Here is a 72,089-nt window from a genome sequence, read left to right on the forward strand (position 1 = left end):
CTTGACTTCAGATGGTCTTGAATCTCTGTAACACTGTAACTCTAACACTGCACTGTGGGAACTCATCCATTTAATTTACTAAACATTAAAGTTTAAATCTGCAAAACAAATAAGAAATTTTACTGTCTTGTTACCATTGGTGAGACCTCATCACCCTGTGTACTTTAGCAGGTTTGAAAATCTCATCCTCCTTCATCCTTACGGAGATTCTGAGGACAGGGCAAAAGAAAAAGAGAAAAAGATGCAGGACCAGAATTTCAGTAGGCAGAAATCTCTGTTTCTTAACTGAAGTCAATGGAACCACATTGAGATATTACCCCAGTTAAGCTTTTGTCCGTAATGGCTGCAGAGACCTCAAGAGCAATAAATGGCCTAATTGAATGCCATAACTTACAGCCACTGTAAAGAATCTTGGTGTCAGAAACCACAGAGAACAAAAAAGTTTATTATATTAACAGGTCTAACTTTCTGCAGCGGTGTGTCCCCTCAAGTTTTCTACTGCTCTGCGCTGTTGTGGTCTCACCTTGAATGCTGTGTGGAATTTTGGGCTCCTCAAGGTAAGAAAGATATTAACCTCTTAGAGAGTGTCCAAAGGAGGGCAACCAAGATGGTGAGGGGTCTTCAGGGTAAGTGAAGGGTCCTGAGGGGAAGCCATATGAGGAGCAGCTGAGGTCCCTTGGTCTGTTCAGCCTGGAGAAGAGGAGGCTGAGGGGTGACCTCACTGCAGTCATCAATTTCCTCATGAGTGGGAGAGGAGGGGCAGACACTGATCTCTGCTCTGTGGTGACCAGTGACAGGACCTGAAGGAATGGCCTGAACTTGTGTCCAGGAAGGTTTAGATTAGGTATTAGGAAAAGGTTCTTCCTCCAGAGAGTGATTGGACACTGGAACAGGCTCCTCAGGGAAGTGGTCACAGCACAGCCTGACAGAGATCAATAAGTGTTTGGACAATACACTCAGGCACATGGTGTGATTCTTGAAGATGGTGCTGTGCAGGGCAAGGAGCTGAACCTGGTGATCCTTGTGGGTCTCTTCCAACCCAGCACATTCTGTGATTCTGTGTGATTATTTAAACACATTGATCAGGTGGCTAGGATAAACAGGAAAACATAAAATCAAATACAGCATATTAAAAATAAGTAAAAATAACGAGGCCCACAGATACACAGTCTGCAAAGACATTGGGATCTAGCAGAGGGGGAATAGTAGGAGATATCACCTTTGATTTTAAAAGCTTGGAACTCTGTTTATTTGAGGGCAAGAATGACATAATTGTCTAGCTATGTCAGCTAGAAAGGTTTAATATGAGGAGAGATCATTATGGAAAAATGATGGAGTCAGCCACCTAGTCCATATCAGCTAGAAAGACACAGTTGTCAGCTTTTCTTCAGTTATACCAGGAGCTAAGCACACACAGGAAGGAGACAAGTTCGATCTCCCATGCTCATGCAGCTCAGAAGTAGGTTGACTGGTAGGGCTCACGGTCAGCCAGCCAGCTGACAATCCTAAAAGCAAATGCTCCATGAAGCAAGGAGATGAAGGTTGTAGCTTAGGTCAACCCTTAGCTCGTGTTTCTCCAGGCACAGCATGAATATTAAGTTCTGCTTCTACAAGCAGACAGTGGCTGAGATGAAGAATTAATTGCCTTGGGAAGAACCTGGACACGTGTTCAACTTTTTTCAGAGGTTTCTGCTTCCTTTTGGGAGTTTTACAGTAGAGCAGATACTTTCTAAATGAAGAGACTGAATTTTCATGAATTCTCATGTCAGACGACAGTCTAGGGTGGCCTGAAGCATTCACGCAGCAGGACATGATAGCCTGCCCCTGCAGGTTTCTTCCTAGCCTCCAACCACTGACCATTAACAATGGTGACTGCTGGGGCTTCTCAGCACCACCACCTTACCATGCCCTTTTCCCCTTCATTGGCTGCACCTTCTCTCCCTGGTAACTGTCTTGGCTTTGCTTTAAGTCTTGTTTGCCAGGACCCAAGGAGGGCTTAGCTCCCCATAGTGAAGGAAGATAGGTTTAATCAGTACAGGTGGCCATGGGCTGCTTAATAGATTACATGAAAAACTGAAAAAAAAAGGCAGTATGTGAGCATGAAAGTGCTTGAAAGTGAAGATTTACCATGTTGAAGCCTTGAGCCAGACAGTTAACTCGCAGTGTCTTTGTAAGAAGGCTGCCTGCTCCTTTTTGCCCTTCGTCCCCTGAGTAATTAAAAATCCACTGGTAACTGCTGTGACGGTAGCTGATATGTCAGCATTGTTAGTTCTTATTACAGGGTATTTGCTGGGCTGCCAAGCCAAATGAGCACTGCTCCACCAAAGTCATTCAAATGTCTCCAAATTACAACAGCTGAGAATCATTTTTACTAGTTGCAATAAATAACATTCCTGACAACCTGGCTTGGATCCAAAGTGCACTGCAAAATTTTATGCAAGTTGTTGGAATGAAATTATTCTGGAGGCTCCAGGCACTCCTCTGGGACACAAAAATTAATGACCAGCACTTAAGTTTATCAGAATTTAAAAGAAAAATGTCCTCCAGCAGCCTCCAGTAGTGCCTCTTTGTTTTATTAATCTTTGGAGATTGATGCAGATTTCAGCTAGGAAGACAAAATTTAGATGAGAAAAAATATAACCAGAGTCTTGCCAGAAAATTACCATCAGCTTTCAGTGCAAGGGCAAGAGGATAATGAAAAATGTATATTTATATATATAATTCTATATATAATGCTAATGTACACATCTATCTATCTATCTACAGATAAAGCTATTATGTATAATGTATTTTATGCATATTTGCAATGTATCTTTCCATTGCAAATATGTAAAGTGAATGTTCAAAACAAGTTCAAGGCAGCTCTTTTTGAAGCACATGTGGTGAGAATGGGAAATCTGTAAGGTAGGAGAATTCCTTAGGGCTGTTGACTTCAGAAGTCTGAAAATTTGCGTATTACTACATAGCAGAGAAATGGCTCTCATAGTAGCTGTAACACAGTGGTAGGAGAGAGGAAAATGGGGGGAACTTATCTCTCCTTTGGATGTCTTACAGTCAAACTGCCTCTGATGCATAACGATAGGTAGATAACTGAGATTATTATTAATGAAATCCAGCACTCTTGAATACCAAGTGCTGAGATAAGTTGCTAAGAGATGCCATGAAGATTTCAAGGAAGTTGCGGTGCTCCTGTGGAGTATCAAATGTTGTTCTTTTGCTACCCTTGCAAGAACGTTCTTGCTCCCCTTGCAATCAGGTAAGCCCTTTCCTTCAGAAGGAAAAGGATGACTGGGAAAATGAGGATATTGCATAGTAAGAAGGAGGAAGAGTAGGCATGGTATCTCTTCTGTTCACTTTCTCACTGGTTAGAGCACTGTCTTCCTATATCACTCACAATTTAAACCTACTGCATGAAGGTAGGCAGAGAGAAGATGCTAAGTCATGATGTAAGTAATCTGAGGAATAGCTGAAGGAGCTGTGGTTGTTTAGCCTGAAGAAAAGGGAGACTTATCGTTCTCTACAGCTACCTGAAAAGAGGCTGTAGCCATGTAGGTAGGGGTCAGTCTCTTCTCCCAGCAATGGGACAAGAGGAAATGGCCTCAAGCTACACCAGGAGAGGTGCAGGTTGGATGTCAGAAGCATCACTGAATTTCTTCACTGAAAGGGTTGCTAAGCGTTTGAATTTGCTGCCCAGCAAAGTAGAGAAATCACCATCCGTGGAAGTGTTCAAGAAACAGCTGGATGTGCCCCTTAGAACTAGAGTTTAGTTGACATCATGCTGTTCAGTCAAAGGTTGGACTCGATCAGGGTGGTCCTTTCCAGCCTTCATGATCCTGTGTTATGAAAATACACCCCTTGCACATTCAGGTATCCCAGGCAAACAGAGAACTTGACCACAGCTCCTTGTGTGATGTGCTATTAACTAAGGAGTACCTTTTTTGGTATAGGTTTGAACACACCCAGAGTCAAGAATCACAGAATTACAGAATTAACTAGGTTGGAAAAGACCTTTGAGATCATCAAGTCCAACCTATGACCTGACACCTCCTCATCAACTAAACCATGGCACTGAATGGTTTACGTCCAGTCTTTCCTTAAACACCTGTGGGGGTGGTGGCTTCACCACCTCCCTGGGCAGATGATTCCAGTGGCCAATCACTCCTTCAGTGAATAATCTTTCCCTAATGTCTAACCTTATCTTACCTTGGTGCAGCTTAAGACTGTCCTCTTGTTCTGTCAGTTGTTGCGGGGCTGGCTACAACCTCCTTTCAGGCAGTTCTAGAGAATGGTAAGGTCTTCCCTGAGCCTCCTTTTTTCCAGGCTAAACTACCCCAGCTCTTTCAGCCATTCCTCACAGGTCCTGTGTCCCAGACCATTCAACAGCCTTGTTGCTCTCCTCTAGACATGTTCAAGCATCTCAACATTCTCCCTAAATTAAGTGGCCTGGAACTGGACACAGCACTCAAAGTGAGGCCTCACCAATGCTGACTACAGGGGAAGAATCATTGCCCTGGTCCTGCTGGCCACAGTAATGCTGTTATAGGCCAGGATGTCATTGGCCTTCTTGGACACCAGGGCACACTGCTGGCTCATTTTCACTTGGCTGCCAGCCAGCACCCCCAGCTCCCTTTCTGCCTGGGCACTGTCCAACCACACTGTCCCCAGCCTGTAACGCTGCAGGGGGTTGTTGTGACCCAAGGGCAGGACTTGGCACTTGGACTTCTTAAACTTCATATTGTTAGACTCAGCCCATCTATCCAGACTGTCCAGGTCGCTCTGCAGAGCCCTCGGAAGAACAGCTGCAAGATGTTGGATATGCCCTGGGACACATAGACATGTGTGAGTGTACTCTTTCAAGGCCACAGGTTGCAAGGACCAACTCAGAAATCACATTCAAGATTTCAGTTGCTACTGTCCTGTGGTAGGTTCAATTCCTGCTTTACTAAAAGCTAGGAGGTAGGAAATGAGAGGGTTGGTATACCTCCATGTTCAGTTTATCATAGTGACCCTTAGTATTCAGGCACATTTCTGGGGTGGTCTTAGGTAGGGCGGCAGGCCTGCGTAGCAGATTGGCATGCTAACCTGTCATAGACATAGGGCTAGTGTGAGTGGTAGGAAGTTTTCTCATAATAAGTGTATTAGTTGGTCATATCGGAATCGTGGGTAGAAGGCACGGATCCATAGGAATCCTGCTGATAGAAGTAGAACTTTTGTAGCTAATACTACAGGAAACAGCTCTTGAGGGGGGATAAGGAAGCTTGGGTTGAAGAATAGGATGGCAGTCAGTGTATTTATTAGTATGATGTTGGCGTATTCGGCTACGAAGAAAAGGGCGAAAGGTCCTGCTGCGTACTTTATGTTAAATCTGGAAGCTAGTTCCGATTCTCCTTCTGTTAGGTCGAAGGGGCACAATTAGTCTCAGCGAGTGTGGATACGTATCATATTATAGTGAGAGGTCAGCAGGAGAAGATGAGGTAGAGGGGTTCTTGGGTGAGAACGAGAGTACTTAGAGTATAGTTTCCACATGTTGCAAGGACCAACTCAGAAATCACATTCAAGATTTCAGTTGCTACTGTCCTGTGGTCTTGACTAGCTGTTGCCAGGATCTGGAGAAGTCATGGAGGTGTGTTGCTGAAAATACACCCCAAAGATTCAGACTTAGCACCATCAGGTTGACTTTTCAACAAAGGTAGCTGTGTGAGCATGTGTTAGTAGGATAAGCTTGGTAAGAGCTAGATTTTGAAAGTATGCTTTTGCTTTCCATGAGACCTTAAATCTGCTCTTGGGAAAGTCATCACTGTTTGGGAAGAAGTTTATCTGCAGTAGCAAAAGACTGGAATAAAGTCAAACTGGAGAAACTAGGCTTAATACAACTTGAATCTCAATGAACTTGTTGCTGTAGAGCACTGGGCTTGTACACTCTGTCAGAGGTGTAATTCCTCATTTGGGATTGTTATTCTTTGCAGATACACATCTAAAACAATTATTGTTCTTGGGCTGATTGCCTTGCTTGTAAACCTGGCAGAAATTCACTTCAGCTCAAATTTCTGATCTGCCAGTTCAAGAGAAGGGGACCTTTGCACTCTGCTATTTATTGCCTCCTGCTCCTCAGACATTCTCAGTGCTGGAAATGGTAACATCTTTTATGGTAGAAGGAAAACCATATGTAATTGCATGAGAACACCAAATTGTAAGAAGGAAAGCAAACAACAGCCGAGATCCTGGAGAAGCAGCAGTGGCAAGGAAGGAGTGGGGAAGTGGTCTTGAAAATACAGGTAAGACTGGCAGGACAACTACATGTGATAGATAATGCAATAATGAATGACTATCTTCTCCCAGCATGTTGCCCCTGATGTTACCAGCTCACTTCACACCATGAAGTGTCACATGCAGGCAGAGGTAAATTTTCCAAAGATTTAAGCAGGTTGCAGCTGGCTTGAGTCAGGATATTTCACCTCTTTCAAGGGTGTCTAGATATTCAGGTTGCCTGTTCTCAAGTGCCCAAGAGCAGCCCCCAGTTTTAATCCTTCATACTCCTTAAATTCCTGAATGTTTGTCAGGCTGATTCATACACGGACTCCTGGTGCTATCCTCTATTGATTTCCATCCATCCAATTCTGTTGCACCTTCCACCTTGCAATGAATCCACAAGCCAGACACAGTTGCTGTGTTCATGCTGATCATATTCAAAAGACATGTAAGGCCAAGCTGATGAAGAACAGTAATTGTGCATAGCTGCAAAAATGAGGGGAGGGGACATGCCTACAGAACAGCCTGAAGTGGGAACTGGTTGTGCAAAACTCTATCTTGTCTGGGCAGAAAGTGCATTGTACAGTCAGGATGTTGTTACCATTGCTGTATACTCATTAGAATATGTTTTCCTTTAATTAAGCAAACCTTGAAATTGCCATGCAAGCAAAACAGTGTCATCAGTTAATGCAAGACCTTGCCTTCTTTAGATCTGTGCTTACCAATACCCTGCTGGTCTGGTTAGTCTCTGTGACAGCTAGCAGGAAAATTACCTTTTTCTGCTTCCATGGAGGACACTGTAACATATTCCACCAGCCATTGTTCTTTTGCACACATCTATGACAACCCTCCCCCTATTTCCTTTCTGGAAAGAAGAAAGAGTATTACTATTCTCTGCCTTTCATCTTAGGACAAAGAAACAGCAGACATTTTGCTGGATGACTTTTAAATGCAGAATTGCTGGGTAATTAATGAGAATTTTATAACAAACTCTTAACAGTATTCCTATGCTGCCTTTTATCTTCTAGTTTTCCTTTAGCTACTGCAAAGCTGCCAAACTTCCACAAGGTGCTGGAGGAAAAACAGTCCTGGGAACAGATAGAAAAGGAGTAATCTTAACTGCTGATTCCTTGTACAGCTCAGCTGTTCTGTGTAGCTTGTGTGCTTTGTGTGTTTCCACATTTGTGGAACTGCTGTTTGCAGTGGGGTGGTGGTGGGTTGATCGTGGCTGGATGTCAAGTACCCACCAAAGCTATTCTGTCAGAAGCTCTATCCCCCTCCTCAGCTGGATAGGGGAGAGAAAATATAATGGAAAGCTCAGGGGTCAAGATAAGGACGGGGAGAGATCATTCATCAATTACTGTCATAGGCAGAACAGATATAGAGAAATTAGGTTAATTTACTACCAATCATATCAGGGTAGGGTAATGAGAAATAAAACCAAATCTTAGAACTCCTTCCCCCTACCCCTCCCTTTTTCCCAGGCTCAGCTTTACTCACAAATTCTCTACATCCTCCACACCTCCCCAGTGGTGGAGGGGGACAGGGAATGGTGTCTGTGATCAGTTCATCACATGTTGTTTCTGCTGCACCTTCCTTCTCAGGGGAAGAACTCCTCACTCTGCCTGCACCCAGCATGGAGTGTCTCCCATGGGAGACAGTCTTCTTCAATGTAGGCCCTTACCTCAGGCTGCAGTTCTTCATGAATTACTCCAGCATTGGTTGCCCATGGGGTTGCAAATCCTGCCAGCAAATGTGGGCCTTCTTGAGGGGTCACAGCTTCCTTCTCCATCTGCTCCAGTGGGGGGTTCTCCACTGGAGTGCAGGTGATCTCTGCTCCACTGCGGACCCCTCGTGCTGCCTCACCACGGTCTTTACTGTGCGCTGCAGAGCAACATCTGCTCTGGTGCCTGGAACAGTTTCTGCCCCTTCCTCTTCACTGGCCTTGATGTCTTCAGGGCTGTTTCTCTCACATACTCTCATTCCCTCCGTCTGCAATTGCTGTTGCCCAGTTGTTACACTCCCCCACATTCCTTCTTAGATGCATTATCCCTGAGGCTCTGCCACTGTTGCTGATGGGCCTTGGCCAGTTGTGGCTCCATCCTAGAGCCAGCTGGCACTGGCTCTGTCAAGCACAGAGGAAGCATTTAGCATCTTCTCACAGAAGTAGCTCCTCCACTAGCAAAACCTTGCCATGCAAACCCAATACCATGATACAGCTTTATGAGGTGAGTGTATGCATTTATGGGCACCAAAAAAGTTGCAAAGGAAAAATATAGCACAGCTGTAACACTTCTCTATCTGGAGTCCATGCTTCCTAGGCATTTTGTGGGGCTGAAACGTACCTTGCAAAACATGTAGCTTCTCTTGAGCATTCCTGAGAGAGACTTTTATAATATCTCACAGCAGTGGCAGGGAAAACTTTATTTTCCTTTTGTGATGCTATATATCTCATTTTCATTCTTTCACAACTACTACTGAGTCTTGGGCTCCCAGCTACTCTGTTTTATGGCCTGGTCTCATAGAGGTTCCCTAAATCAAAATTCTGCTTCTGTGACCTGCCATATGTGGAGAGTGGTAAAATCAGCCATGCAACTGGTTTGTTGGTAAAATAAGCCATGCAACTATAGCAAACAAGGACGCATGGAGAGGCCAACAAGACCCTTCCTGTGCCAAGCACCCAATGAGCTGTTCCACAGTGCGAAAGATTTGCCTGAGCAAAAAGGATGTGCTCATGACTCAAGCTGATGTATCCAGGGCAAAAATAACCCTGTTGGGTTTTTTCTGTATAGTCCTATGTAAGCTCAGAGGAGTTTAATGTCTATACAAATAAAAAGGACTACTGACTCCATCCCCAAATGCACCGTGGAACTAGACACAGTACTGGGAGGAAGGTCGGACCAGTACATAGCAAGGGCAGGAGCCAAAGATCTAAGGTTAAATCCTTACGACCTTTGCAAATCAAGCAGACTTTGTTCTTGTTGGGGCATCACAGAGAACTTTTCAGCACAGGACACTGAAGAAAAATCATCCAAATTTAACAAAAGGTGTGCATTTCCACTGCTGTAATTGAACTGCTGGGAGCACAGTGTGGATATTCTCTTTCAGAGCTGAAACGGTCACAATTCTGTTGAGTTTAATCGACTTAGGACAAGAATTGAGTTAAATGAATTAATGCCCAATTAAACTAAACCGAGGTCATAGGGCTTTAGAGGAATTTAACAAATCCTTTTTCAAAGTTATTTTGAATTAATTTCCTTAAATGTTCCCGTGCCGACAAAGAACAAATGTTTGTCTGCAAAGGGACATTAATTTGGTTAATGTTATGGGATTAACATAAAGAAAAAGAGCGATTTGTGATTCAGTCCCTGTGCATGAGCCATTCTCATGCTGGCCTAAGTATACTAATTTAATCTAATCTGCTCTGGAGCAACTGCTGTTGTAGAGTGGACCATCAGGGGTAGCTGTTCCAGAAGAATCCTGGTATAGGAAAATGCTGAGTGCTGCAGAAAAATCCATTCCAAACTGCCAGTCCAAATTTAATTCCTTAATGTGTTGAATGGCAGTCTTTGTTACCTCTGCAATTCAATAGCTCAGAAAACTGATATCTCCTTCTTCTGGACACACCATTACCTAGTTTCTCTCTCTTTTTTTTTTTCTTTTCTATTAAAGTGCTAGACTTGAAACAGATAATAAAAAAAAAGCAAAGGCAGTGATTTAAATTCCAAAGTAGTATTAGGAATGTATTGCAGGCTACGATATATGTAATTGAAAATCTATAAATACATCAGACTGGCTAAATGAAAGACAGGTTTACTTCTATTACTGGTAATCTTTGGAGTGGTCTTGCTCTCTCTTCACTCCCACACCCTCATCCCTTGTGAGAGAAAATTGCACTTCTTTTTAATGAAATTACAGCAAAGACCACCACATATGTAATTTTAGCAAAACTAATTCTTTAAATTAATTCCAGAGTAATAAACTAAACAAACCAAATGAAAAATTGCACATCCAGATATGAACACGAAGGTGAAGAGAGGGAGACAGGCACATTCTGGTTGCTTAAGAGCAGAGAGATATTTTCAGAGCAATTTCTTCAGAAAATGAACGTTATGCAGTAACAATGCATGTGTGTCCCAGCAGTTCTAACAAGTTGTGAGTATGTTGGGAAGTTACAACCTAGTTTGAAGAGGAGAGATCTCAGTGATAATGACATTACCCAGTCCTAGGAGAGAGGTAGGGAAGTCTTGACTCACTCTCCTGCTGAGGAGAGAGCTTGTGTGAAGTGTAACTGAACCCACACAGGAGACACACTGGATATGTGCTTTGCTCTTTCCATTGCTTGAGGAATGTCTTGGTTTTCCAGAAGCAGACTACCAGATGTTCACAGATGTGTCCAGATTGTGAAAGAACATGGAAGAATTGAGGGTTTCTAGTCAGCCTCCACTTCTCCACCTGGAAGGACATCAGCTCTTTTCCTCAGCTCATTCCACTTCTTCCACCCTGGCAAAAGAGTTGGCCAAGAACAGGGAACCAATGCACTTACCACCTACAGAAATTTGCATTCTACTGTTGCCAGGGGATAAAATTATTCTTTGCCCTCAGAACTTCAAAAGGCTGTGCTGTGGTAGCAACAAATTGGGGTGGTACAGCGGGGTGAGAGCTCTGTGCAGTGTGTTGAGGGGAAGGGATGATGTTGCAGAGCCACTAGGGATGTGGAAAACACATCAAAATTTAGCAACTGATGTCCCATCCCGTGGCAAGGAGGTCTGCAGCTCACCCACCACCAGCTAGGTCACTCACTTGGCTGCTGACAGCCTGTCCCTCCAGCCTGTCTTGTTTGCTCAGGGTGAGCTGCTGAGCACACTGCTCTGCAAGCTCTGTACAAAGCACCACTTGCCTCCAGAAACTGAAGGGTATGAGCAACATTGATTTGCATAAAGTGGTGTTTCATTCTGGAGCTTTTCTGCCCCTTTTTGGCTTTTATGTAGCTGATGAATTATTTAGTAAATAATTGGCTTTCTTAAGAAAACTGCTTTGACTGCATGTGTCCACTAAGATGCTCTGGTGACATTCAAGAACAAAAGCAATTTAGAGAGGGAGAAATACCAGAATAGGCTCTTAGTAAGTCTAGAAATATTCACAGTGCAGACCTTGCATTGAGATCAGAACATTGCACAATGAATAAATTGTGGCTAACATTTGATCAGTGACTCATTTTCCAACTATTTGGAGAGGAAGTATTGATCCCAGTGTGCTGGAAAAACCCAAACACTTTGCTAGAAAATGCCTATTTTAATGTAGCTTTTTGGAGGGTGGGATCGGGGAGAAAATAAAGAAAACAGATTTGGTATCTTTTTATTACGGCTGCTGATGTATTTTTGACATTCATTCTGGACTGTCATCCCAAATTTGCAAATATATTCCTCTTATTCTCTCATTAATTTTTTTTTTGGTTGACAGTGGCATTATTGTTTGATATTTACTTGTATGTAAATAGATGTGGAGCAGATGACTGAGACTGCCCTTGAAATTAAGTATTATTTATGTACACAAGAGTAATAACAGGCTATGACCAGGGACATTATAAAAAATATCTTATTTTAAATTAGATATTACACTATTGAAATTAAAAGACAATTTTGGACCCTGTTGATGCCCTTATTTAGGCTGCCCTCAGCCAGCTGGTTGATGATCTGGATGCACTGCAAGGCTGATAAACCGATCATAGGATTGATATTGTGAGTGATAAACCATGTTTCTACTAATGGGTTAGGTCAGGTCCTGGCTGCCACTGCCTCGAGAGTCAAGTCAATCAAGTCTCTGAGGGAGATTGGGATGCAGCAATCCCTACTTTAAATATTTTGGGAGACTTATTTTTTCTCCTCTGACCATCCTGTTACTAGTGTTGTGGAAGGGAAATCTGTTCTCCTCACCATGTGCATGACAAGGGTACTCTGATGAGATTCCCTCATTTTCCCCCTCTCTTTTGAAAGCTGGAGTAGGAGAAGGAATTTGGGCTGGATGTCGCTGGCAAGGACAGATATCCAGGTACACACAGTGTGATCCTTGGAGAAAGGTCTGGCTGATTAGGTAGTTAGTCTCCACTGGCATATAGTTCTGGTCTGTGGGTTTTTTCCACAGCCCAATCTCTCATCTTCACTTTCAGTGGAAAGTTCCTGTGTTCTGTGTCAGGGTGAGTGAAGTGTCCCAGCAACTCTTTCTATATTGTCTGTGACAGATGTATCCTTTTTTGTTCATGCCACAGAGAGGGCCATTGAAGAGATAGCCCTTCACACCTGGCTTCATGATGCTATCCTGCTGAATTTCTGTGTTTATGGCCGAAATCTTGAAGCCAGGAAGATAATCAGAAAACCTTGCTAGGTTTGGGGGGAAAAGTAACAGTGAAGATTAATAATATGTATTCAAAGTTAATCCAGTGCCCATGGAGGTTAAGTATAAGACAAATGAGATGCTTTTTCTTCCTTCAGACACAAACCTTTGTGTACCATAGGAAATCCATGCTGCTCCTTGGCTTTGGCAGGACTGCTGTCTGTCGTATGCCACCTGTTAGCTCCCTTGAGGGGAGCAGCACTAGCATGGAGCTTTACAGGATAGATATTCAGCATGCACCGCCCAGAATGCCATCACCCCTCTCTTATCCAAATACTGTTGCAAAAAGCTCTGTTTTATGCAGCTCTGAGAGCTGAAACAGTGTGTTGATTTCACTGTTTCACAGCTGAATGTTAGAAGTCACCAGGTGAATCAGTCAAAACAGGCCCAAAAACAGCAAGGGCTGTTCTGGGGTATATATGGCACTGCACTAGTGACAGGTGTTTTTTCTGCCCAACAATTTTTTTTCTACTTGCCATTTTTGTACTTGCAATTAATTTAAAACACCCTCTCAGCTGGCACATCCCTTTCATCACTTGGCAAGGAAGGGAAATCTTGGCATTTTCAAAGGAGTGCTGAGGGATGTGAATAGGTTGGAATTACAGAACTGTGCTGTCTGCCAAAGAGCAGTACAACTCTCGTTGTTTAATCGTCCAACAAATACTGTGTGTTTTATTGGAGAAATTAATATAAGAAATTAAATGCCTCTCTCCTTAAAAAAAAAAAAAGGACAAAGAAGAATATTTAATTTAAAAAGTGAGGCTTCAGTGCCCACATCTAACCCAGAAATACCTTTGAGGAGCGTAAAACACAGGCTGAGATCAAAGGCCTGTGATGAGGCAGCATTTTGCTCCTGTTCAGCGTATTAGCTTTCATTTCCTTCAGTATCCATTGTAGCACGTCAGGCTGCCAAGGCCAGGCTGAGAACTGCCAAGCTCACCAGTCTCAGCAGTGCCCAGCAGTCAGACAGCTCCCCACACACAGACAACTTTTCCCTGCTGCAGTGAATGACTGCACTTTGCCCTCCAAATATAGATGGGTGGCTTGTGGCTGTAGAATAAGAATAGAGCAGTAAGGTGATGGGGAGGTTTGAGTGCTTGGTGACACCTCTTCTTGGGGGGCTAGCCAAACTGTACTCACCTTACCTCAAACTGCCTACTTTATACCTTCTCTTTTAGTATAGTACTTCATCTGGACTCTTTTGTTCTTGATCAGTTTCTACTCCAAAATTGAGGTGAAGTAAGCCAGGAACTAATGGCCCCCTGTAGTTGTCACTGCATGCACAGGGGTCACTGGGACACCATAGCAACTAGGGATGTTGGAGTAATAACTCAGAATATGAGACAGTCTCTTCTCTTCTGAGTAATAACTCAGGATATGAGCCTTCTTCTTTCTCCCCTCTCCCAATGTGAGCGGAGAAGAAGTGGGATAACAGCCAGTTTGTCAACTATTTTGCCAGCTGCAGGGAGCTTTCTGTAGACTGAGCTGCACCAAGGCAAGGGCAGAGCACAAAGATGCCTCAGTGAGCAGGAGGCAGGGGTTGCGTGGGTGCAGGATCCCAAGTTCCCATCTCCAGAATGTGTAGGAAGACATGCATGGATATCTTGCCGTGTAGGGAGGTCTGGCTCTTTGCCTAGCAATCATCTCTTCTTTCAGGGAGATGGTCACACACCAGAGCAGAAATGCTGAAGTTTGAACTCTTAGAGCCCCATGGAAAGGAAGTGCTTGTGCATGTGGGCACTGAATTTTCACAGCTGACATCATTAGTATAAAGACTATGTCTGACAGTGCACTAGCCAGTCTTTTTCCAGTGGAACAAAGGCTGGCATTTTAATGCACAGCCGTTTTTCTCTGGCTTGTCTTCACTGTTTATCAGACTGGGAACCAGTATGCAGCAAGTTTAGTGTGTTGCTGGGACATTAAAAAAAAATATATATATATTAAAATCTTCATGTGTCTGAAGGTGAGAAGCAGAGAGAGATCAAGGAACTAATCTAAAGAAAGTGCATCAGAAAACACTCAGCACAAGAACAAGCTAAAACGATGACCTGGCCAAAGGAACTCTCTCTCTAGTTTTTAACTGAAGAAGAAACCATTCACTTGGCCAGGACTCCACTGAAATAATTTAATGGAAAACACATTCTCTCCCTGCTCTTGCACACTGTATTAATATTTTTTTCTCTCTCCTTTTATTATAACTCAGTCAAAGATTGTGATGTTCAGAAAAATATATTCCATGCTAACTGACCAGTCTTCAGAAACCTATCTGAATCAGGTACTCCTCTGGCAAAACTGTGGTCCACACACTGCCTTTCACCCAAGAAGACAGAACTATGTTTTGCCTCCCATTAAATTTTGTAAAATCTGACTTGACTTTGCTAGGTTGACATTCCAGCTGGAGAAGGACAGAGCAACCTTTCTGATCCAAAGGACAGATAAACATAAGAAGTTTAATGTGAAGTAGTGTGTGATTTGATGTAGGGTGTGACATTCTCTTGGGAGTAAATGTGCCTTGATTTTCTCCACACTTTGCCACTCACCTCCTGTATGATGTCAGGAAACCATTTTGCCTCTATATGCTTTTTTTTTTTGTCATCAAATCACTTCATTTGTCTCTCTAGAAAAGGTTCAGATCTGTTTTCAGGGTGTGTGCCACACTGGGACCCCAATTCCATCAGGGATCTCATAGAATTGCAGCAGTGCACTGCATAGACAGGTGCTGCAGGAAGAACGTCACCGAGGCATGGAGCTCTCTCTCTCCAAAATAACAACCAAAATATAAGTTAAGCAGTCTGACTGCTGTCTCCAAATGGCCTGTGCATCTGAGGAAGGAAAGTCAGAAAGAGAGGCACCTCCAACACGATTTACTCATCTTAGTCAGCTTTCTTTTGGGTGAATTGCAGGCTGGAGGTGTCCTACCAGGTAGACAGGCATCAGATGTCTTGGCTGGATTAGACACAAGGCTACAGATGTTTCAAGTGAAACACAGGGACTCCAGCCCCACAAAACAAGCTGGTTCTGGGGTCAGAGAAGGAGAGGGAACAAGTAGACATGGTGATGATACTGACAAAATGCACCTCTAACTAGGAAAAAACCATTAATTCAGTAATGAAATTCTTGTTCTCAGTATTGTGTTGTTTTCTGCTGCTGGTACATATTTATGGTGGAACAGAACTTTCTCCTTGCTGTTAATGAAATATAAGTAAACTCTTAAACCCTTTCAAAGTCTCAGCCCTGCCTGACTGAGGAAACAAAGAGCAGTAGAGTGGTCACTTCTGTGTCTGGACTGCTTTCCTGGGAAACCTAATACGATAAATTAATAAAAGATTAATTGCTACCTGCAGAGTACTAAAACATATTGATGAAACTGTTGGTGAGAAAAATCTAGAGTGAGCACAGAGTACAACGTTTTATAATTTTATACTATTCTGTTCTGGCCTTCTTTTTCACTTTCAGTTTAAGAAGAAGAAATTTTAGACATGTGAAAGAATCAAGAGAATCCTGCACCAGTTCACCTATCCATAACACAGGATTTGCCTACACAAGTTTATCACAATGAAAAAACTTTGTGGTAAAATCTTCATATACCTGTATCACTGGAAACAACCCATGAGATAAGTGGTTTCACTGTGAGTTAGTGCTTGCACATGTGATTTATTAGTGGTATCCTCCTTTGTCTCCCACATTGCTCCTGTGTATTGGGCATTGCAGAGGAAACACATTGGATGAAGTTTACTCCTGAAATTTCATTTAGGTTCCACCGTGGCTGTGTTGTGTTTGCCAGGTCTCATCCTGATTTGCAACTGCAAGTGTTTTAAAAGCAATTGCCAATTACACCTGAACTTTCTACATTTTCTGTTTAATCTGACTGCCGAGAGCACTGAGTGACAGCTTGAAAATGTCACATCCTATTCCACTGAGGGAGCACCATGAAGCAAGTTGTTCTGCCAGTCTAGGTGATTGGTGATTTGATAAACTTTGGTACAGAAATTATTTGACAGCATTCCAAAGAGATGTTTCTGAGAAACTTTCCTTGTTTCACACAATCAGAAACAGTATCTTTTTTTTTTTTGAGACTGCTAACACAGTGCTGTTCAGTAAGCACATAGCTATCAAAAGATTGTGAAATCTCCCTCTGAATCTGGCTCATACAAGATGTAAATGATGGTGGAAAAGCCCAAATATGGAGAGTACCCAGAAAAGAGGTGCAGCTGGTGCATTACTGTCCCAGCCCTTGCTCTGAGTAATAGCAGTACAGAGAATCATTCTGAGATCTGTTCAGAAAGCATAACGAGGATCAGGGCTGTTGAAAGCATCTGCCTTGTGTGTGTTTCATATCCTCAATGCCATCTGGTCAGCCTCTGGTGTCCTCCCCAGAGTGTGTCTCAGAGCTAGAAACATGTATGAAAATCCTGCTAGCACAGATGATGAAATTTCTGACATTTCCTTGTCTTGCCATCCATCAGAGTATGTATTCTTTCTCCTCAGGGAATGATGTCCAACATTGCGTCAGTGTTTCTGTGCTCCATCCTCCTTTGGAATGCTCCTGCATGGTTCTCAGTCTTGGTTGAGGTTCTCAGGCTCCACAGAGGGACCCAGCTGTGGGCTAGTGTGGGCATAGCTCTATGAGAAGCAGATGAACGCAGACTGGAAGAAAACTTTCCCAAGCAGCAACCAAGTACAGGCACACCAAGCTAACAGGTTATTAACCTTGTATCAGCAAAAGAATCAAGTGTCTTGATTCACCTAGACATGTCTGTGGCTCAGTTCTGTGCCACAAGGCAACAGAAGCATAGGCACATACCTGCCTGGTATTTTCCTCTCTGTATTAGGCATATCACAAAGCAAATACATAAAAAATCACTTTGCTCCATATAGGAAAAATACCACTCTGAATTACCAACTATCCTATTTTGTTGGTTTAAATTCAGATTTTCTGCAGCTTTTCTTCCCACCCCCCCGCCAATGCTGCTGTTCTTTTTTTTCCTCTTTTAACTGCTTCTGTATTGTCCACACAATAACACTAGGAAAAAACTGTTTTCCATCCTATGAGATGCAGGGCCTTGGCTTTAAAAACCCATAGTTCAGATCAGAAAGAGCCTCCTAAAATTCTAGCTAAATCACTTGGGCCTGCTAAGCTAATCTGTTGAATGAGGAATAATCACAAGCTCATGTCCAAGTAGTTTGCTTCGCCTAGCCTTATGAAATATATTAATTGTCTTGAAGAAGATAAAATCCTCTGGCTAAATCCTAGATTATATGTGGCCTTAGCCTTATGTTGCTCACAAAGGGCTTGGTCCCAGCTGGTAGACATAGATAGAACAATAATAGTATCCAGCTTTATGGTAGCTGGGCAGTATACGCGTCCCCTTTTTTCTGGATGTACTGCCAGTCAGAAGGCCTGATCCACAGATTAAGTGCAACTATACTGAACAGAAAAAACTACTATACTGGAAGACAGAGCTAATAAGACCTAAACATTTGTTAAGGAAAGGTTTGCACCATGTTCAAAAAAGTATCCTCCTATGCCACAGGCATGACATTTTGGCCACTTTTCTGCATGCAGAGTCCTACCCTAACCGGCAACTGGTCCAAAGCAAGGCTAGGGATAATTGGGGTGTTAAATTCTTACAGGATCAGAATCTATAAATTCCGCTTGAAATAAAAGAAAAGACATTTAAAACAGTGGAGAGTTGTGATAACTACATCCAAGAATATTTCTAATCTCTAATCTCTGGTCGTCACTTTCATGTTGCTGGTTTTTGTGACTGTGCATAAGGAACTTGTGCAAGTCCTCCTGCCAGTAGTGCAGAGGTGTCCAAAACACTGGTCCCATCAGTGAAAGACTTGATCCCAATACAAAATCATGCTCTAATAACACTATTTTAAATAAAAGAAGAAATATGTAACTGGTAGAAAATCCAATAATATATTGTTTGTGAACCCCTAGAATGTTCTGTCTCCTTACAGCACATCTCTAATCTTACTACTTTTCACAATTTTTTCACTCCTCTCTGCCTGCTGGAGATTAGCATGTGTTAACTTAATCCTGCTGAAAATCTGAATTTTGGCTTAGAAGACTGCTGATTACGAGACAGACAAAATATCTTTTCCCATCTTTTTTGAAACTACAGACTTCTGATTTGAAGTATGATCACTGCATACCCAAAAGCAGGAATAGTGCTAAGAAAAACCTGGAGATTGAGTATGTCCCAGTTCCTGTCTTTCACAGGTGAAGAGACTTCTCTCTCCTGACTTTATGCCTTGGATCCTATTGCAGAGGGAAAACAAAAAAAAGCTGCTGTCTCCTCTGGTCTATTTTTGATAGGTAATTTTTTTTTTCTCTCAGGGGCTGAAGAATTGAAGAAGGGAGGGGACTTTTGACTGACATAAATGCTGGCTGCAGGGAGGGAAGAACCTCACTGGGAGACAGGAAGAAAGGTTTATATCACCTCCCAAAATAATAAAATACTTGGTTAACTAGAAAGGGAGTGGCCTGGACCTGGTATTCTTGCATGTGCTTGAGCAGTGGGAAAACCAGCTACTGAGATGGCAGCAGTGCATCTGAACTGTCTATGTGTTGGTGCTTATTTCCTTGTCTGCTTTGTATTTGTCCAGCCTAGACAGGTCCTTAATTACTTTATTAGTTTGTCACTTCATGTGTGAGTCAGAGACATTCAAGATTTGGTGGTTTGCACCCAGCAAGTTCTAGCAAAGAAGTTTCTGGTTATTACATGGCAGGTCCAGTCCTGCAACACAGTCCCGTCAATGCAGTGTCAACAGGAGATTTCCTATCTAACTCCACTGGGATTTATGGATCTGTCTATGCACTGGAAGGGCAATATGGCTTGAAAAGAATATATACCCATGTATGAACCTATCACATATACATGCAGGATGAGCACAGTCACAGACAAACTCCAGGCAGATCACTCTAAGGAAGGAGTTCTGCACACTGATCTTCTTTCCCACCCCTCCCCATCACTTCCAGTTTACTAAAACTACTGGGAAATTCTCTCTCTGGCACATATGATAATCTCCAGCTTTTAGCAATAGCTATGCTCAGTAATAACCAACAGGAATGGTGGAGAATGACAAAGGGCAATACAAAGAGGAAATGAAAGATCAGCTCCTCGCCTGGTTTCTTTTATAGCTAAATGTTGCCTCTGTAAAGACCTCAGGCATTTTGAAGCTCTATTTACCTCGTTAGAAGAGATAATCATACAGGGACCAAATCTGTGTTCCTTCTTTCTCACTCATTTTCCCCAAGCAAGTCCAGTCCTTAACTATGTCCCAAAATAAGATGCAAGATAATGGAATTTGTTAATGTCAGAGAATGGTATCCCAGACTACGTAAGCGAATGTGCAGCAGACATTCCAAGGGGTAGAAATACCAATCCACTATCGATGAGTTTTGAAAACCTGGCAGTAGAAACTATGATCTCAGTACATAAAGCACAGCTTTGGTGGTGCAAATCACACTGTGAAAAAAAGCAAAGTTTTTGCCTGAAAGATGATGTGAAGCACCACACAAGAGAGGTTGCCTAGCCCTGGCACTGCACAGTACATTTTCTGGAGGTAGAGAGGACAATCTGGCCATCATCATGTTCACCTGTTCACCTTTTGTGCAGGAGGATCTTGCCATTAGGACAGTGTAACATGTTTTTAAAAGGGTTATTTTTATCTGATTTTTTACAGGTGAAGAAAAAGAGACAAAGTGAACCAAGATACCTGAGGCCAGTGAGCAGTTTAGTAACCACATCTGAATCAGACATTGGGCTGTCTAGTGGGTCAGCATCAAGTTAATCAGGTATTCATAAAGCTGTGTTATTTACTAATATAAATGTGTCCACACTAGAGGGTGCTGCTCTGCTTTTCTAAAGTAATTTCCTGTCTTTCTTTTATTTAAGCCCATGCTGAAGTCAAGTAAATCTTCTTTTTGCTTGACAGTAAAGATCTAAAGAACAGGAATTATTCTTGTGTAACTCAATGTAGGCATGCAGTTCTGCTTTGGAGAATTAAGTTCCCAAGGAGGAAAAGAAACTCCTTTTTAGATCAATGAATTTGCAAAGGCATTTTCCCAGGAAATACTGTACAGATACATAACTATGCATATAAATAATCTCCTTTATTCATAAAAACAATTTAAAAAAAAGAAAACAGAATAAGACAGAATTTTAACAGATATAGTGGAACAGAACTTGGGTTCTTAAAAACGCTTTCAATCAAAATGTTGACAGTCAAATTTTTGTAGTAGAATATGTAGATATAATACTCTGTTTTATGAAAATCAGTTTTACCAGTAATTGTGTGACTTTAAATATCTTTTAAAGGTACACATACAGATTAAAAAAATCCAACCCAAACAGTAATTCTCTAGCAAAATTAAGAAAATTAACTTTAATTAAATTAACAAAAAACCTCTCAATCTGAAAATTATGTAGGATGAATTTATGCAGCTCAGAGACTGTGAATACAGACGAGGCATGACATCAGGATCAACATTTCTAATCAATTAAGGGAGTGGCTGAGACTTTGCTCCTTTTAGAAGGGAATAGATTCAGAGAAATGTTGTTGAGGTAAATGGTGGCATGAATAAGATTTTAGCATCAGTATCATCCTACCAAAGTTGTGTCCTTAGCAAGGAGAATGCATACACATGCATGCACAGATATGCATGTGTGCACATATAGAGAATGCAGACATCAGCATGTCTCAGCTACATTCTTTGGAACAATTTTCTTTGGCCTGAAAGTGGGAAATAAATTTTGCTGCTGGGAACATAAGAGCCCAGAATAGCTATTATGGAAGGAGTTAAAGGTTAGTTTTCTCAATGGGCAACTCAACAGACTCTAAATCAAACACCAGTGAGAGAAGCTGTACCATGTGGAATTGAAATGGACATAAATTATTCTGCTTTTTTTCTTCATTTTTTTCTGTACTACAGTTACCTTATGCTGGCTTTAACCAAATTAGTGCCTCACTCATACTTTTAGATATCATACTTGTGAGAATTAATACACTATCTGCATACACACCTGAGAAAGGCATGATTTTGATCTGCTATCATCAAACCATGGCTTCCTCCTGATCTTAGCCATAAGGTGCACAGGCATGCTCTCTGCAAATTTATATTCAGGATTACAATTTGCATAGCATCCTTCATGAAGTTTGTGGGAATGCTGGATTACTCCACTGACAAATTTATGACATGAAGAGGAAGGTTGTCAATAATTCAATTAAGCTGCTACTAATAATTTTTCAATATATTTATATATTTTCAATATATTTCAATGAAAATGTATATTCAATATTTTTTCAATATATTCCAGCAGCCACTGTTGTAAGTCCTTTTAAAATGACTGCATAGCAGTGGAACTTGTTACATCTGAACCTGAAAAGGCAATATGGTTGGGAAATTATGGTATGCAGTGATTAATGCTGAAAAAAAAAATCTCCTAGCTTCTATCAGAGAGGTAGCTGCTGGAATTGAAGGGAAGAGGCTTCCAAATTAAAAAGCACTCTCCACAGCATCTAGCCAATGCTGCACTTGAGTGCACATATTGCAACTTTCCACTGTGTTGAATTATCACCTGTCTTCAACTTCAAACTCACATGACACCTTTGGTTTTCTTATTCCCTGACTTTGTGAGGAGTCTCACTCTCCTTGACACGTATGCTCTATGGCACACTTTACTACAGCAAAAGCTCTGCCCTCACATTTCTGCCGCTTCTGGTGCTTTACAGCTGCTATAGAAACAATTGTTTACATGTTTGGATTAAAACTGTGAGCAAACTTACTGAAATCAGAGGTTACAGTTTTATCAGAAACCCTAGTAAGCTCTCCTGAAATTCAGAACAGGCTTTTTTGACAGGGAGATAATTCCAAGTGAATGAATTAGGTGTCACCTGGTTTTGTCCTTCAGCTTCCCCTTGTGTGGCTCTATGCAGCTCCTCAATGGACCAGGCCCTACCTTGCTAAATTCCCCCCTCAGCAGCAGACGCTTCAGAAAACACATTCTGAATGTTTTCTCCACTGGCACTCTGCACACGCCGTGGCTCAGAGCGCAGGGCTGATAGAAGGACCCAGAGTGCAGAACTGAGTTGCTCAGCCTGGGGAAGGTGGGAAGGATGCTCTCCCTGTCAGGAGGAGCTGCACAAGGCAGATCACAGCAACCTGTTTTTGGCCCCGCTACTGGAGACAGACCGTGTGAGGTCAGGGCTCTGAGCTGCACCTTCCATTTCAGCATTGCACACTGGAGATACTTCATCATATGGAAACAAATGGAAAAGAAACAGGAGGAAAAGGAGTTCAGATAAAGCCAGACAGGGGCAAAACATGGTGTATCCTTCCTTTCCAGTGGCATAAAATGCATTGGAGTCTCATTTTCGTAGTGCCCTCTGCACCTTCCTCTCCAGCACATGGTATGTAGATTTCACAGATGTCAGATGATATTGCAGAGCCATTGTTTGAAATCCAGGTGCACAAACTGTAAGTTATTATTTGCATTCAGTGGATTACTATAGACCAAAGCAGATAATATTGCATTTGCTGATAGCAGAGCGGCTCTGCACGTCATGGGAGCTTGACCTTGTGAGAGATGAGATGCCCAGGTTGTGGAAGAATTGCTCCATGCCAGGAGAGTGAGAGGGACAATGCTTTTGTTGCTGTTTTCCTCACCACTGGTAGTAGCACAGTGAAGCCTGATGGCTAGGCTAGCCTGAGATCCAGCCTACAAGCAATGCAATCAACGGGTCTCTGTCACTTGAAGCAGGGAGAAGGTGTCTGTGTTTCTACTCTCCTGAGGTGTGGTCCAGAAATAAGAGCCACAGTTTTGGCAGCTTTCAATAAGAGTATAAACCCTTATTGGAAAAGTGTCTTTGGACATGGGAAGGCCAGGCAGAGCAGGCAAAGCCTCAAGAAAACACTTCTGCTCTTTCACTCTGAAGAACCTTTTATCATTAAACTGGCTGCAATTACTTTGAAGGTCTTTGGTAATTTTTGTCTACAGATCAGTAGGAAATTCACCCTGAAGTTGAAAAAATGTTAATGTTCCTCTGTGGCTCTTTACTCATCAGCTTTTCATGCCACTCTGATCTTTCTCTATGTTGTTCTGTCAGAAATAGACGACTTTTTCTCTTTTTTGTCTCTAACTTCAGAGAATTTTTTTATCTGGTTCTCAGGTAATCCCACACTTAACCTCCCTGTGAGATGTGCTCTTCCTGTATTTCTTACCATATCATTTGTAGGGAGAGAAGAATGAACATCTGAGCTAGAAGAAAAGAGCCCAGTCACATCTTTTACCACAGAGGAAAAATGGGATCACTGGTGATCCAAGAGGAGCATGATGTAGGGAGAGATGTCATTTGTGATTTCTTGGGCTCACTTTCAAGCCAGATCTCCTAAACTTGTATATTTAAACATGCATAAAATGCACACTTCTTCTCCCACGCTGTTTGATTTATGATTCAGTGTGGTGCCTCTCTTCTCCAAGGCTTGTCTGAAAAGCCAAACCATCCAACAGAGCAGCTAGCTGGTGACCCTAGACCTTTAACCCAATCACCACCAATGTCTGCTGATTCTTATATTTCAAATCCTGATGGATCACATGGGTGGGCTTGTTTTATTTGCATGTGGCACTATTTGTATCTTCTTGTGTTAAAAACCTAGGAAATTGCATATATATTTTTATATATGTATATATATATATATAAAAATATAAATATATATATATATTGCACCACATGTTGCTAAGAGAACATAAGAGGTAAAAGCTGAGTACTTGGGAGTTAGGTAATGCCAAAAACACTTGAACTCCCTCGTGTGCGCACATTATGAAACAGTCTCTACTTACAGGATCACATTACTCCTGTTTCCACAGGTCAGAGAATACTAGGTGCTGCAAGCTGGAGGAAAGCCTTGACTCTATGTCTCTCCTGCTCCTGTGACAGAAATAAGGGGGTAAAATGCAAAACAGAAAACTATGAAGAATAGGGTAGTTTGGCAACCGGTGTAAGCAAGAAAATCATCTGGTTGAGATGTAACACCTTCAAGGTGTATGGCAATATTTAGCCCAAACATCCTGATAAAAGATTTCATCGGCATTCATACTATTCTCATGTGATCTGGTCTGTCCTGGGGACTTTATGCTGAAAATTGTAGTTGTGACCAGCAGTAAGATTCACCAGCATGGAAAAAATAAAACAGAAGGGAAAGAATCATAGAGACAAAATATGTTTTTCTTTCTGCTGCACATTGGTGTTCCAGAGGTGTGGGGAAGGGAAGGGATTTCATAAGACTAAATTGCAGTTATGTGGCAGGTCAGCAGTTCTACTAGGTTTGTCCTTAACATTGGTGTGGAGTATCGAACTCCATTCATTCAGGCACTTTGCAACTTTTTTATTGTTTATTTTTATTGTTTATTTTTATTGTTTATTCCAGGGAGCACAGTAAACCTACTCTCCCTGGGCATGTCTAGTGGTCTGCTGCATGATAACCCTTTTTCTCTGTAGTAAAGAAAAAAATTATTGAGAGAAAGGAATTTAAAAATGGAGGAAATTGAAGGGGGAAAAAAAGAGTGTAAACACAACCTGAAAGTATATTCACCTTGCCAAAACTTCATTCATAACAGTATGAACATGTTTATTGATGTTGAATTAACTTCAAACAAACACTCAGGGCTGCGGAAAAATAGGTGTCAACTAGAAAAATGGCATAATAACAGAATAGATGAAAATGTCCTCAAGGTCAGTTTTAGGACATCTGTTGTTCATAACATGTGTCTATATATAAATATAAAATTACTTGGATGAGGGTGTTGAAAACCTAAGCGATATCCAGCTCTAGTTTCCGTTCGCTCACTCTGGAATAATTCCACAGACCTTAGTGGAGAAGATCCAGATTTACCATAGTTAAAAGATGGAGAGCACAGTCTGACTCTGAGAGCTCAGAGTTTGCAGATGATGCAGAGGATGAACAAATAGAAAGGAAGAGAGTAACCAAATTCCAAGGGATTTGGATTATATTGAGAATTGGAGCCGGCAGATGGGAAATGCGGTTCATTGTCAAAATGATAAAATAATGAGGCCGAGTTCAAGGAGACAATCTAGGGAATAACTGCTACATTCAGCAAACATTATAACTAGAAAAGAGAATAAGGCAAAATAACTCAGCCTGTTACTCAGAATCCCTCAGCTTGTTACATAGCTACAGTAAACAGAAAGGCCTGTGAGGTATGTGCTTCAGTGCTGTAGTAAAGATTATTAAAGAAGATGCATAGTAGTCACAGTATCTATGGCACTGCCTAAGAAATTGCCTCTGCTCCTCATTATCACTGTACAGAAGAGCTACCCTACCATTTTCCTTCCTTTCCTGAGAAGGTCTAGCACTGCTCTGGGCAGTGTAAGTTAGGAGAAAAGACATCCTGGTGTGGTTTTGTCTCTGTCCTTCTTCCAGTATAACTGTGCGATCCCAGATAGCAGATGGAGGTGGAGAACACCTCAATGATACACAAGCATTACACACCCTCACAAGAGAGACTTTAAACCATGAGTTCCCCCAGAGAAAAATATTTAAGGCTAGTAGGTACGCCAGCATTTCAGGAAATTCCTCTCATTTGTTTAGGACATGTATGTTGGTCCAGGTTTGCAATAATCAGAGTGAACAGAAAAGGTTCTAGAGCAGACATCCTTTCTCAATCTCCACATATACCATTTGTGCCAGCACCATTCTGAGTCCCAGACTGAGAAGGACCAAGAGAAATCTTGTCCGAAAACCTGTGAATGTCAAGGAGAGTGTACTCCTCTGATAGTCAAGAAGGATGTGCTGGTAACAGCTGATTCAGAGCAGGCAGAGGTACTATTGAGTTTTTTCCTGAGTCTTCAATGGAAGACAGGTTTTCCACTTTCTTTCAAGACCCCCACTCTGTAGGTAGGTGTGAGGGAGTGAAGTCCATTTCACTGTAAGGAAATTGCAGGTGTGGGATCACTTGATGAAGCTAAATAGCTGCCCATCTATGTGACCTGATGAGATAAATCAGAGGGTTCTGGGGGATCCAGTTCACATTGTTGCCAAGCCACTCTCCATCATATTTGAAAACTCATGGCAGTCAAGTAGAAATCCCTGAGGACTGGAAAATGGTAATCGTTGCTCCCAGTTTTAAAAAGGGGGGGAAAGGAAGGAAAAGGAAAAAGGGGAACTACAGATTGGCAAGTCTCATCTCTGTGCCTGGGAAGATCGTGGAGTGGACCCTCCTAGAAACTATACTATGGCACCTTAAGGGATGATGGGGTGATTCAAGGCAACCAGCACAGCTTTACTAAGGGTAAAGTGTGTCTGATCAATCTTGTGACCTCTGGAGTGATGACGATGGTCAACAGGGAAAGACTGAAAAACTTCATCTACTTAGACTTCTGTAAGATTTTTGATATGGTCCCACATCACATCCTGATATCCAAACACGAGAGAGATGGATTTAATAGATGGACTATTCAGTGGATAGGGAACTGGCAGGATGGATGCCACCAGAGGGTTGTGCTCTGTGTCCAGGTGGGAGCTGGTGACAAGCGATGTCTGTCAGGACTCTCTGCTGGTACCGCTGCTCCTCAGTGTCCTCATCAATGGCACAGACAGTGGGATTGATGCATCCCCAGCAGGTTTGGAGATGACACAAACCTGAGCAGTGCAGCTGACACAACACAAGGATGGGATGCCATCCAGAGGGACCTGGATAAACTTGAGAATTGGGCCTATGAATGTCATAAAATTCAACAAGTCCAAGTGCCAGGTGCTACACCTGGATCAGCAATCCCAGATAGGAGTGAAAACTGGGAGAAGTAATTGAGAATGACCCTGCTGAGAAGTGCCTGGGGGCTTTTGTGGATGAAAGGTTGGACATGAGCCATGCATAGAAAGCCAGCTGTATCCTCACTTCAGCAATAGAAAAGTGGCCAGCAGGTACAGGGATGTGATTTTCTGCCTCTACTTTGCCTTTGTGAGACCCTATCTGGAGTGCTCTGTCCAGGTCTGGGATCCTTCACACAGGAAAGATATGGACCTGTTGGAGCGAGTCCAGAGGAGGCCACAAAGATGACTGAAGAGGTGGAGTACCACTCTTATGGAGACAGGCTGAGAGAGCTGGGATAGTTTAACCTGGAGCAGGCTCCAAGGAGACCTCATTGCAGCCTTCCAGAACCTTGAGGGGACTTATAGAAATGAGGAATGTAGAGACAGGACAAGGGGCAATGGTTTTTAACTGAAAAAGAATAGTTTAGATTAGATGTTAGGAAGAAATTATTTACTCAGAGGGTGCTCAGGCACTGGATCAGGTTTTCCGTAGTGGTTGTGGATGCTCCATCCCTGGAAATATTCAAGACTAGGTTGGACTGGGGCCCTGAGAAACTGGGTCTAGTAGAAGGTGTCCCTGCCCATGACAAGGGGTTGGAGCTATAGGATCTTTAAGTACTTCACAATCCTTGCATGATTCTATGCATCTATTATGAGGAGGAATATTTTTGAGGATTCAAGTTAATTACAACAGGCATATATTGCACTGTCCCTCTTCATAGAACATACCCTCACATTAATTAACTTACTTGACAGGTTCCTATAAAATTTGCAGATGAAAGTAGTATATTAATTGATGACTAGTTTTTTCTTCCACAAGGGAGTGACAGGACATTATTTCCTATACTATAAATTTATGGTCTCAGTTCAACAGTTTGCCTTTCTTAATTTAATAATTCTGTCCTTTAATACTTACTAGTCCTGCCAGAATCACTCTGGAGCCAAAAAGCTGATGTGTTGAACACCTTTTGTTACAATACTATTGATTTTTATTAAATGAGCAAGAGACTGAGGCTAAAGGTTTGATTTAATTTTCTGCTTCATTTTTTTCCAAAATCAACCTTCCTGATAAAACAGTTTTTGGATATTTTAGTGGACTCAAGTTTTCTAATTTGACTGTGATTTTTTTCTGTCTCCTTTGATGTTTCCTCTGTGAGGGCAATTCGGGGTTATACAGGACACCACTGGTTGTATCTTTTCCAGCATTTTCCTAGCCAGTAATTGCTTTATTCTCACTTTGGCAAGCAGGTGAGCAGGTCTGAACACTGCTCTACCTGCACAACCCTCTGGCACAGAGGGGCTTTAATGCCAACAAAAAGAGTAGGTGGGGAAAATGCATGAGATAGCAGTGAACACAGCACACTTGCTGGTGTGTGTCAGCCACATGTCTAAGCCCTTGCATTTTATATAGAGGTGTCTCTGCTGTCACGTCACAGACACACTCCTCCTTCTCTGGCAAAAAAATAGTTCCTGTCAACCCTTCACAAAAAAATCACAGGGGGACATCCAACATTCAGAAACTGAAAAAGGATCTGCAAGTTACTCTTGAAGAACTAACCCCCTCTCCCACCCCCCCAGTAAAACTAGTTTTTAATGTTAAAAAAGAAGCAGAACTATTGGAGAGGACCAAAGATGTTCTGTGAAGTAATTGAAGGATGTCCCTTTTGCAGGTACTTCTGTGTGAAAATGTCTTGATCCTATGTGGTGATCCAGTCTAAAAACCAAACAGGAGAATTTCTATCAGAAATGTCCATAACCAAGCAGTCCAGGAGTCAGCATTTCATAGATTTAAAAGTCAGTAGGGACCATTATCTCATTTAGGATGACATCCGGTAAAGCAGACAGGCTGAAGGGCTTCATCCAATTACCTCTGCATCAGCCTATAGCTTTTATATGCCTGTGGCACATTTCAATCTGAAGAAATGGTTTTCCCTGGTCAGCCAGCTTCACCACTGAAAGCATGTGGTTGCCTAGCCATTTGTATGCAAATCTGCTGGAAATGCAGCAGTTTGCAGCAGGTCACATCACCTCTGAGATTGCAGCACAATTTGCAATTCACACAACGCTGAGGTCTGCAGTACAGTGCGTGCTGAAAGAGCAGGGAATGGTGACAAGAGGGAGGTGACTGTGTTTTTCATGGCGACACTGGGATGAGGCTCAGTTGGACACATAGTTGTATCTCTTGGAGGAAAGCAACATCTGAATAAGGACTTATAAGTGGTAGTTTGGTCTTTATATTGGTATTTTCAGATTTTTGACAGCCTTGTTTCTTTCTCTGTGTCAGACAAAAAATGCCTATGAGACAGCAAACAGATTTCTAAACAAAGGATACACTCGTTTTTCAATTATTTCTTCTATCTAACAATTTTCTTCCAATATTTTCACATTTAAGGAAATGTATGGTTGTGTTTTCTGATTTAAACAGCTGATGGTGATCTCAAACTCAACTAAGAAACAGACATGTTTTAAAAGTCTTTTGAAAAAAAGATGGTTAGAATTCGTAGTGTTTTTGTCCTTTTTCTGTTTTCAATGTAGTTAAGAATAAAATTTTATTTCACATGAAAACTAATGATAAATTGTTAATCTTGCTTAATTCTTTCTAAACAAAATGATGTATTTCTTGTATATATTTGTTTAGAAAAAGACAAATGACTAGAACAGTTTAAGTATACTTCCATTTATGTAAAAAAATCTGTTTCGTTTATTTTGAAATACAAGTTCTCTACCAAAAGGTTGTGATTTCTCAGGTAATGTTAACAGTAAAAATAAGCCAAGCAATTTGCAGAAAAGTCCTGTCTGGGCTGCAGAAATAGAACTGAGTGTCACAGAGGCATTCACACCCAGTGCTAGAACAACTGTGACTGGTCCAGGGATCACTGGAGGAAGAATCATTCCAAGTCCATACACAGATTGCAGGTTTGAGTGCATGTCTCCATCCCTACAAACTCCCTGTGATGTATCTGAACATAGCTACTCATCCCTGGCAAGACCTGCTTAAGCCTTACCTAGCCCTCAACATACAGCTCTGCTGCCAGGGACTCTTTGGCACAGTCTGGCTGGAGTTTTCTAAAGTGTTCTATGGCTAAGATATCACTGGCTGCTGCATTCTAGTCCTTCTCAGGAAACGTGCCAGACTCTGTACTAGCTCCAGTGGAAGGATTTGGAAAAAAGTACAGAAAAAGAGGTGAAATGGATGAGTATACAGCAGAGATTTTCAAGGAAGTCTGTCTCCCAAGGACAAATTCAGGATGTTTCAGTGGACTTGACCAGGAGTGGAGAAATTAGTGTGAAGGAAAGGGGTGCCAAACATCATTAAATGCTTGGAGACACAGCTCTTTCCAAGCTGGAAATCCCAACCCCAGCTCTGCCCCATGCACCCAAGGAGAAACAGTCCTGAGACAGCAGTCTCAGCATTCAGCAGGGCCGTGCCTTCTGAAGGGCCATAAGGATGTAATGAAAACCTTGCAAGTGCCATTCCATGAGCAACAAAAAGGGCTTCTGCTTGCTTAAACCTCTGCAATGCCCAACAATCATGGCTTGGTACCTTTGTCCAGCAACAAGTGCTGGAGCAGCCCTTTTTCAAGGCATTCATGTTTTCCCTCAATCATTCTCCAGAGCCTGGAGCTCTTCTGTGGTTTCATGCTTGTGTGAGCAGTGGGTTGGATGAGAACACTCCATTCACGCCTGCTAGACTTCAGCACTATGTACAGCTCCCTCTGTCATTCAACACATACATCCTCTCTGCACTTTCCTCTTGGAAAGCAAATCTGGTCTCGTTAAGCTCTGCTGTCCCAAGGCAGCCTCATTGTTTACATCAGAGCAGCAAATCTACCAAGGAGGCCAATTAATTGAGATGCGTCTGTGGCCAGTTTGAAGCACTGAGCTAAATTCTTAATAAAGAATAATAGGGGATGGTGCTGGCCACAGATTATTTGGTTTCCAGGAAACAGCCTGCAACTGGGAAACCAATATGTTCAGTGCTGGGTGCCAAATTGCCAGCACAATCCTCCTGTTTCGTCCTGCAGGCAGCTAGCAATCGGCCTCTGGTGAGCTCAGCCGGCCTGAAAAGCAATGGGAGGAGCTGCTGTGAGCTCCCCTACCTTGTCACATTTCCAGTAATATGTCAGAGCAGCTGACCCCTGGATGACTCAGCCACATCTCATAAGGGAAATGCCTGGCAAGAAGATCATGCTGGAGGAAAGGTTTTAACAGCTGGGAGAAGAAGCCCTGTCATTGTGGCAGAAGAGGAAAGTAAGACAGTGTGAAAACAGGACAACTTACTTGGACACCAGGATATAAAGGTCAGGAGAAAATTGATGTCCCTATTGATGGTGGACTGAAATTTTTGTAGGTCAAAGCCATCACAAGAGCCAGAGGGATCAAGCTCTGGATATGCTACTCTATAAATGTGAAGTGTTGTGTACTTACAAAAATGTTTGCTTGCAAAGATTTCAGACTAGGATTTCAGAAATCACTGGCCAGGCATACCAGGAAGATCCATCTGCTATGTTGCTGCTTCAGGGGCTGAAAGAAGACATCAAGTGACTTGTCTGATGAGAAAGTGTGTGTGCTGCTTTGGCATCCAGAGCAGCAATAAGGGGGATGAAACATGCTAGGGACTCCAATCCCTTAATGTCTTTTCCTGGGTGGGGCACATGCCCTGTCAAAGATGAAAAGGCAGCACTGGGAGAAGAAATACAGCTGGTAGTAACTGGGCCATGGACCACTCTCTGTAGCTATGGAGCCCATGTTCCCATGGCTTCATGTCCCACAGCTGAGCACCACTCATTGGACACAATATCCCCAACACTTCACTGTTACACAGATATCCTCTATCATCAGCTGACGCTGTGGCCTTTTGTTTTCTTGGTTATTTAGCTTGCAAAACCACCCTGAGACCTAAGCAGAGACCAGAACAATGGTAATCCCACTTGTGAACAGTGGGACACACTCAGTGAACACATGAGCTTTTCATGACATGTGTGCATCTGTTTCCAAATATTTCAGTCCTCTGGGCCATCTCTGGTGCCCTTAGGACACATCTTGAATTACTGAAGTTCTCACACAGCAAATAAAGATCCTAGCCAAAGGTCCAGACACTCCAAGGAAGAAACCAAAAAAAAGTACCAAACTCCTTAAAAGGGTAAGTATCATGTCAGTGTCAGTAGTAGTATTTTCTAAAAATAAGTCATGGTGGTTTCAACATCTGTGAATATATATTGTTTTTATATATAAGCTCTCTTATAAGCTCTCTTAAACTCCTGAGGTGGGAGAAAATTCTCCTGTCCTGAAATGTTGCTCACTTAACTAGGCTTACTGTAGCAGGATTCTACAAAAGTAACAAGCATTAAAAAAACTCTCTCTGAATGTTTGGATTTCACTGGCCCTGAAAATGCCTTATTTAGCAGCAGTCTATATTCTGCTCTAGGATCTGTTTGGAGATAGTTGGAGTATTTTAAATGTCTCTGAGTAAAAAACCAAGAGCCCTTAACCATGGTGCAGATGTGCTCCATTCCAAGGTCTTCAAACCTCCCACATGGCACAAGACCTGTCAATTTCTCAGACCAGTGCCATTATTTGGTAGCCATCAGACAGTTCATACCAGACTTTTTTGGGTGATTGGAACTCAGACCACAGAAAAAATATTAGGAATACAGAAAAGAAAAAAACAATTTTCTTAATACTGGCCATTTCCACCTTCAGGAATTAATGCTGAAGAGTTCCAAAAGACTTACATCTGTGTTTAAGTTTTTAATCAGAAGTAATTGCACTGCTATTAATGGGATTGTGGACAGGATTCTGCTTACAAATGCACACATAACTTTGAAGGAACGGTATCATTAACTCTATAATCACCAGAGGTACAATACACACATGTGTATTTCTGCATTTGTCTTTCTTATCCCAGATAGACAAACCTAAGTGTCAGTGTTTGTTCAGATGATGAAATCTTGTATTCCTCTGTGCAGAAGTTCAGACACTATAAAAGACTGTCTTTAACCCCTTGATCTTCTCTAGGATTTCCCCTGTGACTCACTCCATGCTTCTGAAAACTTTATAGTTTAATTCCAAATGTATTTCTGTCACACTTCTGGGATTAAACATTTCTGTTTACCTTTCCCTTCAGTCATGAATTATAGAGAAGGTGGCCCATAAAGGCTGTTTATGTCTTCTCAGTGTTTGAAGGCTTTAATTTCTGTTTGAAATTGCTATTTTCTTTCACAGTTGAAAGAGAAAAATCATTGTAGCTTTGCAATCATTTAAGCCTCCAATGTCACATCAGAAGGATACACCGCTCAGTACAAGAAGTAGTAAATTCATACACAACAGCTTCACATTACCCAAAGGTTTGTCTATGTGTCTCATGTTCATTGTTTTTTTGGTAATCATGGCCTGGATTGGAATGGACCTGAAATATCATCTAGTGCCAACACCCCTGCCATAGACAGGGACACCTTTCATTAGGCCAGGCTGCTCAAAACTTTATCAGCTGACCTGGAACACTGCTGGGTGGGGTGGGGGCGTGGGCATCCCCAACCTTTCTGGGTAACCTGGTCCAGTGTCTCCCCATCTTCACGGAGAAGAATTTCTTCCTAACATCTAGCCTAAATTTCCCCCCCTTCAGTTTGCACCCATTACTCCTTGTCCTATCACTACAATTTCTGACAAAGTATCCTTCTCTGACATCCTTGTAGGACCCTTCAGATACTCAGAGGTGGCTATGAGGTCTCCATTCAGCCTTCTCTTTCCCAGGATGAGCAGACCCAGCTTCCTCAGTCTGTCTTGACAGGGGAGGTGCTCCAGCCCTCTTATCAGTGTGTCACTGGCAGAGGTGTTCAGCAGTATTGGCCCCAGTACTGACCCCAGAGGGACACCACTGGTCATTGGTCTCCAGGTGGACAATGAGCTGTTAACAACAACCCTGTGTGTGTGGCCATACAGGCAGTTTTTCTTTATCCATGGAGTGGTCCCCATTGTACCCAGGCCTCTGTAGACCTTCTTAATGTTTCCCAGACTGCTCTTCAATATATATTTCACCAGCAACCACAAGGCACACTAATAGTGGATAATAATCGGTGGGTTTAACTACACTTGAGACTGTCTCAGTACATCACTGATCTGGGCTCCCAGAGGGCAACACATCTCCCTTGAAAGCAGGTCAGGTGTAATACCAAAGATTAGTTATATTTCCTTGTATTTCTTCTCAACAACAGATTGGGTAACAGAAAGCTGCATTTATACTGCAGTGCTTCCTAATGCTCTGACTTTGCAGAGCAGAATTACCTGCATTATCACACTAATGTAATATAATGGAGGGGCATTAGAAATGCTCCAGAGATTCAAACTGATAGTCAGTCTAGTCCAGGGACTGCCTAGAGCAGTGGCTGGCAACCAAATGTTTTGGAGTAAGCAATAAAACATGTATAATGTTCCTTTTGTTGCAAGACTCTTAAGCACAAGGGAACTCCTGTCCCAAGCCCTGCTGCAGATCAGTATATTCCCCGAACAACAAGGCTAAGTACCTCACAGAAATGTTATCCTAAGCAGTGTAATTACAAATGCAGATTGTACCCATTTAAGGCATCTAATCCCTTTTTGGAAGTCTTACTGACAAATCTGCTTCTCTGCATGGCAGCACAAAGTTAATTAGTCTCCGTTCAAGAGGAATTCCCCATCAGCCTATGGTTGTCTGCTTTTTGACTCCTCCACCTTCCCTCTTCTCTCAGAGTGCACAGGTAAATACCCATGGGTGCACAGCTTGCTTTTTCCCTTGCAGGATGAGTCTCAAGGATTTCATCCTGGCGATGCACACTCAGCACACATTCCCTGTGGGACTTGCATCCTGGCACCCTCTGCAGCATGTCATCCAGCGTCTTCAATGTTCCTTTCAATATTTTCAGCAGAAAAGTGGCTGTTCAGGAGTTTCACACCTTCCCTTCCTCTCAGGCCATACCCATTTTCCTGAGACTCTTTCCCTGAATTCCCCCCGGGAAAAGCAGATTGGAAGACATTTGGAAGAGATCCTTAGCAGGACTTGAGAAGACACATGTCTGAAGGAGATGCTTCTTGCTGGGAGGAAGGGAGGTCACCCAGGTGGGCAGGTGGGGAGCATGGCTGAACTGGGCTGCTGCTGTGGGAAGGGAGGATAACAGTATTTGAAGAGCAGGTTGCTCAGCATCTGGAGCTTTTTTAAGACAGGTAGCTTGAAGGCATAACTTGTCCTTTTGATAAGCCTTGCTTTTATCAGTTCTCCACAAAGCTGTCCCCCACACACCCCCTTTTACAACTAATTTTTAAAGTGTAATAAAAATAATGTTATCAAAACACAATATCTCAGCAAAGACTCCATTATTGCCATTTTGCATATCATAATGCCATTCCAGTGTACCAAATTCGTCATACCAAAAGCTCCAGCTTGGCAGAAACAAAATACTTCAATAATTTTAATAAAAAACTGGCGTTTTCCTGAGGAATGTTTCAATCTAATCAAAAGAGCATTTTCTGGAGAGACAGGTGTCCAATCAGAACATTTCAACCAGCTCTGATAAGATACTTAGCAAGCAGTTTGCAATACACCCTAGAGACTTAGACACTCAAGGCTCAATGCAAGTTCGAGAAGTTTCTTGCTCCAAAACCACTTGGTATCGATTCGTGTTGACACACTTCTTCCACTTAACACCAAAATACTACAACAGATAAACAAAAAGTAATCAAGAAATAGAGGGAAAGAGTCTGAAATATCGTCAGGGATCAGAGCTTCTCCACCCAAAGCAGAGCTGGCTGCTGTAACGTATTTGGCCACATGCCTGCAAGAGTATGAAGGAAGAAAATAGCACTCAGGAGAGAGCAGCACCAAAAAGAGGTAATGGGAATTGGTAGTTATACTGTTTGGGAAAGCATTACTACCAGGGAGGGACTCAGTGAGTCCTACACCGAGCTCTTCTAGTGGCCAGGGAACTTTCATAAAAGGTGTTGGAATGAGGAAACCATGAAATTGTCAAGACTCTGCCAAAGCCCTGTAATATTGGAGCTCTCCCCTTCTAAACTGACATCCTCATGTAATGGACCTGAAGCCACTAAGCTGAGTGAGCAAGGAAGGAATCCACCATTTGCACCTAAGACTATGTGTCTGGGGCAGTTTATTTAATCTCCCATAACGATCTATTCCTACCCCTGCTATCTCATTTATTTTTCTATCCCTCATCTTAAAGATTGTTCTGTACAGAACTGAAAACTAAATGTATTCAAAAACACACTGTTAATTACATATAAGACCTTTGACTGCTCTAAGCAACACATGGGATTTAAATATATACTGTCATTCCCCTGTGGATTAGCAGCACTTTTAAATCTGTCTTGAAATCAATATTTTGCATCAGTGACTAGAGAAAATTAGTCTGGGACTGAAATTGAAACCTGCAGCTATCTTCATCACATCCGCACAGCTCCATCCCTCTAGGAGACTGTGCCATCTGGTATATTGAGATCAGGATACTTGTCAGGCAACCAAATTGAGTTGGGAAGCCTTGGGTGCTAAGAATTCTTCTGTTCAGACTTTTACTGATATTAGGAATAGACCTTACACTTCACTAATTGCTGTAAAACCTTTCAGGCATGCTCTTTCACACATAACTTCTCAGGGAATCAGAAATGTCTTTGCACCCTCTTTCTGAGTTTGACTCCCAAAAATGAAATATTTCCAGGGAAAGTAGCTCATCTGTAGTAGCTGCTAGCATCAAGTGAAAGTAGTACCTGAAATACATTTCCTCAAGGTGACCTTTCTGCAAATCCACAGAGCACAGGCCCCAGCAGCATTTTAATTCTCAGTCAGGGAGATGCTGTGCCTGTTACGTGCCCTGTTACTTCTCCATCTTCATTTGATCTGCTGCCAGCTATGTGTAGCTGGTAAGTTAGCATACCTCACTCTGCAGGAAGATATGTAGCTTTCAATGAAACAGTGATCCACCACACCAGAAATTGCTCTACATGACAATCATTTCCATCCTCTTTTGTCTTTGCAGCTCCTGGATTTACAAGGATTTTTCCCTCTAGTACTGTTTGCAAATACTGTGGTATTGTTTTGTTATTTGAAAACTACTCTTTTCAAGGCTTTTAAATTTACATATTCCTGAGCATTTCTCCATACTAAAGCTGATTTCAGGCCAGAAAATTTTTAACTTCCAATTGTACTTTGTTCTCTTGGATGGTCCCCTGTCAGTGCATCAGTAACCACAGGATGAAAAGAACTGCTTTTAAAGTGATCAATATCCCATCCTTCTCTCTCTAAATAAACCAAGATGCTTGAAGCTATTACTCTAAGGCAGCATTTTCAGACCTTGCACCACTTATATATCTGTACTCTGAGCCCTCTGCTGTTCCATTTCATCTCTTTGCCTCCCCCATCATCCTCTCCATACCAGTGACACCAAGCTGGACACAGTGGGGTACGGATGGTGTCACCACAGGTGGAGCCAACCCTCTGTAGCTCCCTGTCTCTGCTCCTTGTTCACATCTCCTGTACAGAGCCACTGTGTTAACCCTTACAGCTGGAGCCTCTCACTTAAAATGCACACCAAGTAAGCCTACCAGAGGCACTGCTTTCCAAAACTGGCCTTTCCCTCACCAGAGGCTGCTTCTCTGATATTTACTATTAGCCAAACACAAAGGCCTACATAAAGGGCAGCACACAATTCAGTAATCTGGATTTCCCTGAGGAACCCTTCCTTAGCCATTCATTATTCTATGTATTCCTGTTTCTTCTGCAAATTTTATCAGCAATGATTTTCCTGTTTCCTTCCAGATTATTGATTAAAATATTGAACAGCCCTTGGACTGAAATCCGTCCTTCAGGGATACAACTAATATCATTTGCATTCACACATTGGTCCACTTGAACAATTAACTTTTGAGATCTATTTTTTGGTCCATTTTTAATCCATTTAACAGGACTTATTGATTCCTAGACCATGCTTATTTTAAGGAAGAGGTACTTTAGAACACAATGTAAACCTTATTCATTTGGGAAAGTGCATTCATTCTGGTCCTGGCAGCCTGGGGAATTGATGTTGACCATGGTGCTGACAACATAGCATTTCTTTGTGGGTTTTTTCCCCTACTATTTCCTACTGCCGTTTTTTGCTGTCCAGGAAAAGAGAGGTATGAAAACCACTACCGTTATTTCAGAGATGCTGTGTTTTACATCTTCAAACCACTGTTCTACAGAGGGACTTACCTTCTTACTGGTAGGGATTGTTGACTACCACTAGGGAGCAGCGCTTTGTCCCTGGTGTCCAGAGTTACTGCCAGAGAATTCCAGGGCTGTACCCAAATCTTTTTGTTTTTAAAAGGATGCTAGGAGGAAAATGCCTTATTCTCCAGTTTGGTGCTTTCAAGATCAATCCTGTCTTCCTTGACTGAAAAAAATCTTTATAAACACTATGTATGAGATAGCAGACCAGTATACCTCTTACCAACAAATTATTTGTCTTTAGCTGCACTTAACTCAGGGTATGATCTTCATGCAGGCAGAATTTTCTTTGTTGTGCTGTGGATAAGTCCTTTTTGGAGAGAAGGCAATTGCAATGTAATGTTTCAAGCATGCGAGCCAGGAAAGGCTTTCATTCTGAAAAAAATGATTGGAAGAATATATACTTTTAAGATTTGAGGCACACAGAATTTACGTATGTAGGTTTTTGTAGTATTTGTAACCAAAACAAGTCCCGACCCCAGCCAGCTGTGTAACGGAGAGCCTATCCTGATCATGTCAGAGAAATCAACCACACATGGAAACCAAGTAACCTGTCTAAACCAAGGAATAAATTAATTCAAGAGTAGAAAGGAAATTTCTCCAGGAATGCCTGCAAGGCACAGGAGCACAAGAGTACCTGTTCATAGCTTGTGTCATTGCTTGCCAGGCAGGTGGATCAGTCCCCAGCTCCCATGCACAGACCACTTACCCCAGAGACTGGTCTGGAACAACTCAGTGGGAAAGAGGAGTTTTTCATGACATTTCTTGGACACGTCAGGGCAGTCCAATGCAGCTTTAGCAGTGCACTGTAGCTGTGAAAGGGATGAATCCAACTAAAAAAAGAGAGAAATGCAAGGGCACGTATACTGCATCGCACAAAGGATAAGAGGTATCCCGACAGACAGCAAGTTGCAGACAATTACAGTGCCTGCATGTAAATAACATGTGTATAAGTGTCTGCTCAGGATATTGGAGAGGACTACATGGAAAACCTGCTTGGCAGATGATGCAAACGTAGTAAATTGCTCCCTGTGTCTAGACAGGCTTTTTAGAGACTGCTGGAAAGGAGGTGATAATGATAGACAGCCAGATATGGTTGAAAAAGGAGTGGGAAAGAAAGAAGATTCTTTATGTAAAGTTTATGGCTTTAGACAGCATAATCTTTGGAAGTCCTTCCAGGAGCCTTCCTTCAAGGCCAGTCAGAGATGTGGAAATGCAAAGCTTTAATGAATAGCTGAGTAGATGACATATGGAAGGCATGAGGCGGAAATATTCAGTTTCATCATAAACACTCAAAGAATTGACTTTTGGAGTGAAATGTCTTCAGCTAATCCAGCATGGAAGTGGGCTGAGCTGTCAAACAGCAAATCAGAAAATTAAAAAGTAGAAAAAGCAATGAAGTACAACAAAGATACTCTTTGGAATGTTGTGTCTGTAAGGGTGAAGTGAGAGAAACTGCACCCTCAGAAAACGGAAAGAGTAGAAGCTCAAGGAAAAGAAAAGCAAAGGAGAAGTCTGAAAAGATATCAATTCTCATTTAAGCAGACAATAGGTAATACAAAATTAAATCATAGCATATAGGCACGTGCATACATATGCATATATTTGTCAAATATTGGTCATGCTAGAAATGTGTGGGAACTGCTAACATGGTTTTAATGAAACTGGTAATAAACAGACTGTAGCAGAAACTTGATAGAAGAGATAATTAATAGAGTGCTGAAATGTCACAGCAGGTGACTACTTCGCTGCAAGCAATATGCATGACTCAGTTCAAAAGAGAAAGGCTGATAGGATTGAACAGCAGGGTAAAAGACGCTATCAGAAAGAAGAAATAAGTTCCAGCTGGGACCAAATGAGGACAACAGGAATCCTTCTGGTTAGTCAGTTATGAGCAAGCAGGACAAAAACCTTAGAGAAACAACATGCCAAGGGCATATTTTTTTACTCCACTCATCAGGACAAGGATGCTCTTCACAGACTGTGTAAAAGTTGTAGATGTTTGCAGAGGTCAAGGTGAGAAGATAAGGCCACAGCAGAAAACCAAATACATTCTTCATGCCTGCATTATTCAGAATGAGCTCTCTCAGGTTCATGGTTCATTTCCAAGCATATCTCTTGGGGTATGCTCAAGGATCTGTCTCTGAATAAACCTATAGAATAACCTCTTAAAATAAAGAGTGAAAAAGTCTCCATGAATGATGCCATTAATCCAAAACTTCCGGGACCAAGTTTGAAATTCCCACATCAGTTACGATGCTATGAGAGCTACCATTTACAGCAGTCCCAGTGAAGGAATGGTGGCAAGGAAGGTATGTTTTAAAAGACCTGTGGAGACAGATTTTGTGGGCAGTGCAGATTAGAAATTCTGATGTCCATTGCTGAACAATACAAGATAAAATTTATTGATATAACAAAGAAGAGGGGAATTTTTGTAGAAGGAAATAATATTTCGCTGATCTGTGAGGGTTATTTTGGAGAACCACTGAATTTGTTTGTGAGAAAGATCCAGGTTTTCCTAGGACCTAAGGACTCTTCTTGGCTCTATTTGTTGCATCCACAAATTCTATGATTCCCTGCAGGACTTCGGAGACCTGAAGATCTGATAGGCTACAAGCAAAAATGTATTGCCTAGCTAAAGAACAGGATAAAAGAAAGGAAAGAGTAAGTGAATAGAAAAGTCATAGTTTACAGTATACAGGTTGCAAATTAAGCAGATCTATACAGAAAGACATATTGCACAGTTTGTTTACAGATGATTATTACAAGGGGTAGTTGCCTAGTGAGGCAATCAACTTTGGCAAGCACACAAAGTTGGGGTAATAAAACAAGAGGTGCTGAGAGAGTTGTCAAAAATTTTTAAGAAACAAAATAACATAAGAAAAAATTGTAGATTAAACTCGGGTATTTAATACAAAGCAGTTACCATGTGGCAACAGCAGTGTCAACACTGCATACAAAGTGGTGAATTGTGAATTGTACATTTTCCCTAAAAACCAGATTATTGTATTACTATAGATTGGTCTGCAGAAATATTTGTTCAGTAAACAGTAAAAATACAAAAAGGAACTAATCTAAAAGTTAGTAGATGGGAAGACAACAGAACAGGCTATATTATTATGTTAATCCATATGGCCTTAAGATATCCATATCTTGAATACCAACACCAATTCATTCATCACAGAAGAATTTTGTGCAGCCAAAGGAGCACCATGGGAATGACTGGGGTGTGGAGAGGCTGCAGCATACAGAGTGATTAAATATAAGCAGGGTGCTTTTTCCTGAAATGAGCTAACTGATGGTCAACATGCTAGAGCTCATGCTCACCATGACCTGTGATGTCTAAATGTCAGGAAAGCAGAGCTTTTAGTGCTGCGGCACTGGGAATGGATCCCATGAGAGGGAAATGTGTTTGGGATTTCTGAGCTGCCAGAACTTGCTTTGAATCTGAACTTTGTTGTTGCAGAAGTTTGAGTTATTTGGCTCTTTATGGAGGACAGAGATGAGGGCAATGAAAGATTAATGAAAGAAGTTTCTGAGGAATCTGTCTCCAGCTGCTGAGGACAAAGTATTCCCTGAAAGCCAGCATGCACTGTTGTAGGGACACAGTCATTTCTCTGGAAACATGCTTCTGAGACTGACACATTCTTCAGCAGAGTTTTCTTATAAAATTTTCCTCGCATCTATACAAGCACCAGGACTGATATATAAAGACCTTGAACAAATTGTGCTGAACTGCCAGATCTCACACTCATTGTCATCTGAGTGGCAGCATTTGGAAATGGCCTCTCACTGTGGCTGTACAGACATAGAAAAGAAGGGCAGTCTTGCAATCCTCCTTGTTGTGGGTATTGAGGAGACCAAGATGCTAAGCATGAGTGGCATTAAGGATAGGTACTGTAGACAGTGAAGGAAGCCATTTACAATAATGAAATCATAGGCCCTCATTTTTTTGAAATTTAGGAAATATTTAATAATAAAAGATGCCCATGCAGCCTGCAAATAATTTTTTGTATATCCCTCTCTCCATCTGTGTCCCTCGTCCTCTTCCATTCTCCTAACCCGCCCAGTGCTCTTTTTTTTTAATGATTCAATACAACTGAATGATCTTTTCTCTTTGCAGCAGAGTGGCCCTCAGCCACATTACCCTAACTTCTCCACACAACCGATCTTCCACTTCATCCACCTCAGTTTTGACTATGCAACAAAATCCCTTGGATTGCCAGGTATCCTAACTGAGAGACACTTCATTTAGGGGTGCCTGAAATTCATGGCTTCATCTTATTACTTCTGGACCTTCTGCTTTAACACTCCTCAGTTTCACGTTTCTTTAACCAGATTTCTTTACATCTGCACTCCTTTTTCATCATTAAAGCACCACGCCTATTATATGAATCAATTCATCTTTTGAAAGTAAAGCAGCATTTCGATCTGTGTGTGTGAAAAATCCATAATGTGGAATAGAAAGGCACTTCTTTCTGATGGTGGGAGCAATAAGAAAATTGCAAAGTTCAGAACAGAAAGAAATTGCAGGAGAGTAAGGAATTCTTAAAAAACCTGAAATTCTAGGATAAACCCCCATAATATGAAACCACCAATGCGTTCAAAACAGTTTTGTGCTAGCAGAAGTTGGATCTAGTGACGTTTGTGGGGCTGGTGTCACTGCTGGACCTGGAAAACACTGTTAGAAGGCTGTTCCTGATCCTCACATAAACTCACAAGATTGTCAGTGTTAGGCTGGAGCTGGCTTAAATTTATAACTGACCCTAATTTTCATCAGGTGGACCATGGAATTATAGTATCATTTCAGTGTACAGTCATTTGTACACATGCACACACATTTACATATAGTCAATATAATATAATTTTAGAATTACAGCACCACTATCATCCTTAATAAATAGAGGGGTCCTGGACACATTTCAAGAAGGAAATCTTGAAGGCACAGAAACAGGCTGTTCCTATGTGGTGAAAGACGAGTCATTGGAGAGGAAGACTGGACTGGCTGAACAGAGAGCTTTTGCAGGAACTCATGGAAAAAGACAGTTTATGACCTTTGGAAGAAGGGGCAGGCAACACAGGGAGAGTAAAAAGGATGTCATTAAGTCATGTAAAGAGAAAATTAGAAAGGTAAAAGCTCGACTAGAACTCAATCTGACCACTGCTGTAAAAGATAATAAAAAGTGGTTTTATAAGATATCAACAACAAAAGGAAGGACAAGGACATCTCCATCCTTCTTTGATGCAAAGAGGGGAATATTGTAGCTAAGGATAAGAAAAAGACTGAGGTACTTAATGCCTTCTTTGTCGTGGTCTTTAACAGTAAGACAAGACATCCTTACGGCAACTAGTCCACTCAGCTGTGGAGTAGTAGCTGAGAGTAGAGAGGGATAGGGAGAAGGATTGACCTGAAGAAGTTGTTAGTGACCTGCTGGTAAGGTTGGACATCAGGAGGAATTTCTTCATGGAAAGGGTTATGAAGCATTGGAATGGACTAGCCAGTGAGGTGGTAGAGGCATCACCCCTGGAGTGCTCAAAAAGTGACTGCATGTGGCAGACAGTGCTTTGGTCTGGTTGACAAGGTGGTGGTTGGTCAACGGTTGGACTCGATTTTGGTGGTCTTTTCCAACCTAAATGACTCTGTGATTGTAGCATCTTGAGGTTGGAAAATGTGGTTAATATCATCAAGTGCAACCATGGACTCAACATGTCCAAGTCTACCACCAAACCAAGTCCCTAAGTGCCACATCTACATGTCTTTTAATGACCTCCAGGGGTGGTGACTCCTCCACAGCCTGTTCCAATGCTTGAGAATGTTTTTGCTGAAGAAATTTCTCCTACTATCCAGTCTAAACCTCCACTAGTGCAGCTTGAGGCCATTTGCTCTTGTCCTATTTCTTTTGAATTAGAAGAAAAGATTGACCCAAATGCTTCTGGTACCTGTAGAGAGTGATAAGGTTTTCCCTGAACCTCCTTTTCTCCAGACTAAACAACTCCTGTTCCTTCAGCTGTCCTTCAGTCTCACAGGACTCGTGCTCTGGACCCTTCACCTTTTTTTGCCCTTCTCTGGACATGACCATCATGTCTTCAGTAGCACCTTGTTCTGCCTTTAAATAACCATGTCTTACATTTCATCCAGTCTGCAAAATGGAAAGAGGCAGTGCATACACTGTAGCAGGAGAGGTTTAACAATCAAAACAATCTCAGCAAACTGGAGAAGCAGTTCATTGAATTCTAAGAAGCCATACTTGGGTTGCACAGAGTGAATGGACAAGTCCTGTCTCAAAGCCAGGTCTCCAGAAGGGATCTCTATTTAAATGCAGGTTGTGTTTCAAAGACTGATACCCTAAAATACATGAATTCAGTTTAAAAAGGAATGCCTAAGGTGGGAGGCCTTAAAAAGCTTCTTAGCTTGGCACCTGACAGGGTACACAGGGCTACAGCTGTGGTTGCTCTGAGGTATGTGGTGACCCAGCTGTGTGGACCTGCTGCACAACCAGTCTCTGAGGGGCCAGACTTACTGATAGCATGAATTCTTAGAGCATGATCATAACTGCAAAGACTCAGGATGAAAATGGCCGGAAAAATCCTCATTTGGAGTCTTGGCCTTGTGTTTTCCGAATATTTACATAAAGAAGGTGACTAAGGACCAAGTTGGAATCAATAGTGTTTCCCCTATGCTTTCTCTCTATCCATAAACATACTGAAGAAAAGAAGGTATCAGAGGAAACCCGGAGAGATAAGAGCTATTTTCCCTTTACTCTACTTGTTTTCACCAGACTATGTAAAACTAGTCATGCAGCATGTGTGTTTTTCTTTTAGTTTTTGTGCTCTTCTGGGCTGTGACCTGTGCAAATGTAGGACATCATCTTCCCTCTCTTGGAAGCCAGAATTGCAGCTCTTCTCCTGGGCCCACAACTCCCAACACCTTCAGTCTCCTTACAGACCTATCTTTATGGACAGACCTCCATCCAGTCTGTGACCTCTCTTGCCATAGACTGGGGAAGAGTCCAGCAGACAAAGGTCTCCAAAGAAGAATGGGTAAAGCAGAACTATGTTAAGTTTTGAAGAGGAGAAAAAAAGGGAAGGCATGGGACTGAGGCAGTTTTCTTGCTGTGCCTTTCTCAGCCAGTATACGCCTGGGATAGACCAAATCCCTTGTAAACAAGACCACAAAGTCAGAGCTCAATCTGCTGTGAAACCTCTGCTGTCATAAATGACTTTCAGGTATTTTGTTTCGTAGGTAAACAAAATTTAGGGAGTCTGAATGTCTGTCTTCCCAGAGAGACTCGTGAGATGGGAAGGTTGTAGGAAAAAGCTACTAAGCTTCTGAGAAAAACACAGCAAAACAAATTCAAGAAGCAAGAAAAGGAAGCCTGGCCCAAATAATTGTTCGGGTGTATCACCAGAATGAAGAGGTTTAATTCCTTGTCAGTTACAATTCCTCCACAAGGAAGTACAAGTATAGCATAAAATGCCATGGGTTGAAAAGTAGTTTCTTCATTTAGGGTATGATCACACACAGTAAATTAGTTGAATTACAGACAGTTCACACACCAGCCTCAGAATGGAGTCTGGAAAGGAAAATAAGAATGAGAAACTCACTGTGTTTGAATTAAGTGGAGTAAATGCTCATATAGCAACAGACACACTAGATAAATATGAAAGTTATCACCTTCTCTGGTAGCCTGGATTTCACATACATGTCTAGTTTCAGGAGGGATATGCATGGTAGACAATCATCTCAACAAAAAACACCAGCTTGCTGGCCATTGTCTACCAGTTAATTCCTTGAGTATAACAAATGTAACTGAGACGTCCAGCCAGGAGATGGAAGAAAATCCAATATCCAGTCATTACAGAGGTTGTTTTGGAGGGCATCCAATGTGCAAGCTAAAGTTCTCCATCCTAGCTGTAGAAGACAAGTAGTGCTGCAGTGGCCCTTTCTTGAGTCTGATCCATGTCACTGAACACCTAGGAAAGGGATAGGACAGCCTTCGACTCTTCATATCAGATAGAAGAGACTTTACCTATATTTTCCCAGACCCTTCCTTCCAGGAGGTCCTTAAGATGTTTGTACAACCAGTCTTATAGCTGAGAACTAGCCCAGATATGTCTTGTTCACTTTTGGCCCATGGAACTCTGCCTGCAGTAACTGATTGGATGGCCAGATGCCAGGCCAGGAGTAGGAATTGATGATCCTTGTGGGTTTCTTCCAACCCAGATGATTTTGTGATTCTGTGATATTTGCTGGTGTTATGTACAGGCCAAGGTCATGCAATTTTATGTGGACCTGAGGCAGGCTGTCTGATAAAACAAATGGCCAGCACTTTTGAATCAAACCTGGGTAGTGATTTAGCATTTCAGGACTTTAGTGTCTTCAGCAAGCCCTTTGACACGCTTAGAAGAAAACCTGAAAACAAATTTGGGCTACCTGTCCAAATGGCACAGAGCCTGCTGACAGTTTCAGGTGGATTCATGTCACTACACTGTTAGGTAAGGCATATCAAGCCAATATGAATTCATGTAAAGACAAAACTGTGTGCCAGTAGGCTCTTCCAGCTCCATGGCATGGTTGACTGCTGAATTGACAAACCAATCTTTGAAGGCCCAGTCATGCCAAGCCACAAAGGCAATTCAGACAGCAAACCTGAAAGCAGTATTTTGGAGAGTGTCTGTGCAGGGTCCTGCACAGCAGAGTAGCTCCCAACCTATGAGCAGCAGGAGCTGCTGAGGAAAGGGGTTTTCTGTAGCTTGGCTTCTGCTGCTTACAACCCATCTCCCCTCCACTTCTAACGGAACTAAGGTGATTTCTTCTGTTGTAGCAGTAGCAAAGACCAGGATCAAGGAATGTCTTAAAAATCCTTAAATTGCTGTAGCTGACTCACTGTAATTCCCCTGTCAGAGTCCTAAAAATATTCTTAAAAACTCCCACAGAGAAAATGGCTTATCCTGGGTTAACGTCAATTGATTTGCTAAGAGGTGCAAACCACAGAATTTAGTAAAACCACTGAAATAGTTTTTACAGACAAATTTGCACGAAGGGTCCATTTTAGTTGAATTAGCACAATGGCTGCATACAGAAAAGGTCAAAGAACCAAACAAGAAAAATGTCAGAACTTATTCACAAGCCTAAGTATTTCTTTCATTCCGATAATTGCACTTCCCAGGTACTATGTTTGTGGAGTCAAGAAAGAAATTATTTGCATCCATGAATGGACAGATGGATTTCATGAAAGCTGGAATCAACAATCAAAACAGCCTCCCTACATTTTTAATTTGAGCTCCCAGTTTCAATGAAAGATCTTTTAAAATGAGTCTGCAAACATTTTAATGGAAGCTGCACCATAGCATGATACATCTTTGTTTTCCTAACAACTCACAGTTGTGCTATTGCAGATCATAGGCCAGCTTTAGAAAACTCCTGAGGAGTGGAGCTTTAGATCACCACTGGCAATGGACAAAGTCCATGAGAGAAGGATGAGCTGATAGTCAAGGCAGCAAATTGTCATTCACAACTGAATCAATGGGAATACAATTTCAGCTTGAATGCAGAGCAAGGCTCAAATCTCACCTGACTTGATCCTTTTTATAGAGATCTAGATGACTTAACTGCTCTTCCATCACACCGTGTTAGCAGTCAGGGGGCAAAAAAGGTTGTGTGCCTGCAAGATTTGTGTTCTTAGCATGTTATCACTCAAGTTCTCAAAGGATAATGAAGCACAGTTTGTGATATTGCTAGGACCTCATAATTCCTTTCTGGTCTGAAATACATATTTTTGTCTTATGCCCCAAATGCCTAATTCAATGTGACACTTCCACGGCCCACCAAGAGAGTTTCAGATGTGTCCTTCATCTTGGGACCACAGAGGCAATGGAAACAGCTGGATTTCTGCATTTGTTTGCCCAGAGCAGTAATGAATTAGAGGAAAGAGGCAATTTGTTTGCTTGCTTTTTTTTATCCTGGAGAGGTGAATAAAGAGAATAGGCTATTTAATTCCTCTTAGAGAGTCTATCAAACTACCAGAAACACTAATGAAGGCAATTTTTTCACAACTCCACTCTCCAAAGAAAATTCTACAGGATTTCACTCTACTAGACAGCAATGCTACTCTTCCCCATTTTGTCCCCATACACTGTTTTTTGTCCCTTCAACTGGCCCTTAACTGCCAGCAGGGCAGGTGACATAAGCTAAATGAGGCAGCCCAGAGGCCACCTGGTGAACTTAAATCACAGTCCCTTTTACAATGGATTACCTACCCAAGTTTTGGCCTCCACAAAACATGTGGAAATGTAATTCTCTGAGATACTGGTGAATACCTTCAATGACTATTATAGAACAGAGATGGCAAGCAAACTGCATATTTTTATATCCCAATTCTTCATGAATATTAGATCAGGATGTTTTTTGAGAAGGCAGTTCTTTCTTTGAAGATCCATTTTCTGATACTTAAGGATTTTGACAAGTGAAAATAATTAAGAAAAGGGAGGAGAGAAGCAAAAGTAAATTTCAGTGCTCTCAAAGGGCTCACATCCACATTGCAACAAATGCTATAAGTATGGACAGTGAATGCAGAAATTTTTGACTAAGGGTTTCTATTTTTAATCTCAGCCATACCACTTTATGGTTGGAACAAATCAATTTTCCAACTCACTCTACAAATAACCTCTTCTGCCTGCTGTCATCTTCGTTTGCCCTCCAAACTACAGAATTAGCTGGAAGTCTGCAGAGTTCCCAGCAGCAAAAATGCATTACTTCTTAGTACTTGATTATTGTGAAAGTGAGCTGAATAGAAAGAGCTCTACTCCTGGTGACATTTGTCACTATCAGCCTATTATGGGTGTGAAGATTTGGAGAGGACAGTCACCTAGCTCCTGAAGGGAACAGGCTCCTGGAAGCTGTTTGATGCCAGTCATGATGTCATCCTTCATGGCTGATAACTCCCTTGCCACATCTTTCCTTGTACTTCAGGAAATCTGATACTCATTGGGCAGCCTTGTGTTCTAGAAACATGTGGAAAATTATCGAAAATTGAGTTCCTTTCCAGAGGAAATGTTTTTCTCCACCACCAGCTGGCTTCCTTAGATGACTTCAAGGCTTTAACAACCAGGAAACCCCATAGCACACTGTCTTTTACTTTACAAATGTATCTACACCACATACCCTTGCAATACCCGTGCTCTTAGAGTATGAGTAGGGAAGGGGAGTCTGCCTGCCTAAGGGGCTGAGTTGTTGCTCTATTCTTTTCTCCCTGAGAAAGGCTGTGCCTATCCAGGTATAATCTTATTAAAAATGCCTCACCTGGGGACTGAAACCTACTCCTGAAAAGAACTTGTACTGTGCCATTTCTTGTAGCAAATGTCAAACCACTCAGTGTTTCTTTGTAATACCCTCTAGGGCAGGGGTGTTGTTTTCTTTTTTACCAGAGATAGCAAATGCATCACTCTCCTTAGTTTCAGGACTGTCATTGAGGGAGACAAGCAAAACACAGGAACTGAGAAGAATGCTCCTTTTTCATAGTCCCAGTGCACACATTGTTTTGTGCACTGTGCTCCTCTGCCTACAAAGGGAACAGTGCCAGATTGTTTATGTTTTACCTGGCACTGTGGAACAACACAGGCCTTTGCTTTGGAATAAAGAAATAAATAATTCCATGGTGTAACAGAGGTGAACCTTCAGAAATTCAGACAGAAAGGCTGTGAGAGGAAGGTGGGGCATGAAGAAGGCAAAGGCAGGGATTGTATCCTTTAAGAGAGTGGCACGTGGACAGTGTACCTCTCCGATTACATGGTCTCCACCTGATGCTTTAGGTTAGTTTTTCTGAAACCTTGACTGCCTAGGAAGTAACTAATAAAGGCAATTGCACATCACACAAATTTTTAATGTGCTAGGTTTTAAAACACATTACAACCCTTCTCAGTTCCCTTCCATACCCATTGCAGCCCAGTCAAACCCACAAAGGAAGGGACAGTGGCCCCTGACATAGGATGAAAAGAGCACATGCTAGCAAAACACACAGAGACAGCTGCGTGTGTAAAAGACAGTGTACTCTGGAAAGGTGAAAGGCTTTTCTGGTTTTCCCTGAGTTTCACCAGCATGTTCAAGCTGCAGGTTGGTGGAGCACCAGAGAAAGGTTCCCCATGACTGCCCTGGCAGACATGAAGGAAGACAGACATGGCACAGGCGGCCATCAGGACCAACATGTCTGTGGATGCTGGTTTTGTTCCTAAGACATCTGAAGTATGTGTAACACTCATTTCCACTGTTCTGGCCAGGGTCAGATATCTGTCACACTTGCCTGTCTAGAGGGCTCTTAGGGCACAGGCCATGAAGGATGGTTTCTTCTGGCTGCTGAAATGGCAACACAATTCCTCTGCAGTTTCTAGTGCCAGTCCTTTAGAGCATGTCTGGCAACAGGTGAGCTCATATAACTTGAAAATCAGGATGGAATACTTCATTAATTTGAAACACATTCTTCTGGGGTGCTTGTCTGGATGTAAAAAAAGTCCCTCAACACCCCCCCTTTGTTTTTTTAAATCACTGACCTCAGAAAAACCAGTGGATAAATTATATTTTTTTCCTATGTCAACTGTTTGTTATCACAGGAAATGTCCTCAGAGTCAGGACTAGCTGTTTTTTGTGTTTTATCTGTGCAGCAAATTCCATTAAGTGAAATCTAATGCCAAAGCTCTAAGATCTGCATTCCTGGGTAATGACTGTTTGGGGGGCATTGTCTTGAATCAGGAGCAAACACAAGCTGATAAAACACTTGTTGGATTATTTAGTCATGCCATCTTTTGCTGGATAGCTAACACACACATACAAATCACTAGAGTCAAAAATATTTCCTAAGTGGAACATTGATGATTCCTGAAAGATAAAGCAATGGTCTCAGGCAAGAAAGCAACCCTACTGGTGATTAAGCTGTTCCTGACATACATAACAGCCTGAACAAGATCTCCTTCTGCCCCCTCAGAGTGAAAAATCTTGTTTGTCCATGGCAGTGTTGTGCAGCAACACGCAAGGGGAAAGAAAATATCACCCGATTACATCTTCTCAAAACTGTGACTGTGGCTGATTCTTCATTGCTACGCACCATGTAATTTTGTAGCAGCTATTTTGTTTGCCATGTCATAAGTCTTCTCCCCATCTGTAGGAGGAGGTGGCAGTGCAAGATGGGGCATAACATCTTCTTTCTCTTCTCAGGGACCAAAGGCCTGACATGATTATCAAGCCTAAGAGACTCCTTGTTAGGAAGGGGCTGCACTGCTTGCCTCCCTCAGACACAACATCTTGCTATACTTTTCAAACTGGAAACTTGTCTGTGGCACATTAGTGACCAGAGGTGAAGGAATTGTCTATTTCTTCCCACTTCTCCCTCTTGTGTGCTGTTATTTTGAGGATACAAGAGAATACACACGCTTAAGTATCAAATCTACTACTAGCCTGGTAGAGCAACTCTGTAAAGACCCTCTTACAGAATTGCTATTTGTAACAGAAATAAAGCTTTTGTTGTGTTTAGCTTAAGGCTGATGAGCTTTTAAAAATTAGTGTCTTACCTGCTAGGTTGCAAAATATGGCTTGTTCACATTGATTGGCCAAGTAACAAGAACTGTTGGATTTATTCACACCTAAGTGTTTGGCCACTATTATTTTTTGCTCACAAATTGACATAAGGATCAGAGCTGTCTAATAATTGTTGAAATGCTACAGCAGCACAAGTGCCATGATGATCATGGTGTTCAGGTTACATGACTGATACCTACATGGTCTAGTTCCAATTCTAAGGCCACAAGCAGGCTGCTAACTTTTGCTAGCCACTAAAGAGTTAACTGAAACTCACACACAGAGGCAATAGAAAGACTTCTTCAGAGTGGGAAAATTTTATGCCTCTCAATCCAAGATTAGGCCAGGCTTAGCTTTCTTCATCAGTCTGCCTTACTGAGGTACATGAGGTCACAGTCAAAACCAGAAAACTGCCCTACAGTTTCTTTCACAAACAAAACTGTGCTTTCACAGACTCTCTTCTCTGAGTTGCCAGTGCTAAAACTGTTTCGTATAAGGAGAGACAGAAAACCATGGATTGCAGCAAAGTTTTAGTCTGTAATATCCATTAACTGGCTACTCTTTCCTGAAGGCCCCAGTTTTCTCTTAAACAGTGGCCCAAGTGCTATCATTTGACTGTAGACATCTCTGCTCTGGTGGAGCAGAAGACAATCCACGTGGTGGAGTGATTGCTCGGGTCTGCAGAAAGAGCTAAGTAATACAGCTCTGACTCTCCTCTGCTTTCAGATCAGATGCAGAGACTTTTCAAAGCGATGAATAGAGAGACTTCAGCTCCAGAAGAAAGAGGACAAGCATACAGCTGTTTAAGCCTGGCACAAGGAAGCTGCAGAGGACTAGAGCAGAGCCGGAAAAGGTAACCTCTCTGTGGCTCCCCAGCATAAACACTTGTCCAGCTCCTAAACAGAGTGCTCCTGTCTCTGCACAAGAGAGCACAGTCCTGTACTAAGCAGACACAGACACATGGCAGTGACATGGGATGAGGGAGAGAGCAGCTCTGATCCTTGCATTGGGGGTTCTATACCAGGTATGGGGCAGTAATTGTGGCCTTCCTTTCTCAAAGTGAAAAATAGCACTTCATGCACTGCCTTACTGATTACTCCAATGCAAGGCTTCTGCAATTTTTCCTGCTGAAGCTGCTGATTGCAGGGTACTGTCTTAGCTCTTTTAAGGTCAAAGGCTTTTGCGGATAGACTTGCTGCAAGTTGAAATTTGCAACCATGCAGCCTGCCTTCTAATTGCAACTCAGTACTTTTCACCTAAGGTGCTGTGGTTGTGTTTTGCAGATTCTCTGCTGGAGTGTTCTCTTTTTCTTGTTTTGCTGTTGTTCTCATGGTCTTGCAGCCTTGACTTGGTGCTGTGCAGGGCTCCTGCACAAAGTGACTGCCACAAATCTGAGAGTTCTGCCTGCTTTCCCCATTTTTCCCTGCCTGTGGCTGCTTTGGGAGCCTGTTTTATGTAAGCACAAGGATCAACAACCAGGTAGTGTGCAACAGTCACACCTGAGTAGGGGGTGCTTTAGTGTGTGCAGCATCCTTTAAACAGGGAGTACCAGGAGGGAGTCTGTGTGACTAATGAATAACTCTGTGTTTGTTGTGGTGAAGTATTACATGGGATCATCTGCTGCCCTGGAGATAAAAACAGGAAGAAGACACTTGACTCCATTGTCTCTCTCCCAAATGGCTGCCAGAGAGGTTTTTCTTGCTTTTCCTTTATTTTTGCTTCATTCAAATATTATTTTACCCAGAAGCAAATCTGCAATAACAGTCAATGCCTGGCAACAACTACAGACCCTGCTGATATGGACTGTGTCTCTGTGTCAACATGCTTTGTGCAGCATGTTCTATACTGTAGGAATTTCAAAGCCAGGGAAATGCCAGTCCTTGGGGAAGGCCTTATCCAGGAGAAACTGCACTCATGGTTAAACACAGGAATAAATTCAGTCTCAGTTCTTGGATTCCTCTGTGCTGCCTGCAGAGTAGCAGGTACAGTCTGTGAGACAGTAGGGAATCCCTGAGGGACCCAGGGGCTCCCACTGTGTGAACAGGTGTGCTGGAAACCTCAGTGCCTAGATCAGTGAGATTGGGATGCCTGAATGTCCTTAGGCAATTTTATGTGCCTGCTGAAGGAGTATCAAGTAAGAAGTCTGATGGCCTGAAGTTCTAAGCAGCATTCTCATGCCCATGAGAGAGTGGTAGCTGATGTTGGTTCCTACAGTAGATGCACTAACACAAACCAGTTGTGATTGCTTTTTGACCATGGCCAAGTAAACCTGCTAGAAAATCATTGATCAGCAAGACAAAGATCATTAACTACAAGGGGTCCAAAACCACTGCTACTACCTCTGCTGTGTAGGGGCAGTCCTTGCTCTCCTATAAGGAAGGTTTGTGTTTGGGAATGTAAGCTGGAAAGATTGAGACCTTCTGGGTAGCAGCTACTTTGTCTGATTGAATGAATACCAGTGTCTTGATGAGCTCTGTTCCCAGTGTTACTGTGATTATGGTTGTTCATATTTTGTCGCAGGGATTTTTCATGGATGAGGCATTTGATTTCCACACTGGCATTACACCCATGCTCTGGATCCAGAGCGTTCTGTCCTTCTACAGAGCTGTTGGCTTGCTGAGCCAAAGCCTACAGGGTTAAGGTTTTAGAAGAGACACGATTTTGGAAAAAATAGGCAGCTTGTTCCACAGTGGGTAGGAACCATCCAAGGCTGCAGGAGTGTCAGACAAGCACAGCAAACAGATGACATCAGCGCCAGATAATGAGGCAAAAAGGACTCACACCTGTAAAGAAATGCTCAGGGCTAGTTTCTGACACCCTGTGAATCTCCTGACTGCCTTACTTATGCACGTGTGGACCTGGAAAAGATACTGGCAGTATTTTAATCAGGAGGTACTCCTGTCGGGGGAAGTGGAGTGGTCTGGGCTCAAGTGCTACCAAAGTGCTAATCCTGCGGAAGTGCTGGGAGCCAGCATTGTCTGAAGGATTAGTACAGTAATTAACAGGCTCTCTAAACACCTCTGAGCTTCCAGAAGTTCGGCTTTAATGACCTCACTCCAGAGGTCGAGGTTTCCTGGCTAGACTACAGCCAGTAGAAGTTATTTGAACTTTATGCAGTTCAGCTAGGTAGTACAATGATTTCAAAAACAGGAGTTTCCCTCACCACAGCATTACAGCACAGGATACGCCTGTATGTTCCAATGTGTATCTGCACTTTGTTACTGAGGCCAGCCTAGATTTAAAAGGATCCAGAAAAGCATCAGGCTAGCTTTGGGAGTTACACTGGCACTGCCACTGGAACATGAAGATGGACTTCAGGAAGTCTCAGGATTCAATGTAATTCAACTGGAGCTTTTCTTGACTGCGGAGATCTTGCCTGTTTGTTCCACACCACACCTCTCCCTGGCATCCTGGCAGGTCTGTGACCCATTCTGGTGGGTGTCTTTTGTTCCTCTCCCAGCAAATTGCTCAAGCAGCAGCGTGGCAGTGAGGCCACCTCATGGTTACCGCTGTGTGACCACAGCCAGCTGAAGCAGGGCTCAGGACCAGGGCATCCTGAAATCCTGAAATGCCACTGAGCACCCCTTGCCAGCTCTCCAGAGCAGACAGAGAGTTGTTGCCCTGTGCTTGCCCTCTCAGACTGGGGACCCCCTCAAAACCCTCTTTGAGCAGACCTCCTCTCAGAAAGGAGCCATGTAATCATAGGTCAGACAGCACCAGGTTTTGGGTCTTAAGAGACATTGTTCCTGTTCTGACCAGGAGAGATAGCATTGCTAATACTCCTGGCAGTGCTCAGGGTAGGCCTCTGCTTATTGCCCGAGTAAATTCTCCAGCTGTCCCCAGGAATGGTCCCTGCTCCCCTCCTACTCTCTTAAACTTTGATTGGTGGCTTTTTGTCCCAGACTATAATGGCCAGCAGTGTCCTTCTCTCTTTCATTCTTCCTCTCTTTTTTGTGTCTCCTTCCCAAACCTCTTGGATTGCAGCAAGAAACAAGCACAGTGGAACTTAAGAGTTGGGGCAGCAGGCAAAGCCCATCTCAGCCATCTGGCTGTTAACAGAGGGTGCGAGGGCAGAAGGGCTGTCCCGTGCTCCCATGCTGTCCTGTCTGTCTTGTCCTGTCCTGTCCTCTCCTGTCCTGTCCTGTCCTGTCCTGTCCTGTTCAGGTGCTGTATCTGCCTTTTATCCATCCACAGGCAATGGTGACCAGGAAAAGGTCTAGGGTTAAAGCAGTCTTTAATTCCTTCTCAAACCCAACTCCATAGTCTTTTCCTCTCTGCCTTTCCCTCTCTCTCTCTTCTCCTCTCCCTAGGCTCATCTCTTTGGGATGCCCTTCCTACATGGCTGTGGGTTAGACTGGAGGAGCCCAGGGGGAGAGGAAATGAGCCTGCCAGCTCCTCCAGGTGCTGTCCTTCTGTCAAGCTGCTGGGGTCTGCCAGCAGGACAGCTGGTACCCTCAGCTGTACTAAGCAGCCTGAGATACTTAGCACAGTGTCTGTCATCTTGTGCCTGAGGGTGAATGCAATAAGAGTGAAGGGGAGGGAATACCTCTCCCCACTGTGCACCTCTTAGAAAGAAAAACAGTTTGTTATGATGCCAGAGCACCAACCGTGTTATTGCTTAATTTGCCTTTCAGGCTTTTTGCAAGGCTTACATCATAGCCTTTCAGTTCAGAGCCATATGTTATCAGCTGCTAAAAGGACTAATCTGAAAAAAATCTGACACCATAACTCTGAGCTGCTGAAACAGTTTAAACAGATTCACCGTGCTTCTGTTAACACATACAGACATCCATAAAAATGCAAGTCCCACAAGCAGATATTTTTCTGTCCCAAAACCAAAGATTATGCCCAGTTTTGGGAGAGATGTCATCCTGAAACAAGGAAGTAAATATAGGTTCTTTGAAAAACAGGAATAGATGAAAATTACCTTTGAAAATCTAGGTCAAAATTGACTCCCTTACTTACCTGATCATGTACTATGTCTGATAACTCAGAACTGTAGAAAATGGCCAGGGTTCATGCCTTGCATATAAGTGCAAGTCCAGCCCTTCAATGTATTCACAGATAGTCCCAAAAGCTGGGTAAAATTGTCTGCAGTTTGTGGCCTTGTCAGACTCCACTCCGACTAAGCGTGACATCATGGTGGATGAGATGTCTGCAGGTTTGCTGTTTCTTTGCCATTCTGTTTTGTCATGAGCACAGTAGACTTTTTGGTCTTTATATATGTGCTTGTGTCCTCTCTGGTCAGTACACTTGCTTTTTAACTAGTTTACTGTACACTTTCCATCCCAAAACCCCATTTGGGAGGTGTCACCAAGCTTCTCTGCTGGATTTATCTTCCAAGCATCAGCTCAGGATATTAGGGTGATTAAAGCGTGAGCTTAAATTCAGACCTCTGAGGTGAAAAGGAACCCCTCTGCTGGCATTCCTTCATAAAATATGTCAGCCTGGGAACCAGATGAAATAACACTTTCACATATAAACTGGTGGCCCAGTCCTGGAAGGGAAGAGCTGTGTAGTTGGCTATAGATACTCTGCCTTGAATAGACTGGATCTGTTCAAGGCTGGAAGGGAATATTCCCATCCACTTGAAGTTCCTCAGTGAGAGACCAGGAATGGGAAGATACAAGGCAGCACAGTGCATGCTGGATAAAGCAGATCCATTCCTTCCAGACACTGGAGAAAGAAATTGCGTACTGAAGAAGATGACTGAATTCAATCCTTCCAGAAGGCACCTAGCGGAGATGCCTTGGCCGAAGCTGAGTCAGTGTCCTTGAAAGAATTTTTTTATTGCCTGCCATTAAACAGCCTGAGAAAGCTGACATGACTAAACAGACTAACACCTACTTTTCCAGTCTCTCTGCCTCCTTTTAGTATGTCCTTTCTATATGAGACTGCAGCAAACAGGCCTTTCTCTGCTGGTCTCAGCATTACTGGCTTGTGTACTGAATAGTTTGCACAATCCATATGCTTGCTGTCTGCATTTCTGCAGTCAGGACAGTGCTACTTGAGCAATACATCCAAGAAAACATTTACTATAGCTGGTAAATAGGTTAAATACTGGAGTTGTTAACATATTTCTTTCTAAAGATCTCATTAATTTCAAAATTAATCATCTGACACTGTTCAAAGCCTGGGTACCTCCCTGCATAAAACAGAATAAAGAGGCTACAGGGACTCAGTTGCAACTGAGATGATACCTTGGTTTTCCTTTTATTTTGTCCACAACTTCTGGAAACCCTTTCCTACTGCTTTCATTTAGCCTTTGGCACACTTGATCTCAAATTGACTTTGCCTGCCCTCTCACAGAGTTTTTAAATGCATGAATAGCACTGGATAGGGAAGATCAGCATTAAAGTGAGACCAACAATCTGATCGAATTTCTGGCTTACTCTTGTTGCCTACAGCAACACTGTCTACATATCCAGAAAATGACTTTCTAAGGGGCTACACTTCAATGCACAGTTAAAAAAAAATAATTAACCTTCTTGACTTTTACCTTGCTTAGGCTATTTCCCACTTCCAGAAGTGTCTTTTATTTCTCTTGCAATTGCATGGAAGCCAGTATGTAACTTAGCTCCCTCAACTGAAAAACTAGCCAGACAATACATTTCAACATGATTAAGGCCTTTATGTGTCTTTTTTTAAAGTGCAGTTTCAAGTGAAAAATTCTTAGAATTGCAGATAATTGTCTTTAAGAGAGGTTTTTATTGAAGAAGTTGGAACAGCTAGAGAGCAGGGGACTTTCTGCTCCATTTTGTGCAAATTAAGGTAGGGAAGCAATACAGTATCAATGGTTTAGAAGAGCCTCCCCCAACACATGACCTTGCGTGGGTCAAATTGTTAACAGACATACAGATTTTAGTAATTATAGCTACAACAGCTAGTATCAATGTTATGTAAATGCTGCTGGGGTCCTTCTTGTGAGAAGGGGTACTGGTTCAGTAATTGTGGGGGACAGAGGTTGTTAATGGTGGAAACAACAGGTATGTCCAAGGGGCAAGGTGTGCTGCAGAAGAACTGTCTGCCTTGGTCTGTCTTCACCTTTCACAGTGCCTGTCCCTGTTCAGGTGGACCACTCCTTTTCTTGTGGCTAACATAGGAGGACTTCTCTGGCCGTATACACCAATTTGTTTTCCATCTATGCATAACTGCAGAGAGATGATGGTCTGTGAGAGTCTAGCTGAGCCTCTGAGCTGGGGCAGGGCCTACAGACCATGTCACAGAAGTGACAAAACTGCAGTGCTGAAGTGCAACCTGATAATTGCTGTCTATCCTTGCAAGACAGCCACAGCACACCTCGAAAAACCCAGTTTACCAACTCCTAGGGTCCTATGGGGCAGCAAGAAAATGTTACCTGGTTGGCTGCTAATCCTTCTGCAGGGAAAAATTGCAGTCCTCCGCAGGTGAAAAGCTGTCTTGGGTGGGATTAAGAGGGGCAAAACAGGAACACCACTTTTCTCAGAAGGTGCTTTGGTTGCAACCACCCTGGAATTAAGCTGAGATCTCAGAGTAAAATTAGATGGGCAAAAGATCAAAAGGCAAAACTTTGTCCCCATCTGAGTGCAAGGAACAGTTTGTTGTTTTTCTAGTGTGCCTTTGTTGTCTGAGGTCAGGGTGGAGTTAGAACCAAATAACCAGGACAAAGATCAGACTGAGGATTAGGCTCAGTATTTAGGTCACATTTTGGAAGATGGGTGTGTTTCTACTGAGAAGCAGCAAGGATGCAGGAATGCTCTAGTGAGCACCATTCAGATGTGGCACAGGCCTGCTGACTGGCCCAGTGCCTGGGAGTCATTTGTGGACAGCCATATAAACATGCCCCAGCCACTGAGTTAAGTCACTCTTTCTCCATTTGTAGAGTAAATGAGGAAAGTCTTCAGTTTCTGGAAGCCCACTGCTATTAATTGCTGAAATCCATTGTAATTTTTTTCTGCTGTGGAGGGTCTCAGTGCCAGGAAGGAAGCAGACCTCTCCCTGCAGTGCGGCAGACTGCCTTACTGACTGTTTCATTTCACATTTATTTTCCTCCAGTCCTGATCAAACTGGGGTAACTTCTGTCATGCTGTTTCTGCCCACTGTGCCTAATTGTTTGCAATGGACAAGAAAACTGCTGCTTCTTCAACAGCAATCTTCTATCTAATGAAGCTGGATAATACAATAGTCCCACACGTTTTGTTCCTCCTTGTAGTACTAGCTCTTGATGTGCAGCAAATGTGTTCCTGTTAACATAGGAGACAGAAGAGATGACTGCTGTGCACAGCCTCTCTAGAATTAGCTTTCTATATTTAAAAAATCAAAGTGCTTCTCCTGTCTTGGGCCACTGCACTCACTGCAGCATGTAGGTGTTAAGGAAACAAGGTCCATATGTGGGTTCAAAACAGGGCTGCAGGTCCCAGCTATTCAGCCCAAAGACCTGTGGTGCCATCCCTAATAGGGGTGGGGCATTCCTAAGTGTTAGAGCTATGCTGAATTTTTGCTCCCTCAGCATGAAATTTATGTCACTCCTATTCAATTATGCCTCCTGAACTGTTACTGCCTTTCTTCCCCAAAGGTCCTAAATACTGACTGCTGGTCAGCTTCTTGCCCTACTCCACATGGAGACATCCAAGCAGAATTACTAGAATAATAGAAAATGGGAGCAGCAGAGAGATGATCTTTGTCCTCCTGCCGTTGAAGCTGGTCACTGCCTCTTTCACATGCAATCTAGAAAGTCATCTTCAGACATTATGGAACATGACCAGACTGTTACTGAACACTCCAAGCAGCTTTGTTGTCTTTCAGCCACCAGCAGAAATAGTTTCCTCTCTCTTTCTATTAATGGCACTAGGATCAGATAGATTTATTTTCTGGAGTAATTTCAAGTACTGGGACATTACATGGGATTGGTATTTCATATTTCAAACAGGCCATTTACAGCTGAAACTTCCTGCATATTAGATGAGAGAGAACCCAAAAACATGGTAACAAACTTCAGCTATAACAAGGTTATGTACTACATAGCACTGTGACATCATCACTAGCACTTATTAATAGAATTAGCAATCCTATTTTTAATGCCAGGCATTGAATTAGTGATTACTATTGGCAAAACACTAACTCACAAGCTGCCAGACCTTTGCAGCTTTGTGAATGAAGGCAAGGAATATACATTGTCTTTTGAGAGGCTTCGGAGTGCTCATCTGCACAACTAAACTGTGGTGATACTGAGGCTAATCAGCACATGCAAATCAGGGCTACAATACTTGTAGAAGGTTTTCTGCTCCAGGGCAAATTATTACTCTTCAAGGATGAAGAAAAGCAGCAAAGTTTCTCCTGGGAAGGGCAGGGGTGAAGACTCTATGCATTTAACCCAGTTCTTTTAATTTCTATGTTAAAAGTGAACAATCTTTTTTTTCTTTAGGGATGAACAAAAGCATTAATGGTTCATAGGTAGGATTCTTTTTCTTCATCTGCTTGCGAGATTTTGTGCTTTTCCAAGCCCCTCCTCCAGAATCTGACCTCAGATATCTTACTTGTTTAATGCAATAGTGGAAAAGGCTGTTCCAGAGAGGCAGAATTCAGCATATACATTATAGGTGATTTTGTACTTGGACTGAGTCAAATATCTTGGTGAGAGAGATGGTGAGATGGCTTTACTAGCCTCAGCACAAGAGTGAGAGTTAGGACCACTATGTTTAGCCATAGAGATATTTCAGCAATTCCTAGAAATGCCATCTGTTGAGCACAAGTCTAGCTAATTAGCCTTATGGCCAGTGCATGACTGGCTCTCTGCTGCCACTGCTATTTTGCTATCAGCAGCAAAGGGCATATCCTGTCAACTTAGAGGGATACCAGCTTGCAAAATATAGGGGACTCTCACAGAGAGATCAGACCCTTGGAGTTACTAAGGAGTCCTTTGTGAGAGTCAACAGTTGGATGAGTGCAGTTACATACTTTAGGCAAAATAAATATCTTGCATGGGCAGTGGATAATATCCTGCAAGTTCTTGCTACATAGGTACAATGTTTATCTATAGGTGAATGCAACAGCTGGTTACAAAACTGCAGTCACTGGACACTCATGTCGGTGCTCGGATGTACAAGGGTGAGGTTCCATGTTGGTAGTGGGTGAGACCATCTGTTGTTGAGTGCTTTTTGTGCCCCCAGGCTTTGAAGGATGCTAACCCAGCCTGCAGGCTGCAGGTTTCCATTGCATTTCATCTCAGCTCCCAACCACCACCCCTCCAAGAAATCAGGGAAAACATTTGCTCTTTGGTGCAAGAGATTGTTCAGCTTCTAAGTCACCGGATGCCTCTGTTCTGAAGTAATTCTGACTACCATAGCTGTCATAGCCGAGTATTGACACAGTGTCTGGTTTCAGGCCAATACACAGAAAGTCAAGCTGTGCATTTGTTTCCTCCCCTGGGCTGGAAGGAGCACCGCTGATATCCTGAGTGTCTCAGTTTGCTTCAGGGTGAAAGCTCTGGCTGGGTGACTTCAAGCCGAGGGTCTTCCCTGCCAGAGTGGGAGCACTAAACACCCCTGAAAGCAAGCTGCAGCCAGGAATGGCTGACCTTTGGAACCTCCACACATGCCAAGGGCTTGACGCACTACAACGCACTCAGCCGTCTGTTTAGAGCAATACTCTGAAATGCTTTTGGAACTCCCGGGCATTCAGGCCTCTGGGTGACAGACTCCAAGGGGGCTCGAGCTTCTGCCCTGAAATTCAGCATCATCAGTTTCCACAGGCAGTATGGTCCATTTCCCATCACCTCAGTTTGAGATGAAGGGTATCTTGCTCAGTGTATGTGACAAAGATAAATATGGTCTCTTTGGCAAAGTTTACCTTTTACTTCTGAGACAGAATCTCATAGCATAGGCTTTGTTATTCCCCCTGCCATGCCCATCTCTTTAAAAAAATTTAAAAAATCTAAACGATGTGGTGTATGCATATGGAAAGAGGTGGGAAACAGACAAAATCAGCTCTTTTAGAATCAAAAATCTTTTGTAAGAGCAGCATGGAAGTACGTGCTGACATTGATGATGTGATTCTGGTGAAATAACAGGGAGTAGAAAGCATGTGGTTCCCCTGCAGCTGAAGGCCTACTGCAACCACCCCAGGACCAAGCTGAGAGCTGTTCTGCTGCTGAGCCAGTACCGCTCTTGTCAGTCAAATGAAGTTGTAAGACAGAAAGTGAAGTTTGCTAAAAATACCATGGTTTTGACATCTTAAGCTCTAAAATGGAGATTTTAACTAATTATGAGAGGCACAAAAATAATTAGATAAGCTCTGGACTGTATTGCACAGCAAAATAAAGGGCTGCATGTAGAATCCCTGTAATAACAATCCTCTTACCTGGACTTTATGTTACATGAACATCCATTCTGTTCCCTCAGTCATCAGAACTTGTAACAGACCATGCAAGTTCTATTTGAAGGAAGCTGGCACTTGGAAATGAACCTAACAGGGTTACTACATAAGAGTTCCTTTCTGCTATTGCATTGATATGACCCGGAATGTGTGATTTAGTACCATGACAACTGAGAGGTTGATTATAAAAACAGACACAAGATAGCTGTAGTCTGCCAGTTTTTATTTGGAGTTTTATTATGTTCAGCTTTATTTCATAATCATTAGCTATCAGATAAATACTGTATGTTTTAGTTGTATATGATAAGATAGCATGTGCAGATAACTAATTAAGTAGACTGAATTACAGGGCATTTTTAATTATTAAAATGGTTCATGTATCAATAGGACCACATTTCTGGAGCTTTGATTAGGGGATGATTTTAAATCAGGATGCTAAATTTCAGGTTCCTGGATTTATACTGTGGCATTCATCTAAGCAGGTTTTATTTCATAATTGGCCTTTATTTTTGGATTACTGCTTTCACAGCACTAGTAGTTCCCTTTGCTTTCTCTAGGAATGCTGCTCTAGGCACGGGTCTTCTTATATTTATTACTGTCCATTTCTGTGGAGGATCTGACTCACCTCACCCTCAGCTTTGGGCCCTTTATGGTGAGGAAGGGGAGCACAAAATGGGAACATCCTGAGAACCAGAATATGGGACAATAATTGCTGTTTGGAAGTTGTCTCTCTTTGCCACATACAGAAAGCCCAATACTCAACATCTGGGAATCTTTAGTGAGTCTATTTTTTTGTTTGTTTGGTATTGAATCCATTGTTCTAGAGTTATTTCAATGAAATGAGAGGCACAAGCCACCCTTTACCCTCGCTGGAGTCCCCTTAATCTTCACCTTGCTAGTCCTTTCTCAGCTGTGGCCCTGTGAAAGCTCCTCTGCAATCTGTGACCCAGCCTGTCCAACTGGGGAAGAAAGAGGCATTCCCTTTCTATATTTTCACAGCTTTTTTTTTTTTTACAGGACAACCTGTTTTACAGGACAAATACCACCCTCAATTTTTTTCATCTCTGAGGAGGAAAAGTGTTTTCTCTTGGATGCAGGCAGTTTTGCAGCTGCTGAATGGCCTTGTTGTGACATTTTTTCCTTTCCTGTCACTGAGCATGCACTGAACATCAGGAAATCATTACAGAAAATTGAGAGACTGTATGTGTGTGTGTACACATAGAGAATGCATAACCCAACTGATGCAGTAATGTGCAGGGTAAGTTAAAATACCTCCCACACAATATCTGGCTTCTGAAGCATGGCTCCAAATTGGCCATTACCAGAGTAATGACTTAATCAGTTGTTAACAATCGCTGTACTCCCTACCAACTGATGTGCATATAACCTTGCAAAGACTCCCTTGACACCTCCTCTGCTGCTGTCATCAAATGAGCTGGCCTTATTTCAGGTGTTTGCTATGCACTGCTGCCAGGGTTCCTCTCTAGTTCCTAAGGCATTACATCCAGCGCAGGGAACTCCTGCTATTCCCAAGGGGAGAAAAACCTAAGTGGAAACTTAGCAGCTGCCATTTACATTAGAAATCCAGTTTCCAACTAAAGTTGGTGCTTGGCTACCATGTGGAATTAAAACCTTAGAGAGTAAGGTCTAACTTTCAAGGAAATTATTCCACTCATGCTGAAGGCTTTGTCTCAGGTTTTGACAGTCCCTGCAATGCTTAGAAAGTGCAGCACTCTAAATACCTTCTGGAGTCACCATATTGTGCCCAACCCCAGTGACATGGCAACCTTTCCAGATGTGTATTGACCTGACCTTGTTCCACCTCTTCCTTGCTGGAAGATGTTGAACTGTCCTTTAGTCCTTGTCTTCATGCGTGGAAATGGGGACATCAGGAGGATATCAGTGGTTTATGACATTTCTCCTGACAGCTTTAGTCTGGAGACACGTGAAATAACTTGTGCAATCAATAGCATTTTCTAATGAGAGCTATTCTGAAATAACTCCAACAAAAGGTCACAGCATCAGGTAGAAAAGGCTCTCTGGGGTCAGAAATCCCTAAGGCTCTATTTTATTTTATTTTATTTTTTATTTTATTTTTTTTAAGGTAGAATGGGATTGATTTAGCTCTGAAAGTACCATTGTCAAGGATATGTTTTCAGTAAAGAAGAGTTATCAGGCTCATAACCTATGCACAGCCCATGTTGCTTTGCTTCTGCTACACAGGTTAGTCATCACTGACTGCAACCTCTCAAGGCATTTGAGATAGTTTTCTTCCCATCAGTTGTAACTGAGACAGAGAGAATTAACTTGGGGAATGCATTCTCCAAATCATGTGCTCATAACTGGGTGGAGTTGGCATGCTAAGAGCATACCCAGCTGTGGGCTGCAGAAATGAGAAGGGTTTGCTTGATTTTCCTGTAGTGTTCCCTGACGCCATCTGCTTCCAGACCTTGTGGAGAAATGCCTCCCTCCCTCCCTCCCTCCCATTTCTCCATCCATTCTCAGTTTGGCATCTCATTCTGCACCCACAGGTAAGCCTGGGAGCACTAGCCCTGGGAACAAACGGATGTGAAACACATCCAAAACATTTTTACTGCATTCCTCTCTCCTCTGCTCATGCCTAGATTTCCTTCTCTTGCTTAATGCTCGTTAACAACAGCCAGATCGGATATCTGCCGTCCTTCTTTCCAAGTGTGGCAGAGAGTTGGAGAAGGTAAGAGCAGCACTAGTTTACACAGTATTTCCAATTTATACAATCTCCACGTTTTCAGTTCAGTTATTTCCCGCATCTGATGTGTTTTTCATGGATTTAGTAATCCTCATTGGATTAATGCATAAGATCTGGCCCCCACCATGAACCCATGGAAAGTTTTACAATCCACAATCCCTTGCAGCAAGTAATTCTCCAAGTTTCCTACCCCTTACATGAAGAGCTACATCTTTCTGGGAATACGGTGCCCAGTAGTTTTGATTGATAACTCCATTTCTTTTATTGGAAGAGGTATTAAACATCCAGTCCGTTCTTACCTTCTACAAGATAAGTATGTTTCAGCAGACCTTTAATATCTTTTCTCTGCTGTCCTTTCTTTCAGAATAATGATATTCAGCCTACCCAGTGCTCCCCAGACCTCACCAGCTCCAGATATTTATTGACCTGGGTTGCCCTTCAAACCCTTCCCTGTTATACTATTTCTATCCTGAGACAAGAAGACCAGGACCACTCATTGTATTTACAACTGGCACAAATAATAATTGTATATAGTGGCATGGTGGTGCCATCTAAGAGTTCCCAGTATCTGCTTTGCTTTATTGACTGTTGCTGAACAGTGAGGTGACATTTTTGTAGAGCAGCCTCCCACAGTCCCAAGACTGTGTCATTTCTGCCCCCCCCAACTCCTCCCTCTCCCCAAACCCCATCCATTTTAAGTAGTAATGGTCAGGGTAGAGCTAATAATTCTAACTTAAGAAACTAAAAATGTTTGTAGGAACAAGAGTGTCTGCCAGAGACCCCCATAGGGATGAGTCAGAAATCTCAAGGAACAGTGGTCCACAACAATAGAACAAGACCTTTACAACAATGTTTGGATACAGAAAGATGGTAGCTAGGGACCTGGCACAGTCTGCTGAGCAGCTGGGCCAGGACCACACATAAACAATTTAATCCAGCACCTCTTTTACTGAAAATGAATAACAAAACCTTAATAAATCAACAATTACTTATTGCTGTATTTGGGGTAATAAATTCTTTAGTTTATCAGTAGCTTGTGGCTTCCACAGCATGTTCTTTGAACAGTTTGCCTTTCAGTTACATCCCCTTTCTCTCCTGAACAATAAATTAGCATTCGTTTTTTTTTTTAAAGGAAAAGAGGGGAAAAAGAGGATATATTACAATTTTTTCAAAGCGAAAGAAAAAAATGCAACATCTTTTTGACATATATCTTAAAATAATATGAGGATAACTTTCTCTGAGTGTTAGATGCCTATGCATAAATAATAAAGGATGTTATGTTATTTACAGTGTTACACAATAAACTAAGAGCGTCTCATTTAACACAATATCCATAAAGACAGTAAATAATGAAAACATCCACATATGTACAAGACATATTTACAATAGAATAGAGAATTACAAATGATGAAAATTGGCCATGTTCTTTGTCTGCCCTTCTCTGCAGCATTTCATAGGTGCTTTTTTGTTTCTTACTAGAAGTAAGACCCAGGTAATGGTAAGTAGCCACACTGCAGGGCCAAGAAGTGCTCAACAGGCTGAGAGGTGTGTCCTTTGAGGAGACACCAGTTTGCTATCCTGGGTGCTCAGGAAACTGCTTGCAATGTGTGTGAGAGAAGCAGGGAGATGCAGCATTGTTGTTTTGGAGTACTGGAAAGAAGGAGCTTTCCTGTTTCCCTGATAAAGGCAGTGACTGATCTCTTAAACCTGGGTATGTTGGGGTGGCTCAAGTGAGGAAGGGAATAACTGGGCCAAAAGGAGGGAGTAGGCTTTTCTCTGTTGCATGAGAACCTGTATGGAGCTGCAATTATTTACACTCCTTAAATAGTCAGGCTGTACCAATATAATCTAGCTATACGCTCTTGAAAAAAGCCTTTCATCTTGGAATTCCTGCATATAAACACATACATAGGAAAACCTCATGGCTCAAACTAAGAGACACAGAAATAAACCAGGACAATCTTAACAACTCTGCCACCACTGGAATATTTCCTCCCTCTTCAAAGTATGTTTCTTCTTGCCATGACTTTCAGCCAAGGAACTGGCAAGCATCACACAGTGATGGCTCAAAGGTGTTGGGACTGCCTAGCTCAAAGGTCTGGGAAATTAAGCAAATATCCCCAACAGGGGATCTGGCCTTTTCCATAGGCACTTGCTGGCTCTGCTCCGTGCTGCTGCAGCCTCCAGCCCCTTGGCCAGCAGGAACTGGCTGCAGCCTGCCAGAAGCACCTGTGGCCAGGTAGACTCACTAACTTCTGGGTGTGGACCTGACTGACGTGAAACACCCTCACAGTGTGATGAACACAAGTTGAGAGGTGAGGGGCTGTGTCCTCTTCCCGCTTCTGTGCGTGCCAAGCCAGGGCAATTCCTGAATTCACTGCTGCATGAATTGTGCTGTAAGGCTGGATTCTTCACAAAGATCTAAGGGCTTAGGCAGCCATATCCCCAATTGTATTTTCTTGTTCTTAGGTCCATGTGAAGTCTCCAGCCTAATTTCATGCTTGCTTTGTAACACATTGTGGATATTCTGAGGGGTAGGAATAGCAGGAACTGCACAGCAATTTGACTCTGAGGCATTGCAACAGAAGAGGTGTGACATTTTTCCCTAGACCTATACCAAGTAAATCTCACATATACAGCTCCCAAATATGGACTTTCTCCTTCATTTTCTACTGTCCCTCCACAATAACAGTGATAGTAGTCAAATAATCTACTCAATGGCAAGGCATGTTCCCTTTCCGTCCTCATTCATCTGTCTGGGCTATTACAGATACTTCAATGAGACCTGGCCTTGTGGTTGATATATACTGGAGGAGTTCACAAAAGACCTGTCTTATAATCTCTATTCTGCCAGTAAGATGGGTGATTTTGGGGCAAATCTCTTGTTTCTCTGCCATCCTTTTTCTGTCCTGCAAGGCCTTTGCCGTGTCAGAGGCCTTCCTGAAGGTACAGATATTCAAGCGTCCAAGGAAACTCGACAGTGCAAATCTTTTGGAAACTCATGGCCTTCATTAGGAAAGTCCACCTGACCTTCTGCTTCGGTACTACTGAGTTGCAGAGTTACTGGAGAGAGAGATATTCTGCTGCATGGGATTGCAGATAAATTGGCATGACTAAAGGGATGAAAATGAGAATATGGCGTATAGAATTTGTAGAGAGCTTATGTTTCAGTCTGCAAAGGCAAAGTGTGTTCAAGTACATGCCAGCTAGGGAAAAATGGCAAAGGGGACTTAAATCCAGACAGTATGTATTTGCCATCTTCCACGGATTTCTCAAATAAGCAGTGCCATTTCAGCCACCACATAGCCCAAAGCTGTGCTAGTTTCCTAGCCTTTTGGTTCTACCACTGACATTCTAGTGGACAACTTTGTTTCCTATGCTAAGGTTTTTTTTGCTCTTTTTCTGCTGCATCTGGTGTTCAGATAGACTCACCTGTATTCTTACCAATGTGATATGGTTATTAACACAGTGAGGAGCTCACTGATTTTTGTCATCCTGGCAAAGATCTTCTTTTGCTATACTTTGCTCTCTGTCTCAAATCAATAGGACACCTTGTTCAGCAAAACTCTTAGGCTCATACTTAACTTTTTGCATGTGCTGGATGTGTCAATGAGAGTCTAGCACATGCTGAAGGTAACTTTTGCTGGGATTAGCATAAGCATATGCTTGAACAATTTACTGAGTTGAGACTTTTGTTCCTCAGGTTTGCATCTCACAAAATTTCCTTGATGTATTTCTCTTCATTTAACTAGGACCAGAATATGGCCCAAAGGATGAGTGTAGTTTGGCTGAAAGTATTTTTGTCTTGACAGGGCTCTTATTTAGAGCTCAGTAATACCTGTAAAACACATGTTCTCATTTTCAGAATCCCCAGAGTCTAGGAAAAACATTTGTTTTCCACATCAATCCTGAGTCAATGCTGTGCCAACTGAAAACACAACAAAAAATCAAAAGTAGAAGAGGCAGAGTGACCCTGACTAAACTGATAGGAATTCAGTGCAAATAGAGTCCATTTGCTTCTGTCTGGATGGATGCATCTGCTCCAGCACTGGCAGCATCCTTGTTCATTACTAGTCAATGACTTCAAGACTGTCACTGGCTATAAAAACACTGATATTAAATAGTCACACATGGGTTACTAGGGCTGTAACTCACATGGTGTGCTTACCTTCATAAATGGGCTCTGCATCAGCCTTGCCTCTCTCAACCCAAGTAACGGAGTCAGTAAAGGTGAGTGGAAATAAGCTCCACACATTTGCTTTGTCCCTCCTACGTGCCTATACTTTTTAACCATTCAGCAAATCATATTCCTCCCTGAAAGGCCTTTCTTTGTCCAAGAGTAAGCCGTACTCCAACAGCAACTCTAAAAAGGTATTGCTAGAAGCTTGTCAGGGTTCTTTCTGAGGAAGGGAAAAAGGGGAAGAAAATTGAGTAGAAACAAAAGAATAAGTCATGTATTAGAAATCAAAATTAAGAAATAGAGGTGAAAGCTGATTGCACTTTTATTAGTGGCATTTGTTTTCCAGCTAGATCTCTTCCTTGCTTGATTACAGGTATCTATTATATTTGCCCCATTAACATAAACTAATATAAATGTTATCTTTTTTTTTTCTTTTTTTTTTTCTTCCTTTTTTTTTCTTTTTTTGTTTGAATAGAGTATTGGGTTCAAAGCCTCAGCTAACTTAACCCATTTCCTAAGGGATAACTAGAACAATTAATATCTGGAAAGTAATGAAATGGCAGTTCCTAGTGATTACAAGCTGACCTCTGATTAATAATATATTTGGTTTAAAATCACAGTATTATTTCCTTTCTATAAGTAACATTACTTAATGCAGGTTGGCTTTTTTTTTTTTTTGTTTGTATGTTTTTTGTTATCCTGCTGTAATTAATAGTAGCATGCTGTTGGATCTACTATTATCCCAGTGCTCAAAGAAGCAAACCTTTTGGCTGGCAGAGAGCAGACAAAACTCATCTCATATACGGAAAGCAAATAAAAGTTCTCATATAAGAAACTTTTTTTTTTTTAACTTTTTTATCTTTTTTTTTTTTTTTAATTTTTTTTTTTCCTTTCTGACTCTGTGTGTTTATACGTGTGTTTTTCTGGTGGAGTAGGGTGGGAGTGCCATTACAGGGCTTTCTGATTTGGAGACTCTACAGCAAGCAACCAGAGGGACTTCTGCAATTCTTGCAAATCATACATCCAGTCATTATAATGCAGTGCACAAAAAAGCTAGGACAACTGAGGGCTAAAAGGTTTTGCAAAATACTATGGGACAGCCATCATTGTAACTGTACAAAACTTGCTCTCAACTTAACATAACATAAAGGCACCATTGATATCTTTCCCCATTTTTGAAATACTGTAAAAAATTGCTACATATGGCACATAACACATTTGTACATACGTATATTTAATTTATAAAAGTTTTCTTCCCCTCCTGTTTTCTATCAGCGGAATTGCTAAAATAAAATAAATTGTTTAATTTAAAGGTGGAATACTTCATTATATAAAATAAAGTTTTACATGTGAATCTATGTGTTTTATGTTTTATACAGCAATAGGGTCTTGGTTAGCTATCACACTGGACAACCTTGCTTGTAACTCTTCTGGTGTGGAGAAGCGATTTGCCGGGTTAGTCCTGGTTTCAGCCAGCCGGAAGGCAGTGGCTGGCTCCAGACCAGTTGCCCCGGGGTTCGGTATGCT

General features: G+C 42.3%; 1 protein-coding gene and 1 long non-coding RNA gene across 13 annotated transcripts in view; one reads left to right on the forward strand and one right to left on the reverse strand.

The window, feature by feature from the left end:
* The first annotated feature begins 5,993 nt into the window (after positions 1-5,993).
* LOC120509495 lies at positions 5,994-53,130 on the forward strand. Its single transcript, XR_005629282.1, has 3 exons — positions 5,994-6,275; positions 20,341-20,452; positions 53,029-53,130. It is a non-coding gene; the product is annotated as an uncharacterized LOC120509495 (long non-coding RNA).
* Positions 53,131-67,352: 14,222 nt separating this feature from the next.
* NRG1 (neuregulin 1) overlaps positions 67,353-72,089 on the reverse strand; it is a 283,305-nt gene continuing 278,568 nt past the window's right edge. For all 12 annotated transcript variants that reach the window (XM_039724163.1, XM_039724160.1, XM_039724159.1 and 9 more), the window contains one exon: positions 67,353-72,089. This exon is cut by the window's right edge and continues 496 nt beyond it. In XM_039724163.1, coding sequence (XP_039580097.1) covers positions 71,934-72,089 — 156 coding nt within the window. In that variant the 3' untranslated portion in view covers positions 67,353-71,933.

This window comes from Passer montanus, unplaced genomic scaffold (assembly GCF_014805655.1).
Source record: "Passer montanus isolate IOZ18808 unplaced genomic scaffold, ASM1480565v1 scaffold52, whole genome shotgun sequence".
In the NCBI taxonomy this organism is placed as follows: domain Eukaryota; kingdom Metazoa; phylum Chordata; class Aves; order Passeriformes; family Passeridae; genus Passer; species Passer montanus.